At 41.6% G+C, this 72,089-nt stretch overlaps 3 protein-coding genes across 3 annotated transcripts; 1 reads left to right on the forward strand and 2 right to left on the reverse strand.

Annotated features, from left to right (window-relative positions):
* The first annotated feature begins 1,993 nt into the window (after positions 1 to 1,993).
* Positions 1,994 to 22,577, forward strand: anpeplb (alanyl (membrane) aminopeptidase-like b). Its single transcript, XM_080028046.1, has 20 exons — positions 1,994 to 3,222; positions 5,371 to 5,513; positions 5,603 to 5,736; positions 6,918 to 7,038; positions 8,516 to 8,670; positions 8,818 to 8,931; positions 9,514 to 9,657; positions 9,862 to 9,927; positions 12,188 to 12,253; positions 12,383 to 12,531; positions 14,216 to 14,292; positions 14,949 to 15,082; positions 15,813 to 15,868; positions 16,034 to 16,181; positions 16,633 to 16,721; positions 17,541 to 17,648; positions 18,383 to 18,550; positions 19,131 to 19,271; positions 20,891 to 20,954; positions 22,418 to 22,577. The coding sequence occupies exons 1-20, from the start codon at positions 2,642 to 2,644 to the stop codon at positions 22,559 to 22,561; spliced, it is 2,802 nt and encodes a 933-aa protein (XP_079884172.1). The 5' UTR covers positions 1,994 to 2,641; the 3' UTR covers positions 22,562 to 22,577.
* A 2,992-nt stretch (positions 22,578 to 25,569) lies between these two features.
* arpin (actin related protein 2/3 complex inhibitor) lies at positions 25,570 to 31,923 on the reverse strand. The gene is made up of 6 exons (XM_080028047.1): positions 31,777 to 31,923; positions 31,144 to 31,219; positions 30,928 to 31,060; positions 29,756 to 29,962; positions 27,784 to 27,947; positions 25,570 to 25,712 (listed from the first exon to the last, which is right to left on the reverse strand). The coding sequence occupies exons 1-6, from the start codon at positions 31,866 to 31,868 to the stop codon at positions 25,704 to 25,706; spliced, it is 681 nt and encodes a 226-aa protein (XP_079884173.1). The 5' UTR covers positions 31,869 to 31,923; the 3' UTR covers positions 25,570 to 25,703.
* Positions 31,924 to 34,173: 2,250 nt separating this feature from the next.
* Positions 34,174 to 43,397, reverse strand: fam169b (family with sequence similarity 169 member B). Its single transcript, XM_080027215.1, has 9 exons — positions 43,257 to 43,397; positions 42,180 to 42,321; positions 41,459 to 41,561; positions 41,241 to 41,326; positions 39,911 to 40,073; positions 38,733 to 38,915; positions 37,705 to 37,830; positions 37,468 to 37,541; positions 34,174 to 34,962 (listed from the first exon to the last, which is right to left on the reverse strand). Exons 2-9 carry the CDS (start codon positions 42,312 to 42,314, stop codon positions 34,651 to 34,653), a joined length of 1,182 nt encoding a protein of 393 aa, XP_079883341.1. The 5' UTR covers positions 42,315 to 42,321; positions 43,257 to 43,397; the 3' UTR covers positions 34,174 to 34,650.
* Between the last annotated feature and the right edge of the window lie 28,692 nt (positions 43,398 to 72,089).

Genomic DNA, 72,089 nt, shown 5'->3' on the forward strand with positions numbered 1-72,089 from the left:
GAAGGAATTCATAGACTTGGAAACCTTTTTTGCACATTTCCATTGCTGTCATGGAGAGTCATTGTTCCTGCTCAAATCACTGCAGTAAACAGTTGAACACAATCCAGCTGTTGTGCTGTGCTGTGTTGTTCAGAACGTGTCTGTTTGAGACCACACATTTTGTATATGTTACACATATGTGAAGTTGTATTAGGGGCTGAGCAGCAAGGCTTAAAGGACCCCACTCAGGATTATTATTCCTAAAGGTACAAACACACTGCACTCCGCGGTGCGGCACCGCGTGATCATATTGGGTCATATTGTGTCCGCCGCCCGACCAGAGTAGCCTTCTCCTACTCTGGGGATATGCTGGCGCTGGTGCTAATCGGTGCTGAGACCACCAGTCTGCTGTGCTGATGGTGCTTTACCCAAGCTAACCGGTGCTAACTTGGTTCATAAAGCAAAACTGATAACTGTACACAGCAGGCAACAGACACACAGAACTTATGGGAGCAAACTGTGACTATTATGTTTTCATCCATCTTAATTTCCTCTGTCCGTCGTCTCGAAGTGAGTGACGTCGGGAGGAGCTCGACGCTGATTGGCTATCGCGGCGCGGCCGGCGGCAAAAAGTTAAATATTTTCAACTCCTGCGGCGGCCGCGCCGCCCTGGCAGCGCCGCGTGAACCGCTCGCCGGCGCGCAAAATACATTGACTTTCTATGTAAACTCGCCGCGCGGTGGTGTGCAGTGTGTTGCAAACAAGTCCAGAGCGGTGCTAAACTTAACCAGAAACCATAAAATAATTAGAACTTTAAAAATGCATATTTTCATACTCGATAAGATGAGCATGAATGTTTAGTTTTGGCCTTTCTGCTGAGCCCGACCATTGCTGCGCAGCATCTATAATTGTCATTTATTTTCTTTCTTTTTTTTACCACAAGCTTCAACTCTTTGCTTCTGACAGCTGAGGAATGAATTCAGTGCTTTTGCAAGTATCTTCCTTATCAGTAGAGGTCTCCATTCTCAAAGCTTTGCTCACTAAAGGTTTCTCTGTTAAAGGTATTACAAGAGAAGGTCCAGTTTGCCAATGCACCGCTGTGATATCGTTTTACTTCTGCGCTTGTGCTGGTGTGTTGGACGAGTAGCAGAGGCCTGCTCGAGGGTATTACTGTGTGTTTGTGTAAACATTTCTCTGCGGCGGGCATAGGCATTCCAAAACTTACCTCCTGCTGTCTAAGGAGTAAACCCTCCCTGAAAGCAACAGACGCACAAAGTGTGGCTAAAAGACCCGCGCATACACAGAGGTTCCAACATCTGCTCTATACCACATCATAAATTGACTGTGCTTTTGAATTGTCTGGTCCAACAAAACCTTCTTTTTTTTTTTAAATGCCCCTTGGAATTATTTATTTGCTTTTCCTTGGCTCTGTTGCACTTCTCTGTGACTCAATACATGGAATTTAATAAGAAGTTTATTCGATAAATGCTTGAAAGCAAATGGGTGTTCTCACACCTGTCATAAACAGCATGCTGATGTCTCTAGCAGCCCATTAATTGGAGTAAACACATATTATGTGAAACAGGAATGCGGGCTCAGGTGACCTCTCCTCCACCTGTCACCCTGCGGCAAAGACTGTCCTTGGTTGTTGCACCATTTTGAGTGTTTCACGACTTCGGCCTCGGTTTGATCTCCTCCACTCTGCAACGGGAACATCTGTTCTCAGCACAAATTACCAGCGCCGCACCCACCTAGACCCTCTCTGTTCCTACATTGTTCTCATGGTGCCTATTTATCTCCCCGTGTTCCCTCTCCTGAGGGGAGGAATGTTTGTGTTGTGGTCATGGTGGTTGTGGATTCCATGCAGGTTGGGGGGCTTTCCAGCCAAGTTAGTGAGTTGCAAAAATCACTCTCTTCTCCATTCTCCTCCTCTATTTCCCCCCTCCTTTCTAATCCAGCCTACTCTGCACTCCTCACATCATATGTTTCCATATTTTGTCGGTGGTGTGTCCGTTGTGCGGGATCTGTTTAGACTTGTATCTTTACAAAGTCCTTCAGGATCTGATTCTGTCCTGATCTTGTATCTTTGGAAAGCCATCATCTGACCCCTGGTGTTGGGGGGGAAATGTCACTGGATCTTGGACCCTTGGGACACCTTTACCTGCAATCAGGAGCAATGACGCTGATCTTCACCCTCCGGCAGCTCTTGTGTCCAGCGAGGCATGTGTGTTTATGATGTTTCAGGCAGCGTGTGCTATGGATTCATAGGAAGGGAATTTGAGCAAGTGTGTGGGTGTGTGTGTGCGTGTGATGGGCTCGACAGTGCAGTGTTCCCCGAGGTTTACCTAACCCTTGCATTAGTGGGGAGACCACAGTAACCACCACCAGATGTTTTAGAGCACAATCTGATCATTTCAAACGAGACCAATGAACATCGCCCTCTTCACACTCCTTCGGCAATTCCCCAAGTTAATGCTTTATCTTACGATTCAGACCCTTCATTGCTAAGCCCTGTTTAACAGAGAGAAGGAGGTTACTTTCACGTGAAACAGATCAGTGATTGGGCACCAGAGAGAGGCATACATGCTCTGTGGGACCTCATTGGACTCATCTCTACCAGTCGATTGAAAAGGGACCATTCGGGACTTAAGAAGCGGTCACCATGCCCAAAGTGGCCTTCACATCCAAGGCTCCGGTCGCTGCCTTGGTTGTCCTTTCCGTCTTTGCGTTGGCCAGCGTTGTCACAGTGCTCATCGTGTACAGGGCTGAGATCTTCAACTTGAACCCGACCACCAGGGCACCACGGCTGCCGAGGAATCTCGTGCCTCACCACTACAAGGTCTTTCTCCAGCCTTACTTCTCCACCCGAATCGACCCGGCAGCAAACGGAACCAGTCCCATGCACGAGTTGATGTTCTTAGTAGGGAACTTTACTGTGAGCTTTCGCTGTGTCGAGACCACTAGCACCATCCTCCTCCACAATAGGGACCTGCAGCTTTCCATGGGTCCACCAGTGGTGAGGGACCAAGACACAAACCAAACGATAGGCATTTCAGCGGTGAAGAAAAACCAAGACGAAAGCAGCTTCCTAGAGATCCAGTTGAACGATGTCCTGGAGGCTGGACGAAACTACACTTTGTTTCATGCTTTCGGGGCACCAATATTAGACAATCTAGAAGGGCTGTATGTGAGCTCATATGTTGAAGGTCAACCAGCTGGTGAAGGTGATAACACTACAGAAAGGTAAGCACACGACCACAAAAACAGTTGTAAGTGTAAAGCTTTGTGTGTGGAATTTTTTTTTCTAGTGTATTTCCAAGTATCCTAGAAATAATGAGTATTCCAGTCAGAAAGAGTATCCCCCGTTTAACTATTCTATAGGAATTGTTAAGTGCCTCACAAAATTAAATGAAAAGACTCGTGCTTTTCTATAAATGATGTCCACATGTTGCTCTCCAGCATCCATATGGAGGACCTCAATGGACATTTAATAGTTTGTGAATTCAATGCTTGTTTTTTAAATATTCTTATTAATAGAATTTCATCCATGTTTTTATCTACTGTTTTAAAGTTTCATTTGTAAAATCTTCTATAGTTCCTCTTTTTGATAATTTATTAATGAATGAATTTGTAAACCAATTTATTAATTCTTGTTTTTTGTGTATTTAGTTATTCAATAAAGAAATGCTCTATTTCAATGTCCATGTCCCTTGAGGTCCTTTATACAACGCTGCCATTACAGTGCAATTGAGACAGTTTCCCCGAGTGAAAGTATGGTGGTGTTATTTGCATTGAAGAAGAATTGCCTTCTTGTTTGACATCTTCAAAAGCTCTGTGTTGTTAGTCTTTAGACGTATGATGATAAATCAACAAACCTCCAATCCAAAATGTTGCTTCCCAATCAGTCCAAATCATTGCACTGTAACCAATAACTCATTAATCAACAGTAGTTACATAACTTGTTACATTACTATAATTATAGCCCAGCTCTGTCACACGGAAATCGAACAAGCAGCCAGCTTACATTTCTAACATGTTTTTTTATGCACACATTGAAGCTGCGAGGTCTAACACACTGTGCTCAATATACACATCAGTCTAACCACTTCCATAGAAGTGACAAAGAGATGACTCAACTCTTTGTTCCGGTAACGAGTCCAGCTTATAAAACAAAGTTGGCCAACTGACTGAAATTTGAGTTGCTAAAAAACTGAAAAATAAACCACACCAAGCCAAAAAGTAATCATAGTACAAATACATCTGGATTTGAGTCAGTGAGTCTTTAATGAAAACCAGATAAAGATCAGATGTGTTTGCAGTCTTATAAAAACAGAGTGGGCTATAGTTTAGGAGCTGTGGTTAATCCATCCGCTTTTAAGAGTTTAGTTTTCACTTTTTTAAAAGGAGTAAGAAGCCCAATTTATCCTAGTAATCAAACTGCTTTGGTGCCATTGTTAGCTACTGTCGCATTAATCAAATTACTGTAATTGGTAAATCGGTCGTGGCAGGCCCATGGGGTAAAAGAACACTAAACGCGTATACAAATACTGACGTCTTTCCTCACAAATGCACTGTTCCCAAAGTGTGGGTTGACTTGACACACACACACACACACACACACACACACACACAGTCTGTCTCATTATTTACTCGGTTCTGTAAATCTTTCAGGAACAGGATATCCCTCTTATCACTCATGTCATCTGCTTATTTTTCACATTCATTTACACCTTTATAAATTAATAGACCAAATAATACTGGTACTGGTCACTGATGTTGCTCAGTGGTCTGACACTGGCTTTGGTATGCATCTCTCTACAATCTGTACATTCCTGTGTGTTTGGGTTAAAATGTTTGTGGACACAAAGTGGGCACCTGTATTTGAAAGACACACACAAACATTTGCAAAGCAGTCAATGTTTTTAAAGGTGCACTATGCAGTTTCATGGGAAGGGGATTTAATTTTTATTTTTTATTTTACATTTGCAGAGCCTGCACTTCGTTCACAAAACGTCACAGCCTATATACTCTAGAATTAATTCTGTTGCACCTGAACTCAAACATAAGACTATAATTTGTGAGTAAACAAAACTGGGCCCTGCTACTTTAAACAAAAACAGTAAAACTTACTTTTCATGTAGCTGTTGTATTTCAAACAGTGTTCCAGGGATCCAATTTCACTTTGAGGAAAGTTTGTTTATTCAGTTATGAGAATATACCTTAGAACATTTTCACTTCTCTGACACACCCAAAGTTACATAGTGCACCTTTAACCTTGTGCATCACATTTTCTCTATGATACCAACATTGCTACCTCATTACTTTTCCATCCAGTGTTTCTTCAGTAAACACCTGATGATTAAACAAATAATATTCATTTTGTATTTATAGATACCTTGTCGCCACCAATATGGAACCAACAGGAACCAGGGGCCTCTTTCCCTGTTTCGATGAGCCAGACATGAAGGCCGTGTTTGATGTGACCATCATTCACCCGCGAAACACCACAGCTCTAGCAAATGGTCAAATGTTAGGTGAAAGAAAAAAAAACTGGCCTACTGTTCGTTGAGCAATCAAAAGATGCACAGTGATAACTTACACTGCCTCATTTCCACTCTCTCAGAATCCAATATTCTAAACGATGACTGGCAATACACTAGTTTTCATTCGACGCCGAAGATGTCGACGTACTTGTTTGCCATCGCAGTTTCCGAGTTCACGTCAACCCCTTCCCCACATGAGCGTGTGGAAATTAATGTACGTGTGCGTCTGTAGATTTATGATGAATTCAATGTAACACTGTAAGGTTGTTTTGGTTGACTGCAGTGGAAATTGTGACTGTAATCTTTGCCAGTCAACTTTTGATATGAGGATAACTGGAAAGTGTTACTTCTGCCAAGAGTTTTGGTAGGGTATCAAATGCCTTTCCAATATACAATGCAGCTAACTAACTTACGAAAAGAATGGCCTTGCCTTAAAATATTTGTATTTCCCATTATCTTGGGATAAGGGGGTTATTTACTTCATGATCTTGAGGAAAATGAAGGGCCTTTTTTATGTTATAAGTTATATTGGAAACCTCAACTAATATTGTTAGTAATGCCTCTTTTCTACTGAGCGTTGGGGTTTGGTTCAGTGTGTCTCTGCATGGATTCATTTGTGTTTCGACTGTCAAAAGTTTGGGAAAGGCTCCAAAATAAACAAGCCGAGCCGCACCTATTTTTGGGACCCTTCCGTTGGGGTACCAAGCCGTCCCAAAGGGGGTGGAGCTACACACTGCAGTCCATTGATTGGCAAGACAGTATCATTACAGCCTTGTGTTTAGCGAAAAAATGTCGGATTGCATCCCTTTGTTAATTGTTTTTCCTCTTCATTGAATTAATCAGTCGTCTACTGCTATTATGGGACCATAGCTTCGTAGCTGCCGCGGCCAGCTACGTTCAACAGCTCTGACCCATAAACTGTATCTATAGGCCTACACCGTCCGGCATAAACCCGGCCTAAATGGGGAGTCAGCAATAGAAACACAACCCAGATCTAGGGTTACCGTGCAGACCCGAACCTCACTCCTCAGTGTAGACGAGGCATAATAAGAGGAAACAACCTTTTGTGATAACAATCGTTTTCTTGAGTTAACATTTGTTTACTTACCATAACAAGATAACTGGTTGGTGATCTTGAGATAACAGCATTTAATAATCTAGGTAACTAGATCTAAGAAACAGACTTTTTCATTTCTCCTCATCATGACAAACAAGCTTTGTTTCCTGGAGATCATTCACTGGTTATCACAAAATAAGCGCATTAACACGGGATTGTAATTATGGCCGTTCTTGGCTTCTGTAGCCTACTAACTACTCCTTGTCATGTTTCCTGGCCAAAATATGAAGGACCGCATCTTCTGTGCTTTATCTTACCACTGCGTCCTGTTCATCCAGACATTTGCCCGTCCTAACGCCACTGCAGCAGGACACACTCAATATGCAGCCAACATCACCGGGAACATTCTCACCTTCTACGAGACTTACCTCGGAAGCAACTACCAACTGAAAAAGCTAGGTAAGACATAGCAACGATAAACGGGTTCGTATTCTAATAGATACGTTTTAGGAAAAAATTTAAATACATTTTTTACAAACAGTTTTTTGTTGGAAATAGGTAACATTTTATCAGCGACTCTGGTTGCTCTTGCCAGGACGCCATACTTTCTGGGAAAGTAAATGTATGTAGGGGAGAACGGGGTAATCTGAGCCACTTTTTACATTTGCTCCCCTCTAAGGGAGCTAAAATGATTTATCACTCAAATTTACACATTTCCCATTAATTCATGATGTTTCCTAGAAATGGGCATTAGCAGAATTTGTTCAAGAGAAATGGCAGTGAAAATATGATTGTTTTTAAAAAAGTTGTCATGTGGCTCACTTTACCCCAGCTGTGGGGTAAACTGATCCACTTACTTTTTCCACTCTGAAACTACCATAACAACACATATTGTAACAGTAAGAATCCTGAAAGCTAGCCACACATTCCAGAACTAATGTCGGACTAGTAAAAGAATGATGGGGTTTGGTCAATTAAGCAAAGCTAATTTTCTAAACACTTGAAAGTAACTCTGAACAAAATCAAATACAACATATTATAATTCAAAAGGTTTTAATAAGATTCAAATTAAAGATAGAACCAGTGAGATTAGAACACAGTCTGGGGGTCAGAACACAGGACCCTTAGAGCCAGCTAGTGTCTGGGGGTCAAAGCATAGGAAAATCAGAACCAGCGAGAACAGCCTGGGACTCAGAACACAGGAGAAGACCCAACTGGATTATAACATCAGCCTGTCATACTCTACAACTAGGCCTACTCTACATTCCAGCCCTGAAGGTTACAGGGAAAGATGAGAAGGTGCTCTTTCCGTGTGGTTGCCCCAGGTCGTCTTCCTGGTGTATTTCCTTGGCATGATGGCTTTTCTACAATGTGTATGACATTAAAATAAAACATATGTTAACAATATTACATTAAAATATGTTTAAGACTAAACTTAACTTGTGCCTCATGGTGGGGGAAAGTGAGACAGTGGCTCACTTTTCCCCACAGCATTTGGCTCACTTTCCCCCACCACCACAATTTGAGAAAAAAACTACCTCTCTTAGCATTTCAGGCTAATCTTCAGTTATCAGCATCACATGGTTTCATATGTTGGTAGTTCATCAACACGTTTGATAGAAGTTTTTCTACGTGAATACATTTGCTTTGGCACAACAGTTGATTAAGTTGACAGCAAGAAAATTTACTTTTACATGCAAAATACCTATTTTGGTGAAAAAAACATGCTTACCACAGCACCATGAGGTCCTCTCTTTCAGGGCCATGGGGAAATGAGAGGGGCTTGAAAACATATATCTCACATGACCACAAATGTTTTCCATTGCCTAGATACAGGGGGCGGCTCACATTACCCGATGCCTCAGATTCCCCCGTTCTCCCCTACAGTAAATAATTTGATTATCTGTTCATATATCTCTATATACGATTTCTCCAGATCAAATTGCATTGCCAGACTTGGGTCCTGCAGCAATGGAAAACTGGGGTCTGATCACATACCAGGAGGAAATGCTGCTCTATGAGGAAGGAGTGACCTCAGTGTTGCACAAGGAAGCCATCGCCAATATCATCGCACATGAACTGGCACACCAGGTCAGAAAGGGGGGGGGGGGGGGGGGGGGGGGAAAGTCTTTGTGCGGCAAAAACAATGTTATGATATGAGAAATTTTTTAGATTATAGAGCATCCAGCAATTGACAGACTCAAGTTGACACATGTTCTCTTTTTCTGTTTTTTTTAGTGGTTTGGAAATCTGGTGACAATGAAGTGGTGGAACGAAATTTGGCTGAACGAGGGCTTTGCCAGCTACATGTCAAGTCTCGCAGTGGACCACGTGGAGCCAACGTTTAACATAGTTAAGTTTCGCTCAGAAGGTTCACTGACTGCTTGGTAGATTTTTTTTGTCTGTATATACATATAACCATTTAGACACCTGCTTTTAAACAGTATACTGTATGTTATTGAATTCTTTGAATGTAAGGCGACCTTGAGAGCTTTTGAAAGGCGCCTCGAAATAAAATGTATTATTATTATTATTATTATGTTGCTCTCAAATGTTCTTACTCCTGGCTCCAAAAACAATAATAATAATAATAATAATAATAATAATAATAATAATAATAATAATAATAATAATAATAATAATATTAATAATAATAATATTAATAATAATAATAATTATTATTATTATAAGAATTATTATTATTATTATTATTATTATTATTATTATTATTATTATTATTATTATTTGTATTTAGATTATTATAATTTTTTCACTTTTTATTTCTACAAGTCATTAAGAACAGTTTCTTATTTACAATGGCGGCCTTGAATGTATACAGAAAGGTACAATTTGATATACAGCTGTAAACAAGAGAGATAAGTTTAGACTAGGAGAAAAATGTCTTCACGTATTGTCTGTATTTGCTTCCTTCAGGGAGACAGAAACTTCTTCGGCGAATTCCACGCTGCGTTTGAGGAGGACGCTCTGGATTCATCCCGTCCTCTCAGAGCTCCGTCTCAAGATGTCCAGACCACTTATGAGATAATGTTCCTGTTTGATACTATAACCTACTGTAAGGTAGAGTCAATGAATCAATGAGTACACATCATGTCTCAAAATAACAAGAGTTGGGGCTTCCACAGCCATGGGGTCTATACCGAAGAGTTAAGGTGGTCAAGAGATGTCTGTATTGTTTTTTGTTGTTGTTGTTGTATTTGCGTCCATATCACTGCACCATGAATATAGACGTTAACATGTATTTGCTGTACACTCACTCCGTAGGGGTCGTGTGTGCTGAGAATGTTGGCCGACACCGTGGAGGAAAGGGTGTTCAACAAAGGTGTCAAAGTAAGCCTTAACTATTAACCTCATTCAGATGGGCTGAAATCGGGGCTGTCCCAAGTTAAGTGAGGCCCTCGTTTGTGCTTAGGGCAGACCCAAGTGCAGTGTCCTCCTGGCAAAGTTGTTTATTTTTTCAGAGCAGACGCATCCTCTTAACAATTTCACAGCTCACCAGATGACATGATTTACGACACGGGTGGAGCAGGCAGAGAAAGCGCACCGCAAAGTTTTCTAATTTGATGCCTTAATTGGGGCAAAGAAAAGCCTGCTTTAAAATCACATAAGCCCTTAATGATATCGGGTATGCCTCGCTCGCCCTCTTCAATTAAGGATTTCCTGAATGCAACCAAGAAAAAGAAAAGCAAACTGCATGCAACCATCAAAGTAAAGGATTCACTTTCGCTCTCAGAGATTTGGGTTGGCCATAAGTGGCGCCAGAAATATTGGCACACACAGCTTTTTTAAAGAACATGCTGTGTTAGGAGCGGTGCGTAAATCAACGCGCATTCCCACATTCTCATTGCCATTATTCACGCGTTTATTGAATAAAAAAAAATGAAAATTAATGAATAAAATTAACCTATCCACAAAATAATTTGTAGTTTTTGCGGTTAAAAAATGTTCACCCTTCCCAGCTCCAGAATCGGCTCACTGTCTGACATCGTATCCTCATAATCATCTCAATAAAAACAGATAGTCAACCATCAGAAGACAACAAAAGACATTCCAATACTTGATTAGCATTATTCACAACAAAATAAATGCCTAATGTTTCAACATTATACAGAATTAATAAGGGAAAATCTGACAAGTGGTTTCAACATGTGGTGTCATGATCCTTTGGTGAGCAAGGAGAAGTGATTGGATTAGTTTGCCCTATTATACTTTATAATGCTTTGATTATTTAATTAGGTATACCTGGTACATCGTAAAACTAATACAACTCAATAACATTTCTAACACAACATCCCGACAATAAGTCCTACCTTCATGAAGTTTAGTATGCTCAGTTCTTGTTGAAACTGCTCCAATGACTGTTTCAGATAATGGTATCTGAAACAGCAAAATCTTGCGTCAAAATCTATTTTTCTTCTCATTAGGATCATTAGTTTCAAAGGAAAATTGCCACCAATGTTTTCTTGCGTTGTCAACTTTGGTGAAATGGTGACACACAATATTGCCTATAGTTGACCAATAGCAAACTGGCTTAACAGTGCCGACTGAAGGGAATGTAGTCTGGAATAGAGCCCAAATTACAAAAAGGTTAGACAGATAATGATGAGTCAGGAGTTGACTTTCACAAATAAGATTTTGGAATAAAAATGTAGGTTTATTGTCCTAACTGACAGTCGCAGTGTACTAAGTGTGTTTCATTCCACGTGCGTCTATTCACTGACCTGACCTGATCTGATGACAATAACACCATCACTGCTGCTCTGAAGTCCCACATTCCCACATCTGGTTTATGTCTGTGGCCATCGGGAAAGACAAATTAAAAACAGGTTCACTCGTGTATACCAAATGATGTGTCCACTCGTAGTTCCAACTGCCTGGAGCTAAATCAATGAGGGTGTCATATTAACCCCGTGGGGAAGGAGCAGGCAGGTGCAGGATTGAGAAACACTCCCCCTGCTGAGTCCTGACCTACAACATCCATCATTGTCCTTCGAGACCGGCCACAAAATGACAGAAAAACTGTCTTAAGCCAAACACATGTCCCAGCTCTCAACATTGTTTCTGAGTTCAATGTTTCCCTCCTGCATAGAATAATCAATAAATAATTATAACGCAAACGGACAAAACTGTGTTAAAGGTCACCTATTATGCAAACTGCACTTCTTCTTGGTGACTAAAGACTCCCAAAGTATGAGAAAGAAAACTATCTCTCCATTTTGTCACCTCCACCTTCCTGAAAACCTGTGTTTAAAAACCCCAGTGAATTTCTCTGAGGTTAGGTTAGGTTGGTAAAGGGGGGGGGGGGGGCTGGTTCGTGCCTTCTCCCCTTATGATATCATACATCTAACTGGCAGTTAGAATTAGGGCAACCGGAACAGACTTTTTGGAAGGCGGATGCTTAAAGAGGCAGGCTGAACAGAGGAGAATTAGCAATGACATTTTGAGCATTATTGGACACTCCACCATGAAAACTACTAGAAGCTCAAAATAAAAATTGTAACCTGAAAATGTGCATAATACTGTATGTTACCTTTAACCATTACCTCTATCTCTCTCTCTCTCTCCCTTGTTATCTCTCATTTTGTGTTAGATGTACCTGTCTGAGTTTAAGAATAGAAACGTTGACCAGAACGACCTCTGGGAATACATTCAAAAGGTGAAGTCTAAAATTAGGTGTTTTCTTTGTCACAGGTTCTTAATGAAAATGATGACAGTACCTGTGTATTTTTTCGTAATAATGGTAGTTATATCATTACATATAAACCCACCTGTGCTATGTTTGCAGGCCGTAGATGAGGAAAATGGTCTCACTAAAGTTGCCAGGGTAATGGACCCCTGGACAAAACAAAGTGGCTATCCCATCATCACCATCAACACTACCAATGGAGAAATCCACCAGAAGCGTTTCATGTATAAACACTCTTCCGAATCTAGGTATGTGCTAAATAGACATTGCTTCAGTGCACTCATAATTCACAGTTTATTTAAAAGTGGCTACGTGGAACTTTCAGTTTGTGTTCATTCTAGCGGCCCCTTTGGGCAAAAAACGTTAGTGTTTTTACGACGCCAGCAGTTGTTCCTGGGTGAGCGGACAAAGGGATTAAGAAAAACCATGTTAAAATAGCATTTTCGCACTGATTGTCTCATTTTACATCTCATTTATGATCAAACATGTAAACGGTTTTGGTTCAGTCTTACAGCTCTCATCAATGTCGTTGCTAGACGCAGCAGTGAAAAAGCTCTGATAAAAGAACCATACACCACCGCACGGCTTTTAAATGTAGTGGCTAGAATGAAATGGCTAAAGACTCACACTTCCCCTGCAGGAGTTGGTTAAGGACAAAACAGAGCTTAAAGTATAATAAGTATTACTTTGGAGGACAATGTAATAAAATAATGTAATTTAATACCTTGCGGTTATTGATTGCACAGATTGAGAGAGTGGTCGACATTAAACACCAGTTAGAAGGACCGTGTCAAAGCTCACCTTTCAATTCTGTAAAGCTTAGATGCTGTTGTCACTTGTTGGCATGTCGACTTGAAGTTAGGACTGAGGGGGGAGGGGGGGGGGGGATATAACAAGAAAACATGTAGTCAACAATGGTTTAAAATTAAGACTTCCTCCTCCAGTACTCAGAATTGGAATTTCACATCTTAAGTGTGATCTTAACCATGCTTGCTAGTATTAGACAAAAGCCAAGGGTGGATCATAAATCTGTTCTCTGGCGACTCCATCACTTGGTATTATCCAACTCCCTCTGAGATCAGTGTCACTGAATAATTAAAGAGTCTGATTCTTGTGTCTGTTTCATTTGGCAAAAATAACAGTGAGGCCGCCATGACTTTACTCATGCTGATTACAGCAGATTACAGCCTTTGGCCATAAGGAATGTTTTGAAATAATGTTTTGTAACTATGTCTTTAACACTGCCACAGTTGAGTTTCACAAAAATGTAATCCGACATGCTTTTGAGTTTTTTTTCGGCAACATCCAGACCATAACAGCTCTGGCTTCCACATTACGGCATTGCAAATATCTTAAAGGTCACCTATTATGCTTAATGCACTTTGTCAAGTTTTTTCAACATTAATATGGGTCCCTGGTGTGTATAGAGACTTCAGAAATATGTGTAAAAACAACACTCTCTTTTTCTCCACCTCCACTTTTCTGAAAAAATGTGTTCAAAAGGCCCAGTAAGACTTATCTCCCCTGTAATGATACCCCTGAATCCAACTGGCAGTTCGATTCAAACCGGCAGTTAGATCCAGGGCAAATCAGAGCAGACTGGGCTTTTTGGAAGGCGGGGCTTAAAGAGACAGGCTCTAAAACGAAGCGTTTTAGACGGAGGGTGAAAAGAGCAGATTCAGCAATGGCACAGTGAGAAATGTAATTTTGAACCTGAAATGAAGCATAATATGCGACCTTTAAAGCAGATTAGATGCTGCATATATTCATGTCACCTTCTACTAAAAAGGCTTTCTTTGTAGGTTGTTATTTTTACTCCTCATCGCTGACTGTATAGAATATCAAATAATTATATCTTGGATCATCCTGGCTTTATCCTACCATGTACTTACCCACACTGTTCTCTGTCTACTTGTTTTTCTGTCTGTTAAGTCTATGGTGGTACGTCCCGATCCGAGTCATGTCAGAAACATCTCATTCATTTGTCATGTTGGAAACCAACGGCACAGGTAACAGAATATACAACAACACACAAGGTTTTGTTTTTCATACAAACCGCCGTTAGTTTTGCTCGACATGTTCTCTGTATCTTTATCCAACAGTTTAACACCTGCTTTTCAAACATTTTAAATAAGTACCCAATCACAACCACCACAATTATTTTCAGGCTTTGTAAATCACAGTGTGTGTGTGCTTGATAAACCTTTTTGCATCTACAGTACGCCTCCCATAGCCTATTTTGGGCACTCGGGAAGAAACGCCTGATTTTGCATTTTCATTGAGGCAAAGGTAGTAAATGGACAGCGCATGTTATTTGACACACAATCCTCAGTGAGCAAACGTAAAAGTAGATCAGCTTGAACGTTTTTTTTTTGCGGGTGAAATCCCTTTATCGCACATTTTTATACACGCAAACGTTTAGTAGATCAACCCCAAAATGTAATGAGTCCCTGTGAGTATCATTTTTATTTATGTCATATTTTTTGTTCATAATGCTTTTATATGAGGTCATTTCTCTTGATTGTATATGGTTTGTGGTGTTTTTGTTTATATTTTTTTTGCCCTTTGAGGCATTTTCTGTGTATAATTGGGCTATGATACAAGTTTGATTGATCGATTAAAGTATGACTTAACCTTTGACCAACATCTGGCCCCATTTGAACAGTAAAGAAGGACGAATTAATGTCTAAGAGTGGCGAGTGGATTCTGGCGAACGTCAACTGCACTGGATTTTACAGAGTCAATTACAACCCTGAGAACTGGCAACGCCTCCTCACTCAGCTGGAGAAAGACCCACATGTGAGTACCGAGCCAGAGAATGAGATAGACAATCACTGAAATGAGCCCAATACAAATTTTCCCACGTAGGAACAGTTCATTTGACTGCATAAGGTCATGAATACAAGCCGCTCTTTTACAAGAAATTGTCGAAAAAGTACAACAAGTTGTTCCCTGATGTTTTTGGAGTTCTTGGCAGACTAAATATCGACTAAACATTAGATTGTTTCCTTCCTCTGTTGGTAAGTGAACAACTGAAACATGAAATATATTGTGAAGATATAACTACTCTTTTGTTTTTGGTTTAGTTACCACACACATTTGCATGCAAAGACCCGATTGTTTTTTAAAAATTGACTGGAGGCCTTTTGTTATGAGCAACAATAAAGGCGTCCTCAAATGCTGCCTTTTCATATTTGTGAGGAGAGGATCTCCTTTGTTGGATAGAAAGACAAATTGTTTCCTGTCAAGAGTCAGACTGGCAGCCGAATGATGTGGCTTAAGAAAAACCAATGACATAGAACTGGATTTGACCATACAAACCTAGGGAGGAAATAGAAATAAAACACAAATGTTTCTGTGAAAAGTTATACTTAGTTATTATTTTTGCCTCTTTCCTTGAACGTTTCCAAGTGCTGATAAATCATGTGGCCAGAATTATACAAATTTAGCTTTTCTGCTGTCTCTTCTGCCATCTTCGTAAATTGAGATGCCTACTGTCCCTCATCTCTCTCTTTTTGTTTTTTTGTAGCGGATCCCAGTCTTGAACAGAGCCCAGCTCATTGATGATGCATTTAATCTGGCCAGGTAACCACTTGGATTCTGTTGATCCAGACTGCTGCCAATTTCCACTTTTCTGTTTCGTACTGTGACACATAAGGTGTGAAATATAGGTGTGATTCTGGTGTGTCTCATCATTTGCACACACCCTGATCTTAACAAATCCAATCTGTGTGGGGGGTTTCCCTTCAGGGCCAACGTTGTGGACCTGACTCTGGCTCTGAATACAACCCGCTTTCTTCGGAACGACAGAGCGCACCTTCCCTGGAAAACCGCAGTGGACCACCTGGCCTACACAGTCAGGATGCTGGAGCGCTCCGAGGTGTATGGACCCATGCAGGCACGTGTCACTTTGAACTTGTGATATTCCAAAAAGAAAACAAAAATGTATCTCGTATGTATTACTTCACCAACTTATCAAAGGTGCTAAGGGGATCTTTTAGTTTGTGTTGATTCTAGCAGCCCATTTGGACAAAAGCGGTACTGTTTTTTTTTTACTACGCCAGCTGTAGTTCTTCGGTGAGCATACCCATGACATTAATATAAAAAGAAAAAAAATACGTAATTTATGATCATCAGAAGAAAAATGAGACTGTTTCAGAAATATTTAAAAGTTCCTCGTAGCACCTTTAATTGGCCCGTAGTGGATAGTGGATTTAAGAGAGGGAATGTGATCGACCGCTGGTGTGAAATGTGTATGCACATCCCCCCTATCAGAACATGGACAGATGTGCAGTAAAATATGTTATATACTACTGTGTGTGTTCCTGGAAACCACTCTTTCCCCACAGGCCTACCTCCAGCAACAGGTTAAGGGCTTGTACGACTTCTTCGGAAATGACACAGACGTTTCACTAGTCCCAGAGGACTACTCCTTACGGTAAGAAAAAAAATAGATTTTTTTATTATTATTTTTTTTTTACTGATCCCTCGTGGTTCTTAACAATTTTGTCGTTTTTTTGCACAGATTTAGTTCCTCAAGTTAATGCTCCAGCAGAGTCACACATGTTTCCAGTTTCAATTTTCTTTTTCTTTTTTTAACAAACTCACACAGTCCAGTTTCAAAAGTGCCAATTAAGAACAGATGTGCGAGCTGGCGTTGTTGGCTCACACGTCATGGTTTGTAGACATGACCGCCATTCCAATACGCTGTGTGCTGCTGCTTGGTGCATGGAACCACCGCCACACGCAAAGAAGTCAGGGGGGTTATTTCAAATGCAAGATGCAATGAAGTTAAAACTCAATTGCATGATTCTTCTGTATCTATCTTTAAAATATTCATGTTCACGCTACAAAATAAACATTAGAAAACGATTTACAGGGCAACAATGTAGTTACAAAGCTCTCAAGCAATCAATTTTTTTTTACCTTTCAACAGAGATACTAGCAGACCACTTAGTGATTACTAACAATTCACTTGTTTATATTGTACTTTCATTTATTTTCGAGTCTGAAATGTGCTGTATAAATAAACGTGCCCTGCCTTTTAATAACACTTTTGAATACTTTGCTATGTGTTCGGCTACACCCATGTGGCAAAAACACAAAAGAAGACGTGAAGTATTGACAAAATAATCCCAATTCAAGATGCACTTACTTGCGTTTTTAACAGCCTCTTTCAGTTTTCTTCAAAACACATACCACTCAACCTTTAATGCCATTTAAGACCTTTTTAAATGAAACTGTTCTTCATTCCAAGGCACATCTGGCTCGTTGCCATAGAGGTTGCATGTTCCAATGGACTCCCAGAATGCATAGCGATGGCTACAAAGATGTTCGCCGACTGGATGAACAACGGCACTAACAAGTATGAACATTTCTGTATGAGTATATACAGTATATCATTTAGAATTTGAACTTAACATTACTTTTCTACCTCATATGTTCTGAATCCTCCACAACTTGCCTATAATACTTTAACCATCCAAATAAATAATAAATGCTCTCATTGCAAAAGCTGTCATTGTATTCTGTAGCTTTACCTTCCAGCAGGGATGTAGTAAAGGTAGGTGTCACCTAATAACATTTTAGTGTTAACTGTACTGTGGCTGTTGTTACCACTATGCACTGAGCTTCTTATCTTTAAACTTGCACTTTGCAGGATTGTTAAGTTAAAATGCAATGCAATCCTTATCTGGTGACCAATTTGGATCATCATCCTATTCATACAATGTCCTCTTAACTGATCCTAGTCCTACATACTGTATTTACAGTGCCTTACTCTGCAGCCTTTTGAAATCAGTAATTGGGGAAGTTTTGTAGTGCAACTTTAAAGTGGAGAAACACTGACTCCTCATTTAATGTGTGTACTGTATGTGCTCAATACCTCATCACACATGCATGTATATACTGTAGGCCTACATGCATGGAATTGTTATGTGCCAGAGGGAGAAGATGTTCAGTGTGTCTGCAAACATGCTGAAAGGCAGAAATATGTCAAGTCCAAACAGCCCAAAACAACCACTAAAAACTTGAAAAGGAGATGGTTCTATGGGGAAATAACTGTGTGTGTGTGTGTTTGCGTGCCTGTGTGCGATGCAGCGTCCACCCTGAACTGCGGCATATAATCTACTGCCAAGCTGTGGCTGCCGGCGGGAGGAAAGAGTGGGAGTTTGCCTGGAAGAAATCTCAGAACACCAGCGACCTCTCAGAGAAAGAGCTCCTCTCCAGAGCTCTGAGTTGCACCAGGAAGATCTGGCTGCTCAACAGGTGAACACAACAAAAAACGATTATGTATAAAGTACTGATGTGGCCGATAAATAATCATTTTAGTCAAAACATGCAGTTTAAGTATCAAGGCGAGACACTGCACGGGAATAGGGTGACATCTTAAAGATGTTCTCATGAAACTAGGCCAGTTGATTTCTGACAATAAAACAATATTTTTGGGGGAAATATGCAAATTTGACAATATCTAACTTATTATGCACACATGTGCATCTCATTTAAAAAAGAAATGCATTTCAGTCATGTTTTTAAGATTTTTTTTTTATCGCAATTGACAACATTTGAACTAATCCTTCTGTGGTAACCTTCAGAATACTGCTTAGCATGATTGTGAAAAGTGTAGTTGATGCAAGTGCTTTAGAAGTTTAAATGTTTCTTGGTTCAAGATTTAGTCAAATAAACATCTAAATGTGCATTTTAGGCCTTTTATTTGTGGTAGTATGAAAGTAGACATGTAAGCAACATACCCAAAAAATCTCAGAATTGACCAGTGCTTGAAAAAAAAACAATATTTTTGCCTGTGATGCCTTGTTTTAAATGAAGAACCTTCCTTATTTTGCAGATACCTGGAGTACACTTTAGACCCTGAGAAGATACGTGTGAAGGACATGAGTCACATTATTTACAACATAGGCCAGAACGTGGCGGGGCAGGCGCTGGTCTGGAACTTCATCAGAGCACACTGGGAATACGTCAGTAAAGGGTAGGTTGCTATTTTGGACTATGCCTGCTGCCTCCTTTATTGGTTTTTACAGATGACATCTCCCTTTCATAGTCACGAACAAATATGTCAGATTGTGTATTTGGGTTTTGACCAATATGTAATTGGGAAGGAAAACGTGATGCTAGTGTTTTTGGTTTGAGGTCGATGATAGGCTGTATTTTCCTGTCGGTGCTAAACCATTAAATTTAGCCATTTTTTAATTTCAAGGGATTTACAAGCAGTATTTCATGGTTTACCCCGGAACATGTGTTTGTCAGGGTGGAGAAACCAAACTAACACAGCAGTTAGATTGTGAGAACTCTCAACTTAAAAAGGAATCTAATTCTTGTGTTGAAGCATTTTAAAGCTCCTTCCACGTTTCCACTGAGTGGTGTGGTTCGGGTCGGCACGGTTCAGCTCAGCACAGCAACGCTAGATCTTGCTTGCGTTTCCACCACCGACATCACCCTTACTTTGTAGGCGGGGTTTATGCTGGACAGCGATAGCAGTGGTCACAGTTTGTACAGTCTATGGGTCAGAGCCGTTGAGCAGTGATGGCCGCTGCAGTTACTTAACTACGGTGACATCGTAGCAGCGGGACACAGTGAAGCCGCTGATTAATTCAATGAAGAGGAAAAACGCCACACTATAACAGAGCTGTGCGTCGACATTTTCCCCTAAATGACTCTTTACTCTTGCCGAGGTGACTGCACACAGCGGTTTAGCTCTCACACGGAAATTATCCTGTCGACCAATCAACAGACGGCAGTGTTTAGCTCCAAGCCTTTGGGACGGTTTGACACCCCAACGAGGGGGGCCCAAAAAAAGTGTAGCTTTTCTCACTTTTTTTGGGACCCTTCCCAACTTTTTAGTGGACACCTATAGCGTGCTGCAAGAATCCAGCATCTCAAAATATTAGAATATTCCTTAAGGCCAATCAAGAAAATTATTTATAATACAGAAATGTTGGCCTTCTGAAAAGCATATTCATTAATCCACTCAATTCTTGGTCAGGGATCTTATTTTGCATGAATTATTACATTAATGAGGCGTAGCATGGAGGTTACAGCCTGTGGCACAGCTGAGGTGTTATAAACGCCCAGGTTGCTTTGATAGTGGCCTTCTACTTGTGTGTATTGTTTGGTCTGGTGTGTCTCATCTTCCCCTTGACAATAGCCCATTGATTCTCTATGGGGTTCAGGTCAGGAGAGTTGTCTGGCCAATCAACACAGTAATACCATGGTCAGTTAACCAGTTACTAGTCGTTTTGGCACTATGGACATGTGCCAAGTCTTGCTGGAAAAGGAAATGGGCATAGCCATAACGCTTGTCAACAGACAGAAGCATGAAGTGCTCTAAAATCTCAACAGACAGGAATTACTATCACAAGAACACAAACACGTGCGCACAAACACACACACACACTTTTTGCAGTGTCATTTTGGCAATAAATTCTACCCTCAGAAAGGTTACAATGTACCGTTTTTGTAAGCACTGTTTAAGAGGTGGTGATGCAACGTGGTGGTCATTTGAGAGGCAGTTTGTGGTGTTGTTGAACTGTGTGGAGGCTTTATACTGAAAACTGTTCAAAATTTTTATCTGTCTGTCTCTGCTGCCAGGAATGCAAACGAAGCGTTTGAGGGAGCTACCAACAGGTTCTCCACACAATATGAACTGGACGAGGTGAGTCAGTCGAATAGTTTTTAGTCAACGTTTCTCCAATAAGAAGAAAAAAAGGTCTGTCAATATAGTGCCAAATAAATAAATAAAATAATAAAAATAAATGTCTAAGAGAAAGAGAAAATAAAAGAGAAATAAATAAAACAATAAGTAAAAAAAATTTAAATATAAAGCAATATTGTGTTTTTTGCTCCCTTTTGTCATTATAATTCCCATATTGTTATCGTTATAACCATATCATCATTTCCATTACCGTATTGTCATTGTTTTTCCTCTAAACACGGCAAAATGTTAAAGGCCTACTTCACCGGTTGGAATATGAAGGTGTATTGAACTCGGAGATCCTATGAAGTATAAATGTGCAAACAAAATTGACTGTCTAACCCTACCTTTCTCTTTCTGTGATGTCACAGAAAGAGAAATGTAGGGTTAGACAGTGAGACCATAAAACACTCTTTCTGCCTTTTCTCAGGCTAGGATGACCCAATTTAATTTTTTTTTTGCACATTTATACTTCATAGGATCTCCGAGTTCAATACACCTTCATATTCCAACCGGTGAAGTAGGCCTTTAAGTAAATGACGGTTTGCGCAGTAGTGTTGTAGGCGGGGCTTTTTAGGACCCCTTGTCGAAAAACCAGGAAATAAACACTTTGAATACTTCGTCTCTAGGCGTATTTAAAAAAATTTGACTAAAACTGTTTGCAGCAACATTTGCTTTCGGTAACAACCAAAAGTACATGAACAATTAGCTGTCTATAGTCTGAAAATAACAAAATAATAACAACAGAAATTCCTGTTTCAAAGTCCAACCAAACCAGTGTTAGACATTGACAATATGAGAATTTGTCTTTTACACATTTATTGTTTCATTTGGCACTCTCGCTGCTCCATACCTGTGGGTGAGATCAGTTCAATTCAGTTTTGGTCTTTCACTTGAATTCGGTTCGCAAACCAATTTGGTTGTACATCCCATAGCGGAAATATGATAAATTGCAAAAAAAATCTACTAAATCAATTGACCGTTTTTTAAGGCCTGCATTACTGTAGTTGTGCCTGTCAAGCCCTCAGTTTTCACTTGGACCATGTTTAATTACCTTAGCAGACTGGACCACTCAAAATACTTAGTAGAAATTGAAACTATACATCCTATATTTCTGCCTTAAGTAGACCAATGCATCTATGCTATTTCTTCTCAAGTGATATATTCACTTAAAGGACCCAGTATTTTGCATGCTGGTATGTACTTTCCCCCCAAAATAAAAGAAGCATTATATATTGTCTAACCTATGTTATTTTGCTACTGTTTCTACGGTATCATAATTGTGACGTACCATTTCATAATTATGAGAAAATATCTCGTAATTATGAGGCCTGCTGTGTTTTTGTTTTACTTTGGTGCTCGTCCATAGCAATGCCTCAACATAACTGTATGATATTTGTGTGTGTGTGTCTGTGTGTGTGTAGCTGAAGCGTTTTGCATCGGACTATAACGTGAATGCAGTGAAATGGACGGTGGAGCAGGCCATAAAGCAAACCAAAGTCAACATCCAGTGGGTCAGCCAGAACAAAGACAATATACTCAAATGGTTTGAAGGACAAATGGCTTGATAGAGTCTAAAAAACATGGATGGAGCAGAGAATTGATCACCAAATGAGAGATTGTATTTCCCATCAAAACGATTTGAACCATGACTGTGCCACTCATAAGACTGATACAAGGTGCTGACAATACATGTGTCAAATGTGGCACGTAAGACCAGATTGAAGTCACATCAGTGTTTATGTGTACTGCATTGATACACTATATTCAATGCAAACAGTCAAAATAGCATCTGCCAACTTAAAAGTATGGTAATATGGGTAAAGCCGCGTGTCCACCTGCGTCAAGTTATCTGACGCGACGGCAAAGCCCATTCATTTCCTATGGAACTACGTCAGACGGCAGAAACGCCACCGCAAGGCATTATGGGGCACGTCGCGGCGAATGGTCGACAGCGGCGCGGCGAAAAAGTATTTCGCTGGATACTTTATGCAAATGAGAACGTCAACAAGTGGGGCGGCAGCCAATGGAAACTCTGCGGCGAGAAATTGTTTATTGCCGTTGCTATGGTTTCATATCTAGAGATACATTTTCCCGCTGTCACAGCTAATGTCCAGCCCACAAACCCCCGCCCCCAAGCGGCGAATACGTCACCGCGTCGCGTCAGAACAAAATATGACTTGACGCAGGTGGACACGCGCCTTAACACTTAACAAATAAGGGTACATGAATCAACTGTTACTTAATGCTTAGTTAACGGTTAATGAAATCTTTTTAAGCATGAACAGTTAGTTATAAACGGTAAGTTAATGTTTGGTTAGGCATTAATTAAAGGTTCAGTAAGCGGTCAGTTTAGCTAACTTCCTGTCACTGACTGCAGTTAGCAGTCCCCTCCCTCGTCCCTACGTCACCACATTAATGCACTGCGGTCTTCAAGCAGTGAGTTATCTAGCATCATCTCAGATCCATAAGTGTGATAAAACATGATAAAAACAATTAAAGCAGACATTGGGAAGGATTTTTACCTGCTCCGCCATTGTAGGTGCATACACATTCACCCATCTGTCGCTCTGCACATGCACAGTCAGTGAGACGGGTGCCGGTTTGTAGCGTTCTCTCTTCTGATTGGTTATCAGTAGTGGGATCCCCGAAAAGTTTATTTGGCGATTACATGCAGAGCGGGTGACTGAGAGATCGGCTTTATGAAATGCGCACACTGTATAAGTGATCACTCTATGAATAAAGAGCGATTTAACACTTATATTAACATAAATAAATTGCTATTTAACTATATTTTGTAAACTTTAGTCTGAGCCTTTACTAAGAATAACAGTTAATGCTTAGCTAATGCTTATTAAGCATTTTTTAATGCTTAGTTAATGAATTAATATTTACTTTGCATTTATTAAGCATTAGCTAACAGTTCATATATGTAGCCTTATTGTAAAGTGTTACCGTAATATGTGTATACATTTCTTGTTATTTTTTTCGATTAACCAAAACTTTTTTACAATCAAAACTTGGTTTTACTCTTTGTGTTCATTGCATCAGTTATAATTCACCAGCATTTTGAAGCAGGCCAGCCTCTTAACATTTGCACAACTCAGAACTTCCTCGGTTGTTAACGGGAACAAGTCTATATATGTGTATTTTATATGTTGCAATCAAGGAACCAAATGATTCTTATGTGTTGCAGAAAAGTGTTATTTTTATTAATAAAACATTGACAGTCCTTTAATCCAGTGGTAGTATATCGTATCAGGTTGACCATGATAATGATTATATGTAATACAACATTAATCCCATGTCATGACTGGAATAACTTTGAGGTGTGGACGCAATGAGAACACACATTTTGTGTCTTCCTTTTTTGTGTGTAAATGCTGTCCCTGGGCTGAGAAGACTAGGGGCATACTGAGTGCATAAGTGTACTTACCGGTAGTTCTGATGATAACTACTTGTCAACATCACCATGAGCAAAGTAATCAAAGCATTATTGGTGAGTATACGGTACATCCAATAACCACACCATTTTGGAAATATATAGAGGCACAATTTAAGAGGGAAACACTTGGAATGTTCAGTGTTGAAAACAACACAGTCCATCAAATAACAGACAGACTTGTCCAGTTCCTGAATCTTCAATATTCCCAAAGCGAGGGGAAACACACAAAAAGAAAAGCCCTATGTGTATTTTCTCAATCAGATTTGATTTCAAATGAGGAATTTATGTCATTTCTCACTGTGCTCCTCTCACCTGTTTGAAATTGGAACTTTAGAATCTGATAACAGTTGTTGGGTTGTGTGGTCACTGTCTGTCATTAGCTGAGTTTTTAACTAGGACTATTGCAGATTTAATCATGAATATAAATGTTCCAGTAAATGTACGTTTTTGTACAATGGACTTACTGTCTGAAATGGCTTTGATCCATTAGGGGGCTATTCTTTGTCTCCTTGTTCTGTGGGTTCCTAAATCAAAAGTCCATTTCGGTGTCATAAAGCTGTCAGGTTGGCAAAAGCGTTTCCAAATACTTTAGTTATCGTCACACAGAACCAAACCAATGTTTTTTGAAACGGTACAACAGTTCTTTGTGGTCAAAATGTGAAAATAATCTTTAAAAGAATACAGTGTGACTTTAAATGATCATCTTGATAGACCATTATGTTTGCTCAAGAAGAAAGAAAAAGAAAATATTTGGGTCTGTAATACCAGGAAATGCAGAAATACACAGTACATGTGTGCACTCTGGATTCAATTGAAATCACTTATCGATGGATGTAAGCATTGGTCTCTATGACGCGTAATGCCTTTTTTGCAGTGTGGTACAGTCCGTGACACAAACAGGCCAGTGTAGGAGAAGAACAAGCCAAGAAAGAAAGAAAAAAATGCGGAGCTCAAGTTTCCGGTCATGTAAACTGTCAGGATCCTAAGTACATACAGGAGAAGGGGCCATGTTTCAAAGTTCCTCAATGTGTGCATCGCGCTCTGTGCATCTGGATGAGTTCTAGTTCCCCTTAGCGTAGAAGTGACGCAAAGCTTTCCAGCCCCAAAGGCCACACATGTAAAAGGTTAGGTACACCAGTGAGTTATCGGAGTCCAATCTGAGGACAAGAGAGAGAGAGAGAGAGAGAGAGAGAGAGAGAGAGAGAGACACAGGAACGGAGCCAAGGTCAATCTGGTTCGACCTGGAGAGAGTGGGAACGCTTTCCTCAATCGTCCTGAGAGAGAACAAACAAAGAGAGAAGTGAGCCTTTGTCTAACACATCCCCTGTTTCACATAGACCGTGCATTCCAACTCACAAGCTTTTCTATTTGCCATGCTACATACATACTAAAGCATGCAGGTTTCCATACTGCAAAATGTCATTGGATGTATTAGCCCATCCTGGTATTTCTGGCATACTGCATTTGACTGGATGCATGTATTGGGATATCCTAAATCGTTTTTTCTAGCATATTAAATAGTAATCCCTACAGTTGCGGCACACAGTAGGGATTAGGCTGTCCACTTCCTATCAGGTCAAATCATAGGCTGCGTTCCAATACCCATATTTAGGATGTCCTAATTCTTGTGGTCTGATTTAGCATGCTTAAAAATACCCGGATGTCTACTACATCCCGTCGCGATTTTAAGTGTTGAAATCAGCATGCTATTCGGGCGATTCTGGCCCACAATCCAGTGCGCACCTGGAAGGGACGTCACATCGATGGAGCCTCCGTATGAAAACAACCGGGGATGCGACGGATATATAAAAGCAAGAGGCAAGATCAAGGCGCAATGTTATGATGAAATAAATAGGTAAAGGTATGTCCCAATTGTATGCCTACTGCATGCTAACTAGATATTTTTTATGGTCAGATGTAGTATGTAAAAATAGTATGCGATTTGGAACGCAGACTTATGCCTCGTTTCCACCGAGTAGAGCGGGTCGGGTCGGAGCGGCTCAGGGCGGGACAGCTCACCTTTAAGAATCTCGGTGGTGTTTCCACCGCCGACCCTACCCTTACTGGTAGGGTGGGGTTTAGGCTGGACTGCGATAGCCGCCGCCAGAATATGGGTCAAACTGTCTGACTGTGGAACAACTGTGGTCAAGCCAGCGGTCTCTCGTTTTTGCTTGGTCAAACCAGCCGCTTCTTTATTTATTCCCCCCGTGTTGTTGTGAGCTTAAACGCACAGAGACGGCTCGGTGCAACTGATAGAGACAGTGAGCGAACAGCGCTGGCTGCGGCAGCTACGTGACATCGTAGCAGTGGGACACAGTGTAACCAACTGATTAATTTAATGGAAAAACACCACACAATAAACAGTGCTTTGCTCACATTTTCGCCAAAACACAAGACTCTGTTCACTCCGGCCGAGGTGACTACACACGGCGGAAATGATTCTTTCGACCAATAAACGGACAGCATGTGTAGCTTCGCCTTTTCGGCACCCTTTCAGGCGGCTGGTACCCCAACGGAGGAGTTCCGAAATTAGGAGCGGCTCAGAGCGGTGCACTTAAACCGTACCCAACCCAACTTTTGGCAAATGAAGAGCCAAACTACCCGATCCGACCCGCTCTACTCGGTGGAAACGAGGCATTAGTGTCTAGCTTGTTCTTCAAGTGTCTACACTTACAAAGAGGTTGTGTCTGCTCAATCACAGCTTATGTCATCTTCAAAATGCAAAGCAAACTTTTTTTTTTAAACTTCTTGTCACACTGAGGCTTTGCAAACAGAATAAATGGAGTCAGTTTATCATGTGGTTTTAGTAGGAAGTGATCCAGATCCCCTACTGTGTGAAATAATCATAAGCAGACTCCATGCTGAATGAGGAAAGAGTGCTTGGGGAAATGTGAGCAGCAGCACATTTGCTGGTCTAGCAGGAGAAAAAAAAACTTACAGTACTATGTTGAACTACACTTATGTTCATATTCTACCTCCTATTCCTGTTAATACATCATCTGTCTAGAATCTAATCAAATCTGGTTTATTATCAAGACGTATTTATATGTTTTTTATATATACACAGCTCCGGAAAAAAATTAAGAGACCAGTCTGGATTTTTCTTAAATCTTCATCTCTACGTAACTTATTGAACATACTCTTAATGACAAAAAAATGTATTGGAATTTGTAAGAATTCTTGTCAGCAGTTCATAGTATAAAACTAAAATGTTCATTATGCCTATAAATAGTCAAACGAGAGACACTGAACATTTGGAGTGGTCTTTTAATTTTTTTCCAGAGCTGCATATATTTTATTTGTATAAACTTGTGTTAAACTTGCTAAGGTGTCCCTCTTCCTCACCCATTCATCCTCCTCTGCTCCCTCCCCCTCTGCCCGGGGCTGGGCAGCGCCGGCTGCCTCTGCTTTGTTGGACAGAATCTTGTCTGTCCACGACGAGCCGGCCTGTTGGTCTCCAGCAAAGTTACACTTGGTCACCGTGCCGCAGTCCACTTTGGCTAAAGAGACTGGAAGCAACACAGCACACAGAAAGGCAAGACAGAATTGTTTAATATTTTGATTATTATAGTACAATACATCAAAATAGATTATAATATTGTCAGTGTTTATTTTGTGTTTTATTTTCCATATCTATATATACAATTATACACCTTATAGGTTAAGATGAAGTGGTGGGTGGATTACAGGTGAATTAAAGGTAGAGTCCGCAATTCTAGACATATGTCGAGTACGGGCTGATGCTGTGTGTGTGTGTGTGTGTGTGTGTGTGTGTGTGTGTGTGTGTGTGTGTGTGTGTGTGTGTGTGTGTGCGCGTGCGTGCGTGCGTGCGTGCGTGCGTGCGTGCGTGCGTGCGCGTGTTTGTATATTGTATGTACTGTTGTACCCTGATGCTCCTCCACATATGAAGTTCCTAACGGAAGAATAAAGTTCTTTGAATTTGAATTTGTTTGTCCTCATGATCCCGCTACATACCGTGTGCGCGCTGTGGGGAAAACTGCAGTGTTACCACAGCCTAGGCTCTGTTAGCGGCCTTGTTGCTAGCTACGGTGGACCCCATTTGTGTACATCCCAGTTTACAGAGCTTAGGCTATGTGTTACTTTAAACAAACCATTTTCAGCACACACACACACATTATGGACAGCTAGCGTCCATAGCTTTGACCAAAAGTGATTGTGTAAACAAGCGTTCTCCAGAATCGCTGACTCCACCGTTAATGATTGACTGAAGAAAAAGCAGATTGACTTGATAATAAAAGATCATTTAACAATAGTGAACATCTTTCACTAACTAACCGACGGTCTGTGACCAGCCCAGCGCACTCCACTCCACTCACAGCTGCATATTGAATATCCAAAGGGCTGCATGACTCTGCTGAATATTATGAGAGGTCAAATTCTGGTCATTTTCCCCCTGAGGTTCCTTATGAAAATATGAAAGAAACCCAGGAAAAACTCATTTCAACATTGAATCTGATTTAATTCTCTCTCCTCTGTCTCAGGGGGAGGGGGGTCAATGCTAAGACAAGCTCCATCATTGTGAAAACCAAGAGGAGCTCCCCCCTCCCCCTCCCCCCCTGGCTTTGAAAAACAGACCCATGTTGAGTCCTCTGAAAACAAATCAAAGGGCACTGAACCATTTTTGCACTAAATGCCATACAGATCCACTTTAAACCTCTTTCTTTAGAAGCTTAAACAGGGTTCGGACAGTAGAGTATTTTTCCCCTTTCAACGCAAAATGTGACTAGAGATGCACACAGCCACTATTTTTCACAATCCCTTTCCGATATCTGGGTTCTGGATATTCGCCGATGCTGTCCGATATCATTATAAATATTATACATGTCGTTGTTGGTGGCGATATTATGCGTAGGGTCTAGGAAGGCTTAAGCAAGGCAACAATTCTAATTTAAAAGAGCAAAAAACACCTACCAAAATGCTCAATGGTTTATCTGAACTGCTTGCAACGGTTTGAATACAGAAGAACAACACTTTTTAAAGTTGTGTTAGGCCTACATCACATACTATGCTATGGTCTTGAAAATTTCAATTTTGTTCATGGTTAAAATGACATTTTTATAATTGAAAACAGACTATAGACATTGGATCGGTGCGTGAATTGGAGTTGTCAGTCCGATATCCGTTAAGTAGAGCCATATTTGGACTTGATTACTGATATCGAATTGGACCCATCCCTAAATGTGACATCATCGGAGCATACTGGTTGCTGTACGTGCACTGTTTTCCTGTTTGCAAAGGTCCATTTGTGGAAGCAGCTAACAACAGGCGTGGCGTAATAATACAGAGACAGACTCACATATGAAGGGACTGTTTCCTCTTGTCTTGAGCCTTACGTCCTGCCCTGTCTCCAGCTCTGTCCGCTCCATGTCTGCCTCAGGGGACCAGAAGGCCCAGGACCCAGCTGGCCTGTGCTGCTCTGTCATCTTCAGCAGCTCTGCTTTGTTCACCATGTCAGACAGCTGGCCCTCGGACACACGGTCGTCATCCTCTTTAGCTTCCACCTCTGTGTGTGTGTGTGTGTGTGTGTGTGTGTGTGTGTGTGTGTGTGTGTGTGTGTGTGTGTGTGTGGGGACAGGAAATAATGTGTCAATCTGAGCCAATCAAGTTAGACGTAACTTAGTGCTATACGCTGGCTTGGCACACAAAGATAAGCGACTGAACTAATTCAGGAGCAACTGAAGAAAGCATCTTAACCAATTTGACAAAGGATGTGTAGAATTTAGAGAAATGCTGCTACAGTGAGGGAGAAGAAACACACTGGCTGCACCATAGACCATGTTGTCATTGGAACCAACCAGTTGGGTATGAAAGTAATAGTTTTGATCTTTTAAAAGGTAATTTGACAAAACAGTAGCCACTCGAGGTAGAAAACCTCCAAATACTTCTACGTTAATAATAAGCTTATTAGAAGTGTTCTACCTTATGGAACCATCCTCATTCTTCAACAGCTCTTAAGAAATGGAACATTTTGCCTTTAGTCAGCAATTCTGGATATTGCTTGTTGTCAAAATTACTTTCGGTCGAAATCAGTGAATGTGTCTACTCGTAGTGTGTGTGTGAACTGAAAAGAAATCTGGTGTTAATACACAGCCTAGGCTCTGTAAACTGGCATGTTGCTAGCTATGGTGTACCCCTTTGTTGACATACCTGTTTACAGAGCCTGGGCTGTGCATTAACACCAGATTTTGTTTCAGCGCTCACAGTACAGACAGGTTGCAGAGTGTAGAGTAGATATTCACTGATTTTGAAAAGAGGTTATTTGGACAACAAGTGTTCTACAGAATTGCTTACCCCACCTTTAAGGGTGCAGTAGAAGTGGGAGTGGGGGTCAAACACACATTGACTGCTGGTCTTATGACAGACAGATTCAGAGTTGATCTTAAACTACAACTAGTAGTCAGCACAGTTTTGGTAGGAGAGAGGGGAAACAACAATCCTAAACTCCAAGGTCTGTGTTCATCTACTCACTGTATGAGGACATGAGGAAGCCAGTGTTGACCTTCTTTGTGTCGCTGAAGTTTGGCTCCATCTCCTTCCCGCTGGCGTCAAACTTCCTCTGATGAATGTGGCTGGGTTTGATGTACAGCACATAGTAACGCACCTGACAGTGACACAAGCATTACAAAGGCTGTTTTTTTTGTGTTCAGCCTTCTGATGAGAGAGGCTATGTCTTTGCTACTGTACCTTTTGATTGTTTGTATCAGTGATTGCATGTCTGGAAACATCCAGCAGCTTGCCTTCTAGAAGAACCCCCCGGCCACTGTGTGTAAAGGAATCATATCAAATGTGAAAATCATTCCAACTGTAAATAACGGTACATTCATTTACTGTTAGTGTATGCGTAATTGAGGCTTGGGCATTTACTAAGCATTACCTAACTGTTAATAAATGCCTAGTAAATGTTTAATTAAAAATAAACTAAGCATTAACTGTTATGCTTAATTAAACAATAGTTAACGAAGCATTAACTAACCGTTAATAACTTAGCATTAACACTTATTTAATGCTTGATAGGCGTTAACTATGCATAAACTAACAATAAATAGCATGAACTAACAGTTACTCAATGTACCCACTTTGTAAAGTGTGACTGAGAAACCTTTTGCATACCGAATAAACAACTTATAACCTCGTACAAAATATTGTGACAATTACTTGCTCTAAAATGAGTTAGTGACATTTTTCAGTGGAGTTGGGTGTTGTCTCTCTTTACAAGGAGGAAGCGAATGCATCACAGTGCGCATCTGAATACTTCCACTATCCATCTGAGTGTGCTTGTCCCTTTTAGTGCACAAACTAAAGTTGTTAAGCCCCTACCTTTCATACGTAGAGGGAGACCACGCGCGGTCAAACTTCTCATTGTGTACTGGCTTGTTCTGTAAAGACGTGTTGTGATAAATTCGACTCATCTTTCATAAACTGGAATTGTTATTCCTCCCGAGATTTATTCCTCTGCTCCCTGACTTCCTGTTCCAGCGCGAGAGAGGTGCGCTCGCTTTTCACACAGCACGTGCCGGCGGGAAACACTCTGTGCGCGAGACATAGCCTAAAAGAGAATACTTTTTTATTTATTAGCCTACTTTTTTTTAACAATAGGCGCGCTACAGTACATTAGATATCATATCATTAAACTTTGCATGTTGAATACGGGTACTTCAATAAAAGAAAATGCTTGAATAGATAGGCAAATTTGGCAATATCTCTTACAATTATCCGTTAATGTTGGATAAAGCTAATTAATATCGTTATGAGTTAATATCGTTATTTAATTTTTACCGCATATAAGTGTAGGCCTACAACGTTTTTACAGAAAACATTTTTTAGTCTTTTTTCATTTCATAAATCCAAAAATACTATGTAGCCTACAGGTCTTAAAAAAAGGCACTTTCAGCATGTTTTTAAGATGTTTGTAATCAGGGCTGGACTGGGACAAAAAATCGGCCCTGGCATTTTTGGCCATGGCAGCCCACCGTTTATACGATATGCGGAGGAAGGGGTGTTGCACCAAATTCTGGGCCCTATACAGAAAGTCCTGATGGGCCCTCTGAGAGGCGGTCTTACAATACAAACATGTAAAAGCTTTGTTTGTCTATAGTCCAAAACGTATGAGTGACTGGTCACTCTCTGAGCCAGATAACAACACAATGTTTCTATTGATGAATGACCAGATTATTACGCGTACTTGAACACAACCCCTGGTCTAATGACTCTTAATAAACATGCACACACACAGTGTTTCTCACAGGAATTTGGGAGACTGTGTCGTGGACCCTGGACCTTCTAGGGGGGTCCGGGGGAATGCTCCCCCGGAAGATTTTTTTTTAAATGTTAAAGTAAAATTCATCAATCTGGTGCACTTTGAGAAGAAAACTAAGGCTAAATCAACTGTTTCCTATGTAAGCTATTTAGTACTATTTTCTGGAATGATTCAAAGACACAGAATGACCAAAAAGCAGAAAGAAGAAAGTTTAAAAAATCCAGTCAGCTTCGGGAATTTTTTCCCTTCGTTTGTATTTTTTAATGGCCCAATATAGGCCCCTGATCTTCATAGCCCCTAAATAAAAAATGTCGGGGCCTTCAAAGATCAGGGGCCTATATTGAGCCAGTAAAATTAATATAAATAAAAAAAATAATTTATTTTTTCTTGGGTGCAGCCCCCCTCTGCCTTGGGCCCCCCCAAGCCTGTCCGCAGTCCGACGGCCCTGAACGTAAAACTGACCATCGTCAGATGCTCATAATTACTGAGTACAAGTTGAATGCGTGATAATACAACTCAATGCAGCCTCTGAATGGGCGGCCCTCTGCTGTGTGTGTGATTGGGCCAGGCCTAACCTAGAACCAATCATAATGAGTAATGGCCTGGTAACTTTCAGGTGAAGTTGACAGCCTGCACGCACATTTATATGTCCATGGCACTCCCGAGAGGGAAGGGACCTCGGCCCTCGGCTGTGTGACTTGGCCGGGCCGGGCCGAGTCACACAGCCGAGGGTCCAAAAAAAAAAAAAAAAAAAAAAAAAAAAAAGATTTTTAATTTTTTTTTTTTTTTTTTAACCTCACCGGCCCAAAAGGCTGCCGGCCCCTCGGGCATTTGCCCGGTATGCCAGATGGCCAGTCCAGCCCTGTTTGTAATAACCTTCGGAATAGTGCAAAGAATGATGATGTAAAGTTGAGTTGATGTAAGTTCTTTAGAACATGAAAACCTTTACCCAATACAGGAGAGATGTATCGAACCATCGCAAACAGACTGTTTTCTCCTAGACAGACAATTAGAATAGTGAGAAATCATCCCATCAAAACCAATTAATTTATAATGTGTGTCCACAGTGTCAAAATGGCAATGAAAAGAGCAGCACAGTGCCGACGATTATCAAGTCCGTTCAGTAAATTATTTAAGTATTGTAGCAGTTACAACATGTGTCCTGGTCGGAACCCCTGATTGTTTGGGTTGGAGGATATTGTGTGCTTGTAAGAAAGCCTTTACCTGAGAGCTAAACAAGGATTTAAGATATTAGGCCAAACAGCACAACTTAGAAATTGTCCAGTAATTTTTTGAAATCACTTGGATCACCAGCTTAAAGAAATGACACAACCTTTCAACACACTAGAGATTGACTTCCATATGGAGATTAAGACAAGAACACAAACAGTTTATTACCGGATTTACGACAGCACTTATTTTGCACGGTACTAGAAATATATTCACATAATAAAGGTCTCAGGGTTCCCACGGTCATGAAATTCCTGGAAAAGTGTTGATATTTGAAAGAAAAATGTTTTTCCAGACCTGGAAATGGTTTAGAATGAACTAAATGTTTTGGAAAAGTTTTTAAATTAACACTTTATATGGCTAGTGTTTGAGCAGATATATATATATAACGCATTTGTGTTAAAGAAAGACGCAGTAACAGTCTCATTATTGATCCATAGGATTATAAACAGCCCTACAGAATTACATTAAGCTACTTCAATAAGGTTATGGAAATTGAGTAAAATGTCATGAAAAGTGTTGATTGAAAATTAATTGGTAAAAATGTGTGGGAACCCTTTTAACCATGTCTGTGAAGTTTATTTAATAAATACAGTATTAACGGTCCCCCAACTCTGCATCTTTGATCTTTAATCGGCATTGGACAGTCCCTTCCTGAGGAGCGGTGTTGCACACAATGTCTGCCTGTGTATCAGGGAAAGAAGTCATGTCCTTCTGACTCTCTTGGCTCTTCTTTGATCCTCCATTGGCTTGTCTGTGCGAGGCTGTGCTGCAGATAGGGAGGGCTTGGCTGTAGCTTGTGTTGTGTTCATGGATAGTGTTGGTCTGGTGGGAGCCACAGGGTCCACATCAGAGCTACATCCTGTTCCAGGGGTCTCTCTGCTTGGGGAGCTTCCTCCTTGGCTCGGCTCGCTGGTTTTAATGTGATGTGCAGAAGTAGAGCCCGTTGCCAGTGGAATGCTCACATTACAGGTGCTTGGCGAGGTCAGTTCGGGCCGACAAGTGGAAGTGTGCATCTATAAAAAAATAAAAATACAATTATATATACAGTATCTCACAAAAGTGAGTACACCCCTAACATTTCTTCAAATATTTCATTATATCTTTCCATGCGACAACACTGAATAAATGACACTTTGATACAATGTCAAGTAGTCAGTGTACAGCTTGTATAACAGTGTAAATTTACTGTCCCCTCAAAATAACTCGACACACAGCCATTAATGTCTAAACTGTTGGCAACAAAAGTGAGTACACCCCTAAGAAAAAATGTCCAAATTGGGCCCAAAGTGTAAATTTTTTGTTTTGCCATCATTATTTTCTAGCGCTGCCTTAACCCTCTTGGGCATGTAGTTCACTAGAGCTTCACAGGTTGCAACTGGAACCCTCTTCTACCCATTCATGACGACATCAAGGAGCTGGTGGATATTAGAGTCCTTGCGCTCCTCCATCTCCCGTTTGAGGATGCCCCAAAGATGCTCAATAGGGTTTAAGACTGGTGACATGCTTGGCCAGTCCATAACCTTTACCCTCAGCTTCTTTAGCAAACCAGTGGTCGTTCGGAGGTGTGTTTGGGGTCGTTATCATGTTGCAGTACTGCCCTGCGGCCCAGTTTATGAAGGGAGGGGATCATGCTCTGCTTCAGTATGTCACAGTACATGTTAGAATTCAATGAACTGTAGATCCCCAGTGCTGGCAGCACTCATGCAGCCCCAGACCATGACACTCCAACCACCATGCTTGACTCTAGGCAAGACACACTTGTCTTTGTACTCCTCACCTGGTTGCCGCTCCACACTCTTAACACCATCTGAACCAAATAAATGTATTTTGGTCTCATCAGACCACAGGACATGGTTGCAGTAATCCATGTCCGTAGTCTGTTTGTCTTCAGCAAACTTTTTGTGGGGTTTCTTGTGCATCATCTTTAGAATAGGCTTCCTTCTGGGATGACAGCCATGCAGACCAGTATGATGCAGAGTGCGGCGTATGGTCTGAGCACTGACAGGTTGACCCCCCACCCCTTCAAGCCCTTCAGCAATGCTGGCAGCACTCATACGTCTATTTTCCAAAGCCGACCTCTGTGTACGACGCTGACCACGTGCACTCAACCTTCGTAAACTGGGCCGCAGGGTGGTATTGCAACATGATAACGACCCCAAACACACCTCCAAGACGACCAGTGGCTTGCTAAAAAAGCTGAGGGTAAAGGTTATGGCCTGGCCAAGCATGTCTCCAGACCTAACCCCTATTGAGCATCTTTGGGGCATCCTCAAACAGAAGGTGGAGGAGCGCAAGGTCTTTAATATCCACCAGCTCTGTGATGCTGTCATAAATGGGTGGAAGAGGGTTCCAGTTGCAACCTGTGAAGCTCTAGTGAACTACATGCCCAAGAGGGTTAAGGCAGTGCTGGAAAATAATGGTGGCCACACAAAATATTTACACTTTGGGCCCAATTTGTAAATTTTTTCTAAGGGGTGTACTCACTTTTGTTGCCAGCAGTTTAGACATTAATGGCTGTGTGTCGAGTTATTTTGAGGGGACAGTAAATTTACACTGTTATACAAGCTGTACACTGACTACTTGACATTGTATCAAAGTGTCATTTATTCAGTGTTGTCCCATGGAAAGATATAAAGAAAAATGTGAAGAAATGTGAGGGGTGTACTCACTTTTGTGAGATACTGTATATATACACACACACACACACACACACACACACACACAGTTTGGATTTCTAGTTCGAACAAAATCTGCTTCTATTTCATCACATGTGTTCTGGGCGCAATCATCTGACAATTAAATCTCCATTATTATTCTAATGACTCATATTCCCCAGATCATACATGACTGACTTGTTTTTGCCAGTGAACTTGAATGTTTCATGGTAGCTCGTCATGTTGAAAGTTTAATTGTGTGTGCTTAGGTCGGTGTGCAATTCAAATGTACCGTAAATGCACTTAAATCAATAAAAACGTCCTACATTTCCCAGAAAGTCCTTCAATAGTGCCAAGGTAACTTCCATTTATCCAATTATTACGCACAACAGCTTGTTCTGTTCTGGGTTGTTGAGGGGACTTTGGCTGAAGTTTGAAACTGAAAGTCAGCTACACAAATTGGACATCTGAAACAATACCATAGAAAGGCCTAACAAGTCAAGTCGCGTCAGCCGACTGCACAATCTCATGCCCTAACTTTCACAAGCCAAACAAAATGTGCGCTCTATGCAGCCGCAGTAAACATGAGCACAGCATATTTTGTGGCCGTGCTGTGTTCAGGTCTATAAACAGTCTTAATTACTTTGCTGAATCTTTTAGGATGGCCTTTCAGAGGGAATGTATATGTCACCAAATCAGTCCATATGCAAAGTTTATAATCTGAAAACCAATCTGGTGTAAATACACAGCCTAGGCTCTATAAACTGGATTTTGACAAAAAGTGATTTTGACAACAACAAGCGTCCTCCAGAATGGCTGTCTCTCTTTAAACGACAGTAAAGTGTTTTAAGCCAACATTCTCACCTCAGGAGAGGAGTCAGCTCCTTCATTCCTCTGTGCTTCTCCTGATGTAGATCTGCTTCTCTCCTCTTTAATGCCTAAAAAAGACACAAGCCAAATGTGGTGACATGAAACTGAGGGGGTCAATGTAACATGAGCTCAAAAAAACAACGGAAATCTTTTGTAAACCTTTTATTTCTTCAGGATTCTATCTCAAAATATGAAATTCCTTGGACAATCTGAAGTCATATAAAGCCTCACTGAGGGAGTAGCGGCCCAGCTGGATGTTGAGCCAGATGTTTCGTCTCTGACTCCAGTCCCCCGGAGCCTCCACTTCGTACAGACGCTCTCGATGTCCCTGGTGCTGCAGCAGGAACGTCCTGACAACTGGACAAACAACATGTTATCAACACCTGGGATCTCTGTTTGGGGGGGAGGGGGAGACATTCCAGAATCGGGCTTAAAAATTTAAAATTGTGACTTTTAGGTGTTTGGCCTGCAGTCAAACATTAACACACCATCACGAGTGCATATGTGTGTGTGTGTGTGTGTGTGTGTGTGTGTCCTTTTCCAACTTGTCCATTATACCCATATGGCATGAATGTGCAAAACTGAGTGGTGGGAAATGATGGTGAATGGGCATTCTTCTGCCAAATATGGCTAATAGGCAGATTCTAATTTGGTTTACTAAATCTTCCATGGACCAGCCCCGCCATCGTAAAATAATGTTATCAAGAAAAGAACAAATACTGTAGGTCGACTAGAGCATGCTTCCAGATGTGATTGTTGGAAAAGTGTTTTTGGGCAGTAAGTTCATTCATATGGAGCATCGCAGACCTGGAACACAATAGCAAGCGTTGTAAGGTATATCTGCCAACCGTTACCTCATTTACCAAACATCTAAAAATATGGTTACTGGAATACCAAAACTGCACTCATAATCTACCTTAGAGGTGTAGTCTGTATCTTGTATGTCTGGGCTTACTTGTTGGGCTGAACTTGGGGATGTGGCTGGGGGACAATCCAGGCCTGTGACCTTTACATCTATGTATTGATATTTGTATAATGTGCAATAATGTGTAACATAAATACAGTGATGTATGCTAATCCAGAGCAATAATACCTGCACACACACACACACACACACACACACACACACACACACACACACACACACACACACACACACACACACACACACACACACACACACACACACACACACACACACACACACACACACACACACAGTCTGTGTAATAGGTGCATAAAGGAGAGCCCGAGCTGACCTGCCACCATGCCGGGTGATAATGGAGAGCTGATTCCCAGAAAGCTGTCTGTGGAGTAGGAGGAGCAGAAGTCCTGCAGCATGTGAAGGCCCAGACCTCTCCTCCTCCAGCTCCTCCTCACCAGCACAGTGTCCAGGACAGGCAGCAGGTAGCAGCGACTGCTCCAGCCGTCACACAGGCTGCCTGAAAGAATGAAAGAACACCAGCCGTCAGGGTAAGGCACTTCATGCACTTTAGAAAACACTAATACACACTACTGGATTGTTGTGGCCAAGCCAATTGCTGATTTAAAAAGGATCACATATTATGCTCGTTTTCAGCTTCAAAATCGTAATTTGGGTTTCTACGAGAAACTGTTTTCATGTTGTAGTGTCCAAATAACACTTAATATTTCTCCCAGTGCCCTTGCTAAATCTCCTATTTTCAGCCGGTGTCTGAAACACTCCGTTTTAGCTCCTGTCTCTGCCCGGCCTGCCAAAAGAGGACTAAGAATCTCGGATGTCGCCTGCTAAAGTTTAGTTAACGGTCGCTTTATTTTAGTTGCAGAGAAACATAAATGATAAATGTTGAAAGAAGGTCCGTGTACATTTTGTAATAAGGGGGTAAACGCTTTTGGGGGAAAGCTAGGCAATCGAAATGGATCGTGGGATGAGTAGTTAATTCACACCCAGAAAAAAGTATGTACACAGTCTTGTACCTTTGCCTTTTTCGATTTTTGTTTTGTTTTTTGTGTCACCGATTAGTCTGCGTGATTATTCTTTGTGTGTTTGTTCAAGGGTGAGGGTGAGGCTCCCGGGCGAGCCCCCAATGTATGCTATGCTAGGTCTAGGGCTTCCAGACACAACATAAAGTAAGTGATTTGCCCTATACCACAATCCCTATGACCAACAAGCAGTTAACAAACTGCAGGAGGCAAGATGTACAATGCATTGAAATACACATTACATCAGTTACGGAGACCCCCCCCCCACCCCCACCATAGAGGCACAGTCCTCAGAAGCAGCAGACCGCGGGTTCGTGGGTCCGGCCCACGTGGTTGTTCACTGCATGTCATTCCCCTCTCTGCCCCATTTCATCTCTGTCACTCCACTGTCTCATAAAGCATAACAAATGCCCCATAACAATCTTTTTAAAAAAGAGAAAAAAGAAAGGAGCAGCTACCTCCACCTCCATCCCACCTTTGTGTTTGACGGAGTAGAAGCCGACCGCCTGTCCGTCTCTCCACAGCAGTTTGCAGCTCTCTGTGCGGGGGTGACGGGAGAACAGCACCTCCTCCTGTGAGCACCGCTCCACTACCTGACTGAGCAGGAACACTATCACCCTCTCCATGATGGACTGCACCTTGACAAACAGTACAGGGTAACTTGGATTTACTAATAAAGAAATAAGGGCGGAGAAAATGAAATATTAGTTACTTGAACTGTGCATTCCAGGGCATTTTTTTAATGAATTAAGTATTATAATCATATCAGTTGGTCGGTGTAATGTATGTCCTTTTTTAATTCTTATACCAGTATTGGTGTTCCAAAATGAACATTTTCTTTAGATAACTAATCACAGTGGTAATGTGTCTGTCTGACTAGAAAAGAAAAAAATAAGAATACCAGAGGACATCAACAACAAGCTTCAATATTAGATCTGGTTCAATTAATATGAAAACAAGATATTTAGTTTGTGATAATAACAGTTTTTACAATTGTATTTAAAAACCCATTTCTTTAAATAATTGCAATTTAATGCAAAAGTTATCAGCAAAAAACAATACACAGGATCGTCTCAATTGCCCTGCCCTGTTTGAAGTCGGTGATTCTGGAAAATGTTTGTTGTAATAAATTAATATCTCCTCACTAACCCATACTGTGTGCAGATGGAAAGAAAAAGGCCTGTTTACAGAGACTAAGCTGTGTAATAACACTGGATTTTTTTCAACACCACTCACTCAAGCAAAAAGTGCCAGAAGAACCTATTGCATAAGTTGCTAAGTTTCTCTAAATATGTAATTTAAGAATGTGCAGTCGGACTTATATACTGTATAAGAGTCCGGCAAGAGTTTACAGCAGACCATGTTAGACTTGAACTGTATGGGCTCATGTTCATCCACGGTTTGAAGGGAATCCATTTAACACGCATAGACTGGCCGCTCTATTCAAAAGGGGTTCTACTAAACTCCACTGTGAAAACCTTTCTCCTTCACAAAAACACAGACTTGGTTTGGCTTGTGCTACATGCGTGTGTGCACTTATTTTTACTGCAGCAAGACAAGAGCAGCATGTTTAACTTGTGTGTGACAAAATATATTGGAGAGGATACAGCTAAGAATTCCCTCTTGACTTCAAAGATGGCCTCATGCTGTGATGTGCTTGTAGCGATTTCCAGTCTTTTCGCAGGGCTAAATAATGAGATAGACAGATCACTGTATGTCTTTCCGCCCTGTTCAGAACCTTGATCTGTTTACCAGTGTGTTGTAGTGATGCTGACGTACAGAAAAACCCACAAAGAAAAAGTTACCAGCATGAGGCCAATTCTGGACTTGCTGGACGTCCGTAAGACGTCACCCACACACCACCACTTCTCATGCAGGTGTAAAGCCACCACTAAAAAAAAGAAGAGCAGAGAACATCAATCTTTGTATTGTGTGTGTGTGTGTGTGTGTGTGTGTGTGTGTGTGTGTGTGTGTGTGTGTGTGTGTGTGTGTGTGTGAGGGGCAATAGGTTTAGTTTTGGAACCTTGGGTTGGATCGTCGGGCGGGTGAAGGGCCAGCAGTGTACAGTCAGGCTGGTTGTCTTCAAACAGCTGCAGCCGCCTCACGTTGTCTGTCGTAATCGCCACCTGAGAGGACAAGAAGACGGGTTTCATGTTCACTTCAATGACCTGAAGACAGCAGGGGAGCAATGAAGCCTTCCCTCTGCAGCTTGCTCTGCTTAAAAGGTTGTCTAAATCCATTTTTTTCAAAATCTGTGAATATCTCCTCATGATCCTCTACCTGTCTGTACTGTTGGAATTCCTTATGGGGGCGACAGAAGTTACGCAATTAAGATTTAACAAATCAACAATTTTTTCTTCACTTATTTTGACAAAAAGTGATTTTTCACAACAAGCATTCTACAGAATCGCAGTCTCAAATTAGTGGAAATGTATTTGTTTTTCTGTGAAGGAGAAGACAACATTCAGGTTCATTGAGAAAGGAATCATGACCCAGCACCGGTGTAAACTATTTATGACAGTTTACATTGGTAATGAAATGCACTGAAAACAAAATGACAGCACTTCCAAAGAAATTAATTTCAGGAGCGACCAACACACTTTTTGCAGATAAAAAAAAAAAAAACTCATCCACGATGCTCTCATAAATATTGTGGATATATCTGCCTTTACTCCATTGGAGAAAGTTCAAACATTGCCATCATACATTGTGAAATAGAGTAAAGATTGCAAGGGTTATGGCACCTTTGACGTCTGTGACTGGAACCACTCATTGTGACAAGGTCTTGACTCCAAAGCAGAGAGGTACTGTTCAGATGCTGACGTCAGGTCAGTGTCATCCACAGCTGGAAGGTCCACAGCGTGCATGGCCACTCGCATACAGCTGCTTAAAGGGGCAGTTACACATTTAAAAATGGTTCGAAAACATCAACAAGAGGGTCTCACTCCCAACCTTGGCTTTATGGATGTATTACGTCAATAGAGATTGGAGCACCATGATAAACAATCATTCCTTACAGACAGTGGGCTATTTTGTCTAGTTTTCATGTACAGAGAAAAATGTCCCGCTTTCACCAGACTAAGTTCAAAATCCTGGCAATTAACTTATAACTTTGTTGTATAAATTAATTTCGGTTGTATTCAAGCAATCACCAAATGAGTTGACACAGAGTTGATTAAGCCTGTCAGATCCACAAAACACTCTCTGTATTTCTCAGTATGGCAGTGTTAACAAACTGGTGTCGCCCCCCTGACACTGGTGCAGGAGCTCAGAAGAATCCCAAGAAGGGCCCAAGAAAAGTTTCAGTTGTTGAATCTACTGTTAATAAAAACCTGGACATAGCCTACGGCAGAAGGTAGCCTATACAATCCATGCAAGATCATCGAAGAATTATCTCATGTACCTAGATGCACCAACAGTGTTGTTGTAATAACTAAGAATTGCTCATGGGGGGGGCAACATAGGTCACTATCTCTTTAAAGTAGCCGTTCTTGTGCAAACGTATGGTGCAAAGACAGAGTAGGCCTACTGAGTCCTTGGCAAGCTGTTAATTCATTACGCTAAATGCGGCGTAAGAGTCTGCCTACTACTGGAACACATTGTTTGACGTCCAAAAGGGAGTGTACGCTGCGAGCACAGCAATGAACTGACACGACTAAAGTACACTAGCCTAGGCTATGACAGAAACATGGCTGCTGTTACAGCTGTGTGCACTTCTCTGAACTGCTAAATTAGCAATGCTAAAAAATAACATTCAATAAGACAACCCTTTATAGCGCATTAATGACAAATGTTGTAGGCTGAACACCAGTTTAACTTACTTTAAGAGCGAATAAGAGATGAAACAGTCATGCAACCGGCGTTCACAGCTGTGGCTTCCAGCACCGCCTGTAACTTCTCAAAATTTTTCTCTGAACCCGTTTGAACCATGGACCTATAGTTTGAACCACCTTGACGTCCCTTTCCTTTGACTTGCAGCGCCACTCTCTGGTAGGAGAGATACGTTACATCACTTCGTCCTCCTGCCAGCTCAATCATACTTACTAGAATTAGCGAGGGAATGAACGGAAATGAATGAGGTGGACTTCAAAATAAATACCACAATCAATCCATCAGAGAAGCAACGGTCGAATATATGGAAAAATGCATTCAGAATCAGAATAAGAAACTCTTAATTGATCTCCGGAGGGAAATTCGTATTGTTACAGTTGCTCCAAATAAGAATAGAAACACAGGTAGAGAAACAAGTGTGAAAGGTTAAACCAACAATAAAAGATATAGGCCTATAATAATACAAGAATAACAAATAAGGAGCCTAAGTAAGAACAGTATGTATTCTACAATATTGAAAGTACTGGAAATAATTTGAGTAGGCTTTATGAGATTTATTGAATATTGACATCAGAAAAGTGTTACAGTGTAAGTACTGGAAATAACTAGAGCGTATGAGATACAGGTTTGTGAATCTGCATGAGGGAAACAAACAGGCAAACTTTACATACCTTATATCTATCTCATAGGTTGTAACAACTTAACATTTAAACAAATAACATTAAAAACAATTTTACTTTTATTTTCTAACTCACACTAAAACTAAAACAAGAAAAGGTTCAATACAACTTAAGTGAGGTGATCAGTGCAACGGTTAACCTTAACGTCACCAAATATCAAATATAAATAGGCCTTACAGCTGAATTTCTGATGTTTTTATTTTATTTTGACTGCTGTGAAAAAGGTCGGTCCCACAAAACTACCCACCCACCCCGACCGCTGATGATTAAAATTTGCCGCAAAATTGTAAACTGGCAGTAAATCCAATGAAATAGGTGTTGTTTTTGTTTAATCAAAGAAAAGAAACACACATTTTCAGTATCAAGTCAAGTCAACTTTATTTAGCACATGTATAACAACCGAGGCGGCCCAAAGTCCTGTGCAGTAAAATAAGTCAAATACATTACATCCAACACATCAAATTGACACATAAAAGCAAAAATTAAAACTAAATTAAAACACAAAATAGTAAAAGTTCTAGTAGACACTGCTGGGATAGAACGCTCTCAACTAGAGATAAAAGCCGAGGGAAATAAGTGGGGTTTTAAGAAGGACTTAAAGGGACTCTTACCTTTGTTGCATGTTTACACTTTTTTTGGATTAGGTTAAAATGGTATTAATAAGGTAATTACACTCTAAAATATAAGACAGACCCACCAGGAGTAAAAACAAACAATGATTTCAATCTCATAATATTATGAAAAAAATATATAAAATTCAACCAATCAAATTCCACGGCAGACAGTAGCGAGTAGTGACCATTGTAGAAAAGGCCCCAACGTTCATAAGTTACAGTGTTGTTAGTTCTTACAGTGTGTTAAAATGTGTTTTGTTCAGTGTGGATAGCAGTCAGTTAGGGCCGTGACGTCAGTCGGCCAGAGGGCCTGTTTAGTTTCCTTTCTCTTCTCCCTCAGTCAGATGTGTGAGCGTTGCCGCAGTAAGCGATCATTCCACATGGAAACATGTTTATCTGAGTTTAAATGTGACTCACCCGTGTGTGAGTATGTACATGCAGTCCCGATCGCTGTTATGATATAGTTTGCATGTTATTAACGGCTGCGATTCGCGAGTCGCAACAGCTGTTGTAACGTCTCCTCACAAGCGGAGTTTAAACCTTTGTTCTTTTCCCGCGATCTATATGCGACTGTGCCTGTGAAAGAAGGAAAATAAAGAGCGGATAAAACCCTACTCCTCCTCTCCTAGTCTCATGCTTCTAGTCTGACGCCTTTGGCCATAAGTGGTGTTCTGGCCGACACCTCTGAAGTGAAACCAGTGATACAAGCATGGAATGAGGGTGTGGGGGCATTGGAGGGAGGCGGGATGGTATGATAGTGCTGTAATTGTCAATTGCAGTATCGGTAAGAGTCCCTTTAAACTGATAGGTTGTGGCAGCAGATCTTAGTTCAAATGGCAATTTGTTCCAAAGTGTTGGAGCTGCAACAGAGAGGCTCGATCGCCCCTTGTTTTGAGCCTTGTTTTGGGCACGTCCAGGAGCAGCTGGTTGGTGGACCTTAGTACACTTGATGGAGTGTGAACATGGAGAAGTTCACTTAAATAATTAAGTGTTGAGCCATTCACTGATTTAAAAGCCAGAGGTAAACATTTAAAATCAATCCTGTAGCAAACAGGAAGCCAGTGGAGAGAACGGAGCACATGGGTTATGTGGTCCCTCTTTTGTGTGCCTTGTTAGGAGGCGAGCAGCCACATTTTGGACACGCTAAAGGCGTTGAATGGATGACTGGTCCAAGCCCACATATAGTAAATTGCAGTAATCTAGGCGAGATGTTATAAATGCATGTATTACTGTTTCTAGGTCATTGGCAGGGAAGTATGATTTTGTTTTGGCTATAAATCTAAGCTGGTAAAAAATAGGTCTCACAACAGTGGAAATCTGCTTGCCAAATTTAAAAACATGATCAAAGTGCACACCAACACTCTTTACAGATTGCTTCACATTATGGAAGAGGAGCAAACGTCTCTACAGCACCAGGTTTTCCAAACACAATGACCTCCGTCTTATTGGGATTGAGTTTAGGGAAATTTAGGGTCATCCAGGTTTCAATGTCTTTAAGACAGTCGAGTAATGGTTGTGCTGAACCCTTGCATTTCAAAGGCATGTAGACCTGTACATCATCGGCAAAAAAGTGGAAATATATATTGTACTTTGCAAAAATTGATCCCAGTTGTAGCATATATAATGAAAACAGGATTGGGCCTAAAACAGACCCTTGTGGGACACCACACGTGAGTGGGGGTGTCTCTGATGAATAATCCCCTAGGTGGACAGAGAAGGTCCTATCTGTCACGTATGACTGAAACCACTGTTTTCTAAACGTGATAACAGAATTGTGTGATCTATGGTGTCAAAAGCAGCTGATAGGTCTAACAGTACTAAAATGGCAGAATCCCCAGAGTCGACAGTTAAAATGAGACCATTGAAAATTCTTAAAAGAGCAGTTTCAGTGCTATGGCAGGGTTTAAAACCTGAGTGGAACTGGTATCATACTTTTTTTCACATATAGGGGAAGGTGGGGTGATTTGTGCAACTTTTTACTCAAAGTGATTTTAAAGTGAGGCCTTGACAGTTAAGTCTCCAACTCAAATATGTACATATATTTCAGGATGTTGTGCATCCCTGGCAATAAAAACTTTGGATCTGGAATAAACTGTTTAAGAAATATAGCTTTCGGAAAAAAAGTTGTCTTGTCGCACAAATCACCCCACGTAAGTCACCATCATCATCTTTCTGGCCATCTGAACTCTCATCAGTGGTGTCGTTAAGTGGAATTGAGATGTCACTCTCTTCTGAGCTACTGTAGACAATCACTTTCTTTTGGTGACCAGCGTATACAGCCATGCCACTGGCACAACTCTCAGAAATGTACTTTGCACTAGTTGCTCCGTGCTTGTGGAACCAACTGCCACCTGACAAATGTGATTCCCCCTACATTACTGCCTTTAAATCAAGGCTCAAAACCCATATGTACACCCTGGTGTTTCCTCCCCATTAACCTCTGCACTACTTACTTACCTCTGCACTACTATCTGTGTTTATGTGGATGTATGGGCTTTACGTCTTTTATTTTGGTTATTGTTATTTTACCTTCATTGTTTACCTACTGAATGCACTATGTACAGCACTTTGGACAGTGCAAACTGTCATAAATGTGCTTTTATAAATACATTTTACTTACTTACTTACTTATAACTCACCCAGGCCCTTGCGCACAAATCACCCCATCCCCAGAATTTTGGATAATAGGCATGATGCAGCAATTTAGGGTTGACATTGTGCTAACTATATAGACTCAAAGTGTAGCATACCAAAGCACTAAAACATGTGTCAAATGTTTTCAAACGTGTCTATAATTGTTCAGACACAATAATCAAAAAACCTTGATCATGGAAATTTTACTTTGAAAGGCAAAACACAGTTTTTTGAGCTTAAATGTGCTTATATCTTATTCCTTGTGTCTCCCTTCTTTACAGGATGAGTCAAATGGATGGCTCTTCTTAAATATGTGGTCACATTTCCAATTTCTTCCACGGTTTTCTAGAAACAAGGGGTTTTGCAACTTCCAAAATGCACAAATCACCCCACCTTCCCCTACTGTAGTTTAAAGGTTTACATTCTGGTTAATGTTTACAATCTGAGCCAGTACACAGGTATTCGAATCAGATAGAAGTTATTTGTGTTCATGATGTGATCCTTCACCATGTTATCTCTCGGTACCTCTGGCTAGTGTGTTTTATTGTTTATATATTATGATTGAGTTATAATTTAATCAGCAGAACTTCAGTCTATACATAAGCCAACATGCAGTTTTGAAGCAGAAAATAAAGGTTCTTAAACCAAAATGTTGATGTTTAATTTTATTTTTTTTATTTTTTTTTATCTTTATCTATTTTTTTATTTTAATGTGGGAGGAAACCGAAGACCTCGGAGAAAACCCACGCTAACACAGTGAACTGGTGTGCACTCCTCACAGCAAGGGGTTAAGGCCCAGATTTGAACCCCTTACCTTATTGCTCCAAGGCCATAGCGTTGAACACTGAGGCACCTCTGTAGCCTTGTAAGAGACCAGGGGCCTCATTTATAACGGTGTGCGTAGAAACCATCCTAAAACAATGCGTCCGCACAAAGCCAAAAATGTGCTGCGCAAAAAAAAAATCAGATTTATAAAACTGTGCGGCGCACACCTGCACGCAATCTTCCCTTTATAAATACCCACCTGCGGTGAATTGTGCGCAGACAATCTCCACCCCGTGTCCTCCCACTTCACCTCCCAGTTTCATCCCACAATCTACCATAAATGGCGAATGCTAAATAGCTCCTGAATATGGTGACGCTCTTAATAAGCACGGAATTTTGACTGACATGAGGAAAAAAGGGAGGCAACCGGCCGCAAAGAAAGCGACTGGGAAGGAAGAAAGCCAGTGACGTGCATGTGCTGCAATAACTGGCACACAAACACAGACACACACACACACGCGCGCTGATCACATATCATGATTGGCACAGTAGTTATAGTCTTTGTAAAGCAGTTTCGCCCAACTTTGTACTGTATGCAATATCACGTATTAGCGAACCTGTACGACTATATGTAGGCCTATATAAAATGTGTTGTGAGAAGTGAAATAATGCATTAGCCTAGTCTATTCCAAAGCATTGTTTATCTCCCGTGAGATCCACACATTTCCAACAACGTCAGATTATAGTTATATCTTCCAGGGTGAATTGTTATGGGAAAGAGATGCATGTAATGATTTGCTAAATTCATAACATGATTTTATCTAACGAAATATATAGTTCTAATTAATATCTGTTGGGCTTAACTTTGTACAAAACTACTTTTTGCACACCTCTTAAAATTTGCTCTCCCGCTAGCCACTCACGGTAACACCTCCCGACATTTGGGATATTATTATAGAGTAGCGCTATAAGATTCAACTTGTAAAATATATCCAAAACATGTAGACTTAGGCTACTTGATAAGTAATTCAACCTACATCACAACTGCATGCCATAGACTACAGTAGCCATATATTCACAACTATAGGTAAGCTTATACATTTTATTGACTAAATATATTGGGTGCCAAGCATCATTTGTCTGTGTGTTTCTGATGACTGAGCTTTATTTCGTGGTGTTGCCATTGAGTGTCGCTGATTCCCCGAGTCAGGAAAACCTTGCGGTAGCTCTACGCATGGTCGAAAGTTGGCGTAGGAATACGCACACTTCTCCGCAAATAATGTTTTTATAAATACCAACGTTTGCCACCGCACATTTTCCCGCACATTTCTGGCCATCTCCGCAAGGTTTTTGTGCGCCGCAAGCTTTATAAATGAGGCCCCAGGAGTACTGTATCATATCCAGGTTAAACTCTGAGTGTACAAGCCGACCTGAGGCTGGTAGCACAGAGAATAAGCTAGACATGATATGGGACTTCAGGCCACAATAGACCTTTTCAAAGCGTAGATTTTGACTGCTGTGAAAAAGGTCGGTCCCACAAATCTACCCACCCACCCCGACCGCTGATGATTAAAATTTGCCGCAAAATTTTAAACTGGCAGTAAATCCTTTTGTGTTTTTTTTCTTCCTTTTCTGCTTTTCAAGTCTTTTGGAATATATCCTTTTTTTATTTTAATGTGGGAGGAAACCGAAGACCTCGGAGAAAACCCACGCCAACACAGTGAATTGGTGTAAACTCCTCACAGAAAAGGGGTTAAGGCCCAGATTTGAACCCTCATCTTATTTCTGTGAGGCCACAGCATTGAACACTGAGGCACCTGTGCAGCCCTGTAGTCCTGTGTCATATCCAGGTTAAACTCTGAGCGTACAAGCCAGACTGAGGCTGGTAGCACAGAGAATAAGACATGATTCGGGACTCCAGGCCCCAAAAGACCTTTTTATAGCAGAGATTTGGAATGCTGTTAAAAAGGACCCTACCCTCCCAACCTGACCACTGATGATTACAAATTGTGGTCACTTCTGAAGCAGGCATAAAACGGTTTGGCCATGGTGTTAAAAACAGATTTTATGAACCTGTTAATGGCGCTCGTCTTTTTTGGTGTCACCATGTGCAGTTTGAGAGTCTCAATGATGTATTGATAGACTAAGGGATCTTGTGACTTGAGATTCATTCTTAGCACCCCTGCGCTGCCCATCTTCTTGCACAGATCCTTGTGCACCGCCCTGATTGTCCTCTTAATATGGCGACCATTTGGTTTGACAGCAATGTCAGAACCGGCGATTTCTGCACAAAGTGCTTCTTTCAATGTATTGATTGTATTTCTAGTGGTATTACCGGATAGATTAATGGGCTGATCTCTACAAATCTGATTGACCAGCCCGGACACCATACTTACGTAGCTCAGTTCATCCCACTTATGGACAGGGTGTACTGAGGGCTTATATGCAGATTGGTCGACTGTGGACTCACATGCAGCCTCATCATTGACAGCTGATTCATCAGTAATAAAAGCCGTTGCAGCTTCAAGCACGGGTTTCAAAGCATACGTTTCCATTGCCAGTGCTTCTGTTATTGATGTCAGACTTCCTAACACTCCCTTTATTTGGCTGACAGCAACAGTCACCTGGTCCCTCTTTTCCTTATGCTGTTGTGACTGACGAGTTAGCCACAGCCACATCTTCTTCATGAAACTGTCCATTTCGGTTTTAATTTTGGACAAAATGTTCATCTTTTGTCCATTGTCCTCAGGTTTCAGGTGCTGGTATACTACCTCACTCAGCTGTTTGGAAACACTTTCGTGCTGCCCACTGGAAATCCCTTTGGCCACTCTGGTGTAAAGGCACTGTTCATCTGTGCTGCCTCTTGTCGTTTTATCTTCCTCTGGTTGGATCAAGTCATCCACCAGGCATTCCACCCCGTAAATAAGCGACTTAATCGATGCATTGTCTACATTTTGCTGGGGGCTGTCAAATATAATCCTCAATTTTGCCACAGAGCTGAGGATTGTTTCCTTTGCATATTTGTGGACAACAAGGGCTTTGACTCTACTTCCCACTCTTTCCCAGCAGGAAGTTTTGTAAGAGGTTGTCTCCGATAGGGACTTCCTCTTGGGTGAACCATCTGTCTCCAAATCAAGTTCTCCCAAAATAGATCTGACAATCTCAGAGGCTGCTGCCTCTGTATCCTTAGACCTGCTGGACACAAGCTGGTCAAATTCCTCTTCCAAGATGATTCCATTAATATCAATGGGACTGATACTGGTAGTTTGTTCCTCCAGAATATTCTTGACAGCTTCTGTCTTTGTAATAACAAAGCTTTCTTTAGAAGAACATTTCTTTGGTGCATCCTCTTCAAATTGAGTCACATGGGTTTGACATGACTCCTCAGCTGGGTCGTCTGCTGCCTCACATGGTGCTTCAAACACAGGTTTTGAAGCCAAATTTGCCATTGCCAGGGCTTCTGAAACTGATGTCAGACTTCCCATTACTCCCTTTATGTGGCTCACAGCAACGGTCACCTGGTCCCTCTCTTTCTCATGCTGTTGTGACTGACAGGTGAGCCACTGACACATCCTCTTCATGAAAGAGTCAACTTCACTTCTAATTTTTGCCAAAATGTTGACCCTTTGTCCATTGTCCTCAGGTTTCAGGTGGCTGTATACCACCTCGCTCAGCTGTTTTGCGACAATGTTGTGCTGCCCACTGGAAATCCCTTTGGCAATTCTGTCGTAAAGGCATTGTTCCTCTGTGCTGCCTTTTGGCGTTCTGTCGTCCTCTTGTTGGATCATGACCTCCACCAAGAGGTCCAACCTGCTAATCAGAGACTTAACTGATGTCTTGTCTACATCGTGTGGCACGCTGTCAAGGCTATTCCTCAATTTTGACACAGAGCTGAAGATTGTTTCTTTTGCAAATGTGTGCAAAAAAAGGGCTTTGACTTTACCTCCCACCCTATTCCAGCAGGAAGGTTTGTAAGAAATTGTCTCCGATTTGGACTTCTTCTTTGGTGAGCCATCCGTCTCCAAGTTAAGTTCATCCAATACTACTCTGATAATCTCAGAGGCTGCTGCCTCTGTATCCTCAGAGGTGCTGGACACAAGCATGTCATATACCTCCTCTGAAATGTCTTGATTATAATTCAGGCGACTGCTTTTAGACGATTGTTCAACCAGGATATTCTTGACAGCTTCTGTGGCTGTCATATCGACGCTTCCAACCGAAGGAACTCTTTGTGATGCATGCTCTTCGAAAGGAGTTACAGGGGTTTGACGTGACTCCTCAGATGCAACCAGCTCCTTTGCTGATCCTGCCACTGATGTTTTAGGTCCATCAGCTTCCATTTTTGAGCTCTGTTGGCCTGTTGGCCTCGGTTGAGATAGAATGGCCATTGCCTTGGATCTCATCTTTGCTGCACACTTTCTCAGTATATTAATGACAGGTGTTACCATTTCGTTAAGTATGTGGGTGGAAGGCATGGATTCCAGCACTCCACTCTCCTCAATTCTGCCTGTGCTGCTTCCACTAAGTTTTGAGAGCTCACAGTTAACTCTCTTCGTTACCTCTCTCCTCACGATTTTGTTAAGATCATGTGCGTTAATGCAAAATAGATCTGGTTCGACGCCTGTCACCTCCGCAAAAGTTAGTGGAAGAGTGTCATTCAGACACACAAGGACTTGCCTTTCGGAAATAACAATGCTCCTGAGTGATGCACTGGATTCAGAAGAGCTTCTGGACAATTTTCTATGACCCACCTGTGGTAGGCTTTGTTTCACAGCGTCATAAATGTATCTCGATACAATGCGAATTATACCCACACACATGTCTGTTAAGATACTTTCTGTTGTCCTGTCAACTGGCCCGATCTGCAGGGTGAACCACTGCACTGCTGTCAGTTTGCCCACAAACTGTTGGATGTGCGGGCGGAGAATCTCTGTTGTGGCCCATGGAAGGGCCAATTCCGTCTTCTCTTCTCTCGTGTTATCCATTGAGATCGCTGTTTCTAGTCGCGGTGTACCTTTCCTTGAAATGATGTGAAATGTGCTCTGAAAAATCAAAGTAGAAACCAACCTTTGGATTTGGGTCCTATTTATAAGCTTGCATACTGCGTTTTATGACATCACTTGTTACATCATTGGAACCTTCAGTTGCCTTTGATCTTTGAATGACGTCATGCCATTCTAATGACTTTAAAGGAAAAATTACAAGAGTTTAAAAATAAACATTCAAACCTAGCAACCGTAACTATGCACCGGACTGGCACTGGAATCTTCACTCGCCTCTGTTCTTTAAAATGACCTGAAGACAGCAGGGGAGCAATGAAGCCTTCCCTCTGCAGCTTGCTCTGAGGGAAGAACTCTTGTTGTCTAAATCCATTTTTGTCAAAATCTGTGAATTTTGATCCTCATGATCCTCTACCTGTCTGTACTGTTGGAATTCCTTATGGGGGCGACAGAAGTTACGCAATTAAGATTTAACAATGGATTTTTTTTCTTCAGCGAACACAGGCTGGATCGTGAGGAGGTATTCACTTATTTTGACAAAAAGTGATTTTTCACAACAAGCATTCTACAGAATCGCAGTCTCAATTTAGTGGACATTTTTTTTTTCTGTGAAGGAGAAGACAACATTCAGGTTCATTGAGAAAGAGCTATTATGGAATATAATTTTTTTTAGGAATCATGACCCAGCACCGGTGTAAACTATTTATGACAGTTTACATTGGTAATGAAATGCACTGAAAACAAAATGACAGCACTTCCAAAGAAATTAATTTCAGGAGCGACCAACACACTTTTTGCAGATAAAAAAAAAAAAACTCATCCACGATGCTCTCATAAATATTGTGGATATATCTGCCTTTACTCCATTGGAGAAAGTTCAAACATTGCCATCATACATTGTGAAATAGAGTAAAGATTGCAAGGGTTATGGCACCTTTGACGTCTGTGACTGGAACCACTCATTGTGACAAGGTCTTGACTCCAAAGCAGAGAGGTACTGTTCAGATGCTGACGTCAGGTCAGTGTCATCCACAGCTGGAAGGTCCACAGCGTGCATGGCCACTCGCATACAGCTGCTTAAAGGGGCAGTTACACATTTGAAAATGGTTCGAAAACATCAACACGGTCTCACTCCCCAACCTTGGCTTTATGGATGTATTACGTCAATAGAGATTGGAGTACCATGATAAACAATCATTCCTTACAGACAGTGGGCTATTTTGCCAGACTAAGTTCAAAATCCTGGCAATTAACTTATAACTTTGTTGTATAAATTAATTTCGGTTGCATTCAAGCAATCGCCAAATGAGTTGACAGAGTGTTGATTAAGCCTGTCAGATCCACAAAACACTCTCTGTATTTCTCAGTATGGCAGTGTTAACAAACTGGTGTCGCCCCCCTGACACTGGTGCAGGAGCTCAGAAGAATCCCAAGAAGGGCCTAAGAAAAGTTTCAGTTGTTGAATCTACTGTTAATAAAAACCTGGACATAGCCTAGAGCAGAAGGTAGCCTATACAATCCATGCAAGTCCATCGAAGAATTATCTCATGTACCTAGATGCACCAACAGTGTTGTTGTAATAACTAAGAATTGCTCATGGGGGGGACAACATAGGTTACGCACTATCTCTTTAAAGTAGCCGTTCTTGTGCAAACCTATGGTGCAAAGACAGAGTACTGACTCCTTGGCAAGCTGTTAATTCATTTACGCTAAATGTGGCAAATGAGTCTGGCTACTACTGGAACACATTGTTTGACGTCCAAAAGGGAGTGTACGCTGCGAGCACAGCAATGAACTGACACGACTAAAGTACACTAGCCTAGGCTATGACAGAAACATGGCTGCTGTTACAGCTGTGTGCACTTCTCTGAACTGCTAAATTAGCAATGCTAAAAAATAACATTCAATAAGACAACCCTTTATAGCGCATTAATGACAAATGTTGTAGGCTGAACACCAGTTTAACTTACTTTAAGAGCGAATAAGCGATGAAACAGTCATGCAACCGGCGTTCACAGCGGTGGCTTCCAGCACCGCCTGTAACTTCTCTAAATTTTTCTCTGAACCCGTTTGAACCATGGACCTATTAGTTTGAACCACCTTGACGTCCCTTTCCTTTGACTTGCAGCGCCACTCTCTGGTAGGAGAGATACGTTACATCACTTCGTCCTCCTGCCAGCTCAATCAAGCTGACTAGAATTAGCGAGGGAATGAACGGAAATTTACGGTGGCGCTGAGCATTCACCAAATAAAAAAAAGTTTCAGAGCAGGATCTCGTAATTACGAGATAATATCTCGTAATTACGAGATAAGGATCTCGTAATTACGAGCCTTGGTTTCCGGACTACAATGGGCCCCATAATCATTACACTTATTTTAAATATTTGTTTACTGTTCATTCATTAATCAGCGATCGCATCGGGTACTGAGGGACACACTTTCGGCTTTACGCCCGTGATCAGCTGCTGAGGTCCGACTGGGCTTTTCTCCTGAATAGTCCCAGTGACTGCATATCTGCACAAAGTTGACATGGCTATACTCATTGTCATGCCCTCCTTGTAGAAAGTTCTTATGTGTTTGTATGAGTCATGGATTACACCGAGTTTAACGACTGCATTTAATCAAAGCATTCAATAAAACTGCGTTCCGATACAGTAACAAACAGGAGGTAAAAGTGAACTAGCCCACCGGGCATTCTGATTGGATGAGGCAACACAGTACGGTGAACAAACTGCATATACAAAGTGAAAGTGTGTCCCTCATTTCCCGATGCGATCGCTGATTAATGAATGAACAGTAAACAGATATTTAAAATAATTGTATTGATTATGGGGCCCATTGTATCTAGTCCGGAAACCAAGGCTATTACCTCGTCTGCACACAAACACACACACACAGACATCGTTATTGATGAATGAGAGGGTGATGCTTATCTCGTAATTACGAGATCCTTATCTCGTAATTACGAGATCTTTATCTCGTAATTACGAGATCCTGCTCTGAAACTTTTTTTTATTTGGTGAATGCTCAGCGCCACCGTAGAAATTAATGAGGTGGACTTCAAAATAAATACCACAATCAATCCATCAGAGAAGCAACGGTCGAATATATGGAAAAATGCATTCAGAATCAGAATCAGAAATTCTTAATTGATCTCCGGAGGGAAATTCGTATCGTTACAGTTGCTCCAAATAAGAATAGAAACACACAGGTAGAGAAACAAGTGTGAAAGGTTAAACCAGCAATAAAAGATATAGGCCTATAATAATACAAGAATAACAAGCAAATAAGTAGCCTAAGTAAGAACAGTATGTATTCTACAATATTGAAAGTACTGGAAATAATTTGAGTAGGCTTTATGAGATTTATTGAATATTGACATCAGAAAAGTGTTACAGTGTAAGTACTGGAAATAACTAGAGCGTATGAGATACAGGTTTATGAATCTGCATGAGGGAAACAAACAGGGAGCACATAACGGCAAACTTTACATACCTTATATTGGACTTGCTATCTAATAGGTTGTAACAACGTAACATTTAAACAAATAACATTAAAAACAATTTTACTTTTATTTTCTAACTCACACTAAAACTAAAACAAGAAAAAGTTCAATACAACTTAAGTGAGGTGATCAGTGGAACGGTTAACCTTAGCGTCATCAAATATCAAATATAAATAGGCCTTACAGCTGAATTTCTGATGTTTTTATTTTATTTTGACTGCTGTGAAAAAGGTCGGTCCCACAAAACTATACCCACCCACCCCGACCGCTGATGATTAAAATTTGCCGCAAAATTGTAAACTGGCAGTAAATCCAATGAAATAGCATGTGTTGCTTTTGTTTAATCAAAGAAAAGAAACACACATTTTCAGTATCAAGTCAAGTCAACTTTATTTAGCACATTTATAACAGCCGAGGCGGCCCAAAGTCCTGTGCAGTAAAATAAGTAAAATACATTACATCCAACACATCAAATTGACACATAAAAGCAAAAATTAAAACTAAATTAAAACACAAAACAATAGTAAAAGTTCTAGTAGACACTGCTGGGATAGAACGCTCTCAACTAGAGATAAAAGCCGAGGGAAATAAGTGGGGTTTTAAGAAGGACTTAAAGGGACTCTTACCTTTGTTGCATGTTTACACTTTTTTTGGATTAGGTTAAAATGGTATTAATAAGGTAATTACACTCTAAAATATAAGACAGACCCACCAGGAGTAAAAACAAACAATGATTTCAATCTCATAATATTGTGAAAAAAATATATAAAATTCAACCAATCAAATTCCACGGCAGACAGTAGCGACCATTGTAGAAAAGGCCCCAACGTTCATAAGTTACAGTGTTGTTATTTCTTACAGTGTGTTAAAATGTGTTTTGTTCAGTGTGGATAGCAGTCCGTTAGGGCCGTGACGTCAGTCGGCCAGAGAGCCTGTTTAGTTTCCGTTCTCTTCTCCCTCGGTCAGATGTGTGAGCGTTGCCGCAGTAAGCGATCATTCCACATGGAAACGTGTTTATCTGAGTTAAATGTGACTCACCCGTGTGTGAGTATGTACATGCAGTCCCGATCGCTGTTATGATATAGTTTGCATGTTATTAACGGCTGCGATTCGCGGGTCGCAACAGCTGTTGTAACGTCTCCTCACGAGCGGAGTTTAAACCTTTGTTCTTTTCCCGCGATCTATATGCGACTGTGCCTGTGAAAGAAGGAAAATAAAGAGCGGATAAAACCCTACTCCTCCTCTCCTAGTCTCATGCTTATAGTCTGACGCCTTTGGCCATAAGTGGTGTTCTGGCCGACACCTCTGAAGTGAAACCAGTGATACAAGCATGGAATGAGGGTGTGGGGGCATTGGAGGGAGGCGGGATGGTATGATAGTGCTGTAATTCTCAATTGCAGTATCGGTAAGAGTCCCTTTAAACTGATAGGTTGTGGCAGCAGATCTTAGTTCAAATGGCAATTTGTTCCAAAGTGTTGGAGCTGCAACAGAGAAGGCTCGATCGCCCCTTGTTTTGAGCCTTGTTTTGGGCACGTCCAGGAGCAGCTGGTTGGTGGACCTTAGTACACTTGATGGAGTGTGAACATGGAGAAGTTCACTTAAATAATTAAGTGTTGAGCCATTCACTGATTTAAAAGCCAGAGGTAAACATTTAAAATCAATCCTGTAGCAAACAGGAAGCCAGTGGAGAGAACGGAGCACATGGGTTATGTGGTCCCTCTTTTGTGTGCCTTGTTAGGAGGCGAGCAGCCACATTTTGGACACGCTAAAGGCGTTGAATGGATGACTGGTCCAAGCCCACATATAGTAAATTGCAGTAATCTAGGCGAGATGTTATAAATGCATGTATTACTGTTTCTAGGTCATTGGCAGGGAAGTATGATTTTATTTTGGCTATAAGTCTAAGCTGGTAAAAAATAGGTCTCACAACAGTGGAAATCTGCTTCCCAAATTTAAAAACATGATCAAAGTGCACACCAAGACTCTTTACAGATTGCTTCACATTATGGAAGAGGAGCAAACGTCTCTACAGCACCAGGTTTTCCAAACACAATGACCTCCGTCTTATTGGGATTGAGTTTAGGGAAATTTAGGGTCATCCAGGTTTCAATGTCTTTAAGACAGTCGAGTAATGGTTGTGCTGAACCCTTGCATTTCAAAGGCATGTAGACCTGTACATCATCGGCAAAAAAGTGGAAATATATATTGTACTTTGCAAAAATTGATCCCAGTTGTAGCATATATAATGAAAACAGGATTGGGCCTAAAACAGACCCTTGTGGGACACCACACGTGAGTGGGGCTGTCTCTGATGAATAATCCCCTAGGTGGACAGAGAAGGTCCTATCTGTCACGTATGACTGAAACCACTGTGTTTTCTAAACGTGATAACAGAATTGTGTGATCTATGGTGTCAAAAGCAGCTGATAGGTCTAACAGTACTAAAATGGCAGAATCCCCAGAGTCGACAGTTAAAATGAGACCATTGAAAATTCTTAAAAGAGCAGTTTCAGTGCTATGGCAGGGTTTAAAACCTGAGTGGAACTGGTATCATACTTTTTTTCACATATACTGTAGTTTAAAGGTTTACATTCTGGTTAATGTTTACAATCTGAGCCAGTACACAGGTATTCAAATCAGATGGAAGTTATTTGTGTTCATGATGTGATCCTTCACCATGTTATCTCTCTGTACCTCTGGCTAGTGTGTTTTATTGTTTATATATTATGATTGAGTTATAATTTAATCAGCAGAACTTCAGTCTACACATAAGCCAACATGCAGTTTTGAAGCAGAAAATAAATGTTGTTAAACCAAAATGTTGATGTTTAATTTTATTTTTTAAATTTTTTTTAATCTTTATCTATTTTTTATTTTAATGTGGGAGGAAACCGAAGACCTCGGAGAAAACCCACGCTAACACAGTGAACTGGTGTGCACTCCTCACAGCAAGGGGTTAAGGCCCAGATTTGAACCCCTTACCTTATTGCTCCAAGGCCATAGCGTTGAACACTGAGGCACCTGTGTAGCCCTGTAAGAGACCAGGAGTACTGTATCATATCCAGGTTAAACTCTGAGTGTACAAGCCGACCTGAGGCTGGTAGCACAAAGAATAAGCTAGACATGATTTGGGCCTTCAGGCCCCAATAGACCTTTTCAAAGCGTAGATTTTGACTGCTGTGAAAAAGGTCGGTCCCACAAAACTACCCACCCACCCCGACCGCTGATGATTAAAATTTGCCGCAAAATTTTAAACTGGCAGTAAATCCTTTTGTGTTTTTTTTTCTGCTGCCTTTTCTGCTTTTCAAGTCTTTTCGAATATATCCTTTTTTTATTTTAATGTGGGAGGAAACCGAAGACCTCGGAGAAAACCCACGCCAACACAGTGAATTGGTGTAAACTCCTCACAGAAAAGGGGTTAAGGCCCAGATTTGAACCCTCATCTTATTTCTGTGAGGCCACAGCATTGAACACTGAGGCACCTGTGCAGCCCTGTAGTCCTGTGTGTCATATCCAGGTTAAACTCTGAGCGTACAAGCCAGACTGAGGCTGGTAGCACAGAGAATAAGACATGATTCGGGACTCCAGGCCCCAAAAGACCTTTTTATAGCAGAGATTTGGAATGCTGTTAAAAAGGACCCTACCCTCCCAACCTGACCACTGATGATTACAAATTGTGGTCACTTCTGAAGCAGGCATAAAACGGTTTGGCCATGGTGTTAAAAACAGATTTTATGAACCTGTTAATGGCGCTCGTCTTTTTCGGTGTCACCATGTGCAGTTTGAGAGTCTCAATAATGTATTGATAGACTAAGGGATCCTGTGACTTGAGATTCATTCTTAGCACCCCTGCGCTGCCCATCTTCTTGCACAGATCCTTGTGCACCGCCCTGATTGTCCTCTTAATATGGCGACCATTTGGTTTGACAGCAATGTCAGAACCTGCGATTTCTGCACAAAGTGCTTCTTTCAATGTATTGATTGCATTTCTAGTGGTATTACCGGATAGATTAATGGGCTGATCTCTACAAATCTGATTGACCAGCCCGGACACCATACTTACGTAGCTCAGTTCATCCCACTTATGGACAGGGTGTACTGAGGGCTTATATGCAGATTGGTCGACTGTGGACTCATATGCAGCCTCATCATTGACAGCTGATTCATCAGTAATAAAAGCCATTGCAGCTTCAAGCACGGGTTTCAAAGCATACGTTTCCATTGCCAGTGCTTCTGTTATTGATGTCAGACTTCCTAACACTCCCTTTATTTGGCTGACAGCAACAGTCACCTGGTCCCTCTTTTCCTTATGCTGTTGTGACTGACGAGTTAGCCACAGCCACATCTTCTTCATGAAACTGTCCATTTCGGTTTTAATTTTGGACAAAATGTTCATCTTTTGTCCATTGTCCTCAGGTTTCAGGTGCTGGTATACTACCTCACTCAGCTGTTTGGAAACACTTTCGTGCTGCCCACTGGAAATCCCTTTGGCCACTCTGGTGTAAAGGCACTGTTCATATGTGCTGCCTCTTGTCGTTTTATCTTCCTCTGGTTGGATCAAGTCATCCACCAGGCATTCCACCCCGTAAATAAGCGACTTAATCGATGCATTGTCTACATTTTGCTGGGGGCTGTCAAATATAATCCTCAATTTTGCCACAGAGCTGAGGATTGTTTCCTTTGCATATTTGTGGACAACAAGGGCTTTGACTCTACTTCCCACTCTTTCCCAGCAGGAAGTTTTGTCAGAGGTTGTCTCCGATAGGGACTTCCTCTTGGGTGAACCATCTGTCTCCAAATCAAGTTCTCCCAAAATAGATCTGACAATCTCAGAGGCTGCTGCCTCTGTATCCTTAGACCTGCTGGACACAAGCTGGTCAAATTCCTCTTCCAAGATGATTCCATTAATATCAATGGGACTGATACTGGTAGTTTGTTCCTCCAGAATATTCTTGACTGCTTCTGTCTTTGTAATAACAAAGCTTTCTTTAGAAGAACATTTCTTTGGTGCATCCTCTTCAAATTGAGTCACATGGGTTTGACATGACTCCTCAGCTGGGTCGTCTGCTGCCTCACATGGTGCTTCAAACACAAGTTTTGAAGCGTAATTTGCCATTGCCAGGGCTTCTGAAACTGATGTCAGACTTCCCATTACTCCCTTTATGTGGCTCACAGCAACGGTCACCTGGTCCCTCTCTTTCTCATGCTGTTGTGACTGACAGGTGAGCCACTGACACATCCTCTTCATGAAAGAGTCAACTTCACTTCTAATTTTTGCCAAAATGTTGACCCTTTGTCCATTGTCCTCAGGTTTCAGGTGGCTGTATACCACCTCGCTCAGCTGTTTTGCGACAATGTTGTGCTGCCCACTGGAAATCCCTTTGGCAATTCTGTGGTAAAGGCACTGTTCCTCTGTGCTGCCTTTTGGCGTTCTGTCGTCCTCTTGTTGGATCATGACCTCCACCAAGAGGTCCAACCTGCTAATCAGAGACTTAACTGATGTCTTGTCTACATCGTGTGGCACGCTGTCAAGGCTATTCCTCAATTTTGACACATAGCTGAAGATTGTTTCTTTTGCAAATGTGTGCAAAAAAAGGGCTTTGACTTTACCTCCCACCCTATTCCAGCAGGAAGGTTTGTAAGAAATTGTCTCTGATTTGGACTTCCTCTTTGGTGAGCCATCCGTCTCCAAGTTAAGTTCATCCAATACTACTCTGATAATTCCAGAGGCTGCTGCCTCTGTATCCTCAGAGGTGCTGGACACAAGCATGTCATATACCTCCTCTGAAATGTCTTGATTATAATTCATGCGGCTGCTTTTAGACGATTGTTCAACCAGGATATTCTTGACAGCTTCTGTGGCTGTCATATCGACGCTTCCAACCGAAGGAACTCTTTGTGATGCATGCTCTTCAAAAGGAGTTACAGGGGTTTGACATGACTCCTCAGATGCAACCAGCTCCTTTGCTGATCCTGCCACTGATGTTTTAGGTCCATCAGCTTCCATTTTTGAGCTCTGTTGGCCTGTTGGCCTCGGTTGAGATAGAATGGCCATTGCCTTGGATCTCATCTTTGCTGCACACTTTCTCAGTATATTAATGACAGGTGTTACCATTGCGTTAAGTATGTGGGTGGAAGGCATGGATTCCAGCACTCCACTCTCCTCAATGCTGCCTGTGCTGCTTCCACTAAGTTTTGAGAGCTCACAGTTAACTCTCTTCGTTACCTCTCTCCTCACGATTTTGTTAAGATCATGTGCGTTAATGCAAAATAGATCTGGTTCGACGCCCGTCACCTCCGCAAAAGTTAGTGGAAGAGTGTCATTCAGACACACAAGGACTTGCCTTTCGGAAATAACAATGCTCCTGAGTGATGCACTGGATTCAGAAGAGCTTCTGGACAATTTTCTATGACCCACCTGTGGTAGGCTTTGTTTCAAAGCGTCATAAATGTATCTCGATACAATGCGAATTATACCCACACACATGTCTGTTAAGATACTTTCTGTTGTCCTGTCAACTGGCCCGATCTGCAGGGTGAACCACTGCACTGCTGTCAGTTTGCCCACAAACTGTTGGATGTGCGGGCGGAGAATCTCTGTTGTGGCCCATGGAAGGGCCAATTCCGTCTTCTCTTCTCTCGTGTTATCCATTGAGATCGCTGTTTCTAGTCGCGGTGTACCTTTCCTTGAAATGATGTGAAATGTGCTCTGAAAAATCAAAGTAGAAACCAACCTTTGGATTTGGGTCCTATTTATAAGCTTGCATACTGCGTTTTATGACATCACTTGTTACATCATTGGAACCTTCAGTTGCCTTTGATCTTTGAATGACGTCATGCCATTCTAATGACTTTAAAGGAAAAATTACAAGAGTTTAAAAATAAACATTTAAACCTAGCAACTGTAACTATGCACAGGGCTGGCATTGGAATCTTCACTCGCCTCTGTTCTTTAAAATGACCTGAAGACAGCAGGGGAGCAATGAAGCCTTCCCTCTGCAGCTTGCTCTGCTTAAAAGGTGGAGTCAGTGATTTTGGAGAACTCTTGTTGTCTAAATCCATTTTTGTCAAAATCTGTGAATTTTGATCCTCATGATCCTCTACCTGTCTGTACTGTTGGAATTCCTTATGGGGGCGACAGAAGTTACGCAATTAAGATTTAACAATGGATTTTTTTTCTGCAGCGCACACAGGCTGGATCGTGAGGAGGTATTCACTTATTTTGACAAAAAGTGATTTTTCACAACAAGCATTCTACAGAATCGCAGTCTCAATTTAGTGGACATTTTTTTTTTTTCTGTGAAGGAGAAGACAACATTCAGGTTCATTGAGAAAGAGCTATTATGGAATATCATTTTTTTTAGGAATCATGACCCAGCACTAGTGTAAACTATTTATGACAGTTTACATTGGTAATGAAATGCACTGAAAACAAAATGACAGCACTTCCAAAGAAACTCATTTCAGGAGCGACCAACACACTTTTTGCAGATAAAAAAAAAAAAACTCATCCACGATGCTCTCATAAATATTGTGGATATATCTGCCTTTACTCCATTGGAGAAAGATAAAACATTGCCATCATACATTGTGAAATAGAGTAAAGATTGCAAGGGTTATGGCACCTTTGACGTCTGTGACTGGAACCACTCATTGTGACAAGGTCTTGACTCCAAAGCAGAGAGGTACTGTTCAGATGCTGACGTCAGGTCAGTGTCATCCACAGCTGGAAGGTCCACAGCGTGCATGGCCACTCGCATACAGCTGCTTAAAGGGGCAGTTACACATTTAAAAATGGTTCGAAAACATCAACACGGTCTCACTCCCCAACCTTGGCTTTATGGATGTATTACGTCAATAGAGATTGGAGCACCATGATAAACAATCATTCCTTACAGACAGTGGGCTATTTCACCAGACTAAGTTCAAAATCCTGGCAATTAACTTATAACTTTGTTGTATAAATACATTTTGGTTGCATTCAAGCAATCGCCAAATGAGTTGACAGAGTGTTGATTAAGCCTGTCAGATCCACAAAACACTCTCTGTATTTCTCAGTATGGCAGTGTTAATAAACTGGTGTCGCCCCCCTGACACTGGTGCAGGAGCTCAGAAGAATCCCAAGAAAAGTTTCAGTTGTTGTAGCTGTTGCTGAAAGGGTACTTTAAATAGGGTAAATAAATATCAATAAATAAGTTCATGATGAGCAAGGTTATACAATATTATTACAAATGTGTGATTAAACCCCCTGGTGAGAATGTGTATTCTGTCAATTTTGTTGCAAGGCGGAACAATTGTTGTAACGTTACCCCCCCTACGGACTGATGAGATGAGAGAACATACAAGGAAGTTGGAGTGGTAAACACGTTGTCTTTAGCTCATCTAACGATTTCCAAGTTATATATTGTATTATAAGTAAATTCAAACAAATCTCTGTTAGAACCTCTTTTCGTTACAAGCAGCCAACGAGGTATTGTATTTTTGTGATTTCATTTCTTTATTAGTGTTTATTGATGCGAACTATTATCTGACGTACTGTATTGTACTGTGTTTAAGTTCTCACTGCGTGGATGGTGTGTACAGCAAGAAGAAAGGCATCAATAAACGCCCGTTTGACAAAAAGGAACCGTTCCTGTGTTGCCGTGTATCGAAAGGAGTTACAGTGAGAACTCGACTGCCTTCGCGGGTAGGAGAGACACGGGACCATACGGTGGAAGAAGACGACAGAAGCAAGATCAACGAACATTGATAGCTAAGTTTTCCATTCATGCTAGCGCATCTCGAAGACGTAGGTTAGCCTGCCTGTCAATCAAGTCGATTTCCAGGACAAAGAAGCCTCGCCAAAGCCGAGTGGTGGGAGAAGAAGTTCCTGGAATTTACAAGGACTCAGGTTATCGCTTTGCAAACGGTGCTTTGTATGAAGGTTTCAAACTAGTATTATGTTCATTTGCTGATATTGTCGAACTGTATGTGTTTAACTGCAAATTAGTCCAACTGCAGACTAAGAAGGCTTTAGTTTCAAACGGTGCAACAGCATAATTCAAAGGGAAGATTGTGTAATTTCGATTTATTGTGCCAGGTGTAAAAGGCATTCTTAAGTTAAAGAAATATTTGCATATTTCTGTTTATTAAGCCAGATTTATAAGGCATTTTTTGAGTTTGGTCAAGACTTGTACATTTTCTGTTTATTAAGCAAAAGGCATTTTAAGTTGAATTTATAAGTCTATGGGAGATTCAATGTACATATAAATCCAAAATTAAGTGATTATCAAAATAGGCCCAAGTAACTTCCTCTTAGTAACAACTTTCTGCACAAGCCTGTAGGAAGCATTTGCAGTATTAGCAAGTAAACAGTAGGCTATTCAAGTCAAAAATAGCCTAGGCTAAATAGGCCTAACTTAAAGGACTAGGTATTTCAAATAATTTAAAACTACTACCAAATTAGTTTAATTAATCTTCTCAACACATTGTCAATTGACAAGCCTCATTATTTCAATATGTCAGATTCAAACACAAGCTCACACATTACCGAACAACATACAGACAAACTAGCTCAGCCCGAGGTTGATGCCCAAGCTGTAGAAGGAGAAGACACTGTGCGAAGAAGCAAAAGAACTCGAACCTTGACGGAAAAAGGGAAAGAGCTTCAAGAAGAAAAATCAAAAGGCATTCATCGCAGATACAGGATTGCTTATGAGAAATGGAAGTGTAACGCAAAGGTAACTAAAGAGTTGATGAGTGATGAAATCTCAGAGGAAGAATTAAACAACTTGATTGATAATCTGCAGGCCACATGCACTGACGTTAAGACAACATATGAAGAACTCCGTCAAATACAAGCTCCTGGTGCAGACGTGCGACGTAAAGTGGATGCATGTGTAGCGATGTCTGAGTTCATGATTAAAAGAGCACAACAACTTGTTGACGGCGATGCTGCAGTGAATGAGGAGCAATGGCCAGACGTCGGCTCCATTTTCAATTCATCAAGTCCATCATTAAAGTCCCTATACCTCCGCTCAGAACACAACACTCAGTTGAGTAATCATTCAGTCAAGAGAGTTGAGGCTGTAGCTGAAGCAGCTGCTGCCAAAGAAGTTTTGTCAGTGCTAGAGGAGCAGGACAAGGAAGTCGCTGAACTTCAAAGATTAGAAGCTGAAGAAAAGCTACGCGCTGCACAGTTTGAGGCTGAAGAGAAGCTACGCACTGCACAATTTGAAGCTGAATTGCTAGCTAGACAACAGGCAATGAAAAATCAACTCCGAAAGCTTGAACGCCTAGAAGAAGTAAAAAGGCTGAACGCAGCCACAGCCCGAGTCAAGGTGTACGATGGACACAGTGACAAGTCCGAAGTAGGTAGCCTACCACATTATGTCAAACTACCATATCATTCACAAACCCTCAAAGCATCAAGCCCTGCATTCATTCTTCAACAAACTCAAGTACAAAGTCATTATCGCCCCGACGTTCAATCAGTCGCACAAGTTCCACCAAAGGTGCAGGCACATGGTCCTGATTTAGCAACTGCTCTCGCTGAAGCCATGTGTGCTAATCGTCTCCCAATACCTGAACCTACAGTATACATGGGAGATCCCATAAAGTACAACGACTGGAAATTGTCATTTCAAATACTAATTGACCGAAAAGGCATTCCAAAAAATGAGAAACTCTACTACTTGAGAAAGTATCTAAGCGGTGCTGCGAAGAAAGCTGTTGAAGGACTCTTCCTGATCGGCACAGAGGCAGCGTACGACACTGCATGGGAGCTGCTAGAGAAGCGCTTTGGAGACCCTTTCGTAATCGGGAAGTCCTTCAGAGACAAGCTCCATGCGTGGCCAAAGGTAAACTCTAAAGACGGATGCGAACTCAGAGAACTTGCAGATTTCCTCCAGAGCTGTGAGGCTGCAATACCTCATATTAAGACGCTAGAGATTCTCAACGACTGCACTGAAAGTCAGAAGATCTTGTCAAAGCTCCCAGACTGGCTTGTGTCGAGATGGAATCGTAAAGCCATGGAAGCAAGACAAGCAAAGGCTGAATATCCTTCTTTCAAAGAGTTGGTGAACTTCTTATCAAAGGAAGCAGACCTGGCGTGTGACCCAATATCCTCTGTCCAAGCACTCAAGAATACACAGAATGAGAAACCAAGGCAGACAAGGACTGAAACCATAAAGGCAAAAACATTGTCAACAAATACAACACAGAACACTGTCTCTTGTGTCTTCTGCAAGAAGTCTGGACATCGGCTGGAGAAGTGTTTTAAGTTTGTGGAAAAGACAGTCCCAGATCGCATCAAATTCGTACAAGAAGAAAAACTCTGCTTCGGCTGTCTAAAGACCGGTCACCACTCCAGAAATTGTGAGGATAAGAGCAAGTGTGATACATGCAGACGAAGACATCCAACATGCTTGCATGACGACAACTTCCAAAGGAGTTCTGAAGCAAAGAAAGTGGAGCGCGACTCAAATAAGGCCAGAGGAACAGAGCAAACCCCTGCAACTGCCACTGCAACCACCAATAGAGTTGCCCAAGGCAATCAAGGCTCACACACATCCTCAATAGTATCAGTCTGGGTCTCCTCCACAAAACAGCCTGACCATGAGATCTTAACATATGCATTGCTGGATACGCAGAGTGACACGACATTCGTCCTTAACCAAGTTGCTCAAGAGCTCAACACGAAGAAAGAGAATGCCTGTCTGCGACTTTCCACAATGTCTTCAGTTTCTACAGTCATACCCTGTCAAAAACTGTACAACCTTCAAGTGAGAGGCTACAACATGGACAAAGTGATTTCACTACCACCTCTCTTTTCACGCGAGTTCATTCCTGCTGAGAGGTCGCACATTCCCACCTCAGAGACAGCTCAAAAATGGCCTCATCTTGAACCATTGGTCGACAAGATTCCTCCACCATTGGACTGCCAAGTCGGCCTACTGATAGGTTACAACTGCCATCAAGCTCTTCTTCCCAGAGAAATCCTTTGCGGAGAAGAAGGCCATCCATATGGTCAACGGACCGACCTTGGATGGAGCATTGTAGGCTGTTCCAAGCCAGCTACTGAGTATGAAGATGCAATAGGTGTGAGCCATAGGATCATTGTACGACAAGTGACTCCTGCCGCACAACCTCTAAGTCGACTCAAGGAAGAAGTACACTTTGTCTGCAGAAATCAGGTCAAAGAGCTGAATCCGTCGGAAATCATCAAAGCACTTGAAATGGATTTTGCAGATCATTCAACAGACGACAATCCAGTCTCTCAAGAGGATCTTCTCTTCATGTCAAGAGTGAAAGAGGGGATAAGACAGAAAGACGATGGGCACTATGAACTACCACTTCTGTTCAAGAAGGAGAAACCCAGTCTGCCAAATAACGAAAGATGTGCAGCTAACAGATTAGCAGCACTGGAGAGACGACTAAGAAAGAACGAACAGTACTACAATGACTATGTTCTATTCATGAATGACATCATTGCTCGTGGAGACGCTGTCAAGGTCCCAGAGTCTGAACTCCACAAGCAACCAGCATGGTATATTCCGCACCACGGAGTCTACCACCCTCACAAACCAGGGAAGATACGAGTAGTCTTCGACTGTTCTGCACGTTTTCAAGATACATCGCTCAATGATCACCTCTTAACTGGACCAGACCTGACGAACGCTTTGGTTGGTGTGCTGATCCGATTCAGGAAGGGCCCAATCGCCATAATGTGTGACATTGAGAAGATGTTTCACCAATTCCACGTGGCAAGGGAACACCAGGACTACTTGAGGTTCCTCTGGTGGGATAAAGGTGATATGAACTCTAAACCCTCGGTGTACAAGATGCGCGTGCACTTGTTTGGGGCAGCTTCATCACCCGGCTGCTCCAACTTTGCCCTCAAGCACCTTGCCGCACAAGGCCGCGGACACTACAAAGAAGAGACAATAAGGTTCATCCAAAGAAGTTTTTACGTCGACGATGGCTTAACAAGTGTTTCTACAACCACAGAGGCAATTAGCCTGATCAAAGAGTCAAGAGCCCTATGCAGAACGGGAAACTTGAGACTACACAAGTTTGTGTCAAACAGTAAGGATGTTATCAACTCAGTGCCACCAACAGAATGTACCCAAGTCAAGGATCAAGACATGGCACTAGGAGAACACATCGAACGAGCCCTTGGTGTCCAGTGGTGTGTTGAAGCAGACGAGTTTCAATTCAGGATCCTCGTGAAGGACAAACCACTTACTAGAAGAGGAGTGCTCTCAACTGTCGCCTCTGTCTTCGACCCACTTGGCTTTGTGGCGCCATTCATACTGCTCGGTAAGCAGATTCTTCAAACACTGTGCAGCGAGAAGGTAACCTGGGACGAAGCGCTTCCAGAACACGTCCGCCCACGGTGGGAGTCATGGCTGAGAGACTTACCTGAGCTGGCATCTTTGAAAATCCCAAGAAGTTACTCACCTGATGAATCCGGGAAGACTTCAAAATATGAACTACACAACTTTTCAGACGCAAGTCGCATAGGCTACGGTGCCTGTTCGTACCTTCGAGTCACAAGTGAAACCGGGCAGGTCAGCTGTTCACTCATCATGGGAAAGTCGAGGGTCGCCCCCACGAAACTGACCACAATCCCAAGACTCAAACTATCATCTGCAGTAACCTCTGTGCGCAGTGGTGACTTCATCAGAGGAGAGCTGGAAATAGAAGCTCTGCCAGAGTACTACTGGACCGACTCAAAGGTAGTGCTAGGCTATGTGAATAATGATGCCAAGAGATTCCATACATTCGTTGCGAACCGCATACAGCGAATCAAATCAAGTACCGACTCTGCACAATGGCACCATGTCCGCTCCGAAGACAACCCAGCAGACCTGGCGTCTAGAGGAGCCAGTGCAGCCCAATTGAAGGACTCTTGTTGGTTGAAGGGACCAGACTTCCTTTGGCAACCAAATCTGTCAATCAAAGAACCAATAGTAGAAATGGATGACGCTGACCCAGAACTGCGGAAAGCCTGTGTTCATACTGTCAAAGTCGAAATCAAAAACCCATTGCTCAGCCGTCTAAGTAAGTTCTCAGATTGGTCAAGAGCTGTGAAGGCTGTCGCCAGACTAAAGAAATACGTCAGGAAACGTAGTGGAGGTCAAGTAGGGACCGGCAAAACTACAAACCTGGAAGAGAGACGCGAAGCAGAGCTGTTCATCATCAAGCTTACACAAGAGGAAGCCTTTGCTGATGAACTAAAGAAAATCAAATGCAATGGAGCTGAAAAACTCTGCAAGCGCAACAAGCTCTACCGACTGAATGCTTACCTCGATGTGAATGATATCCTCAGGGTGGGAGGACGGTTGTCTCAGTCAGCTCTGCATCACGATGTGAAGCACCCAGCAATACTGCCACGGAAAGCACACGTGTCAGACCTGATTGTCAAGTATCACCACGAACGTGTACACCACCAAGGAAGAGGGATGACAATGAATGAGATACGCGCAAATGGAATATGGATTCTTGGATGCGGAAGTGTCGTCTCCTCTCACATCTACAAGTGCGTCCCATGCAGAAAGTATAGGAGAACCACAGAAGTTCAACAAATGGCAGATCTCCCAGAAGAGAGAACTCTGACAAGTCCTCCATTTACCTACTGTGGACTCGACTGCTTCGGTCCATTCCTTGTGAAAGAAGGAAGAAAAGAACTTAAACGATATGGGTTGATCTTTACCTGCTTATGCTCTAGAGCAGTGCATATAGAGACCCTAGACGACATGACCACTGATGCGTTCATTAACGCTCTCAGAACGATCATAGCCATCAGAGGCCCCGTGCGACAACTGAGGTGTGATCGGGGGACGAATTTTATGGGTGCTAGAAGAGAGTTTGCAGAGCTACTCAAGAGCATGGATCAAGAGCGCCAAAGGGAAATCGGTTGTGAATTCATTGTGAACATCCCATCAGCAAGTCATATGGGTGGAGTCTGGGAGCGCCAAATTCGAACAATTAGAAGCATCCTGACGACCATGCTTGACAAGTGGGCAAACAGACTTGATACCACAAGCTTAAAGACGCTCATGTACGAAACAATGGCCATTATCAACAGCCGACCTTTGAGTGTTGAACATCTTCACGACCCGACGGCTCCAGAGCCTCTTACGCCAAACCATATTCTCACCATGAAATCTGCAGTCATACTGCCACCGCCTGGACAGTTCTGTAAAGAGGATCTGTATCTGCACAAGAGATGGAGAAAGGTGCAGTTCTTGACAAATGAATTCTGGCAAAGATGGAAACGGGAATATCTGCTGAACCAACAACAACGTCAGAAATGGCACGGACCATCAAGGAACTCACAAGTGAACGACATTGTTATCCTCAAGGACGAGTGCGCTCCAAGAAATGAATGGAAGCTCGCAAGAGTAATCGAAGCTCAGCCTGGAAGAGATGGCAAAGTGCGCAAGCTGAAGCTGGTGCTCAGCGAGACTTCTGTCGACAAGGGCAAACCTCACACAAGACTGATTCATTTAGAAAGACCTATTCATAAAATAGTAACATTAGTAGAAGCCGTTTAAGACGCACACATACACACAGTCATGCCCACATGCATACAGATACTTGAAACTAGTAAAAAAAAAAAAAAGGAAATCCCGCATTTCAG

Source organism: Ammodytes marinus (genome assembly GCF_949987685.1).
Source record: "Ammodytes marinus genome assembly, chromosome: 5".
In the NCBI taxonomy this organism is placed as follows: Eukaryota; Metazoa; Chordata; class Actinopteri; order Uranoscopiformes; family Ammodytidae; genus Ammodytes; species Ammodytes marinus.

Excerpts from the sequence above, each read along its gene's own strand:
- anpeplb (XM_080028046.1), top strand. The coding sequence starts at position 2,642 with ATGCCCAAAGTGGCCTTCACATCCAAGGCTCCGGTCGCTGCCTTGGTT. Across the intron at positions 8,932-9,513 it reads TGGAGCCAACGTTTAACATA|GGAGACAGAAACTTCTTCGG; the intron begins GTTAAGTTTCGC and ends TGCTTCCTTCAG. Across the intron at positions 12,254-12,382 it reads TCTGGGAATACATTCAAAAG|GCCGTAGATGAGGAAAATGG; the intron begins GTGAAGTCTAAA and ends CTATGTTTGCAG.
- arpin (XM_080028047.1), bottom strand. The coding sequence starts at position 31,868 with ATGAGTCGAATTTATCACAACACGTCTTTACAGAACAAGCCAGTACAC. Across the intron at positions 31,220-31,776 it reads TCTCCCTCTACGTATGAAAG|TGGCCGGGGGGTTCTTCTAG; the intron begins GTAGGGGCTTAA and ends CTTTACACACAG. Across the intron at positions 31,061-31,143 it reads CTGATACAAACAATCAAAAG|GTGCGTTACTATGTGCTGTA; the intron begins GTACAGTAGCAA and ends TGTCACTGTCAG.
- fam169b (XM_080027215.1), bottom strand. The coding sequence starts at position 42,314 with ATGCGAGTGGCCATGCACGCTGTGGACCTTCCAGCTGTGGATGACACT. Across the intron at positions 38,916-39,910 it reads CTACTCCGTCAAACACAAAG|GCAGCCTGTGTGACGGCTGG; the intron begins GTGGGATGGAGG and ends TCATTCTTTCAG. Across the intron at positions 37,831-38,732 it reads ATCACCCGGCATGGTGGCAG|TTGTCAGGACGTTCCTGCTG; the intron begins GTCAGCTCGGGC and ends TTGTTTGTCCAG.